This window comes from Ursus arctos, unplaced genomic scaffold, assembly GCF_023065955.2.
Source record: "Ursus arctos isolate Adak ecotype North America unplaced genomic scaffold, UrsArc2.0 scaffold_31, whole genome shotgun sequence".
NCBI classification, from domain to species: Eukaryota; Metazoa; Chordata; class Mammalia; order Carnivora; family Ursidae; genus Ursus; species Ursus arctos.
The window spans coordinates 24,650-88,208 of NW_026622997.1; the positions used below are offsets into that span (position 1 = coordinate 24,650).

At 53.2% G+C, this 63,559-nt stretch overlaps 4 protein-coding genes across 5 annotated transcripts in view; 2 read left to right on the forward strand and 2 right to left on the reverse strand.

Annotated features, from left to right (window-relative positions):
* The window catches only part of LOC113248870 (putative olfactory receptor 2I1), a 10,870-nt gene extending 4,909 nt beyond the window's left edge, over positions 1–5,961 (forward strand). The window contains exons 3-4 of the mRNA XM_048225762.1: positions 2,371–2,566; positions 4,995–5,961. Of these exons, the coding sequence (XP_048081719.1) occupies positions 2,371–2,566; positions 4,995–5,961 (1,163 nt within the window). The remainder of the gene's footprint in view (positions 1–2,370; positions 2,567–4,994) is intronic.
* A 1,377-nt stretch (positions 5,962–7,338) lies between these two features.
* Positions 7,339–9,543, reverse strand: LOC113249734 (ubiquitin D-like). Its single transcript, XM_048225784.2, is given in 2 exon segments — positions 7,339–8,134; positions 9,385–9,543. Coding segments are annotated over 2 exon segments (627 nt in total). The 5' UTR covers positions 9,541–9,543; the 3' UTR covers positions 7,339–7,663.
* Positions 9,544–25,316: 15,773 nt separating this feature from the next.
* LOC113249732 (olfactory receptor 2H2) lies at positions 25,317–26,248 on the forward strand. Its single transcript, XM_026491199.3, is given in 2 exon segments — positions 25,317–25,833; positions 25,836–26,248. Coding segments are annotated over 2 exon segments (930 nt in total).
* An 8,322-nt stretch (positions 26,249–34,570) lies between these two features.
* On the reverse strand, positions 34,571–60,697 carry GABBR1 (gamma-aminobutyric acid type B receptor subunit 1). 2 transcript variants are annotated; one of them, XM_048225826.2, is made up of 22 exons: positions 60,611–60,694; positions 59,772–59,976; positions 58,534–58,719; positions 57,155–57,175; positions 55,642–55,802; positions 52,307–52,441; positions 51,886–52,056; positions 50,621–50,722; positions 49,977–50,042; positions 49,364–49,555; positions 44,651–44,893; positions 44,007–44,070; positions 42,896–42,973; positions 39,890–40,040; positions 39,303–39,435; positions 38,190–38,306; positions 37,993–38,100; positions 37,536–37,629; positions 36,825–36,952; positions 36,183–36,311; positions 35,870–36,013; positions 34,571–35,589 (listed from the first exon to the last, which is right to left on the reverse strand). In XM_048225826.2, exons 2-22 carry the CDS (start codon positions 59,791–59,793, stop codon positions 35,416–35,418), a joined length of 2,619 nt encoding a protein of 872 aa, XP_048081783.1. In that variant the 5' UTR covers positions 59,794–59,976; positions 60,611–60,694; the 3' UTR covers positions 34,571–35,415. The 2 variants fall into 2 exon arrangements, with proteins under 2 accessions (XP_048081783.1, XP_057160936.1); XM_057304953.1 differs by lacking the exon at positions 58,534–58,719 and having other exon boundaries at positions 59,870–59,976; positions 60,611–60,697.
* Between the last annotated feature and the right edge of the window lie 2,862 nt (positions 60,698–63,559).

Sequence of the window (63,559 nt, forward strand, 5' to 3'; positions counted from 1 at the left end):
ATAAAAAAATAAAATAAATAAAAACTCATTTAATGAAAAAATGGAGAAATAAAACACGTTGAGTATGGATTTTTTTTTAAGCATTACATTTTGCTTTGGGGGTGTGTGTGGAGTTTTTATTTATTCAGTAGTAACTAAGTGTGCATTTTAGGAAGTAAATTGAACCACTGCATCCAAGATTATTTAATGAACATTAAAATTTGAATTAAAGATGAAAAATAAACAAATAATAAATAAAATAATAAAAAGTTTCAGCACGGGGGCGCCTGGGTGGCACAGCGGTTAAGCGTCTGCCTTCGGCTCAGGGCGTGATCCCGGCGTTCTGGGATCGAGCCCCACATCAGGCTCCTCCGCTAGGAGCCTGCTTCTTCCTCTCCCACTCCCCCTGCTTGTGTTCCCTCTCTCACTGGCTGTCTCTCTCTGTCAAATAAATAAATAAAATCTTTTAAAAAAAAAGTTTCAGCACAGAAAAAGAAATAAACAAAATGAAACAGCAACCTATGGAATGGGACAAAATATTTGCAATCAGGTATCTGATAAATATGTATATAAGTATATAAGGAACACTTACAACTAAATAGGGAAAAAAATAAATGATCCAATTAATGCACAAAGGATTTGAATTGACATTTTTCCAAAGAAAATATACAAATGGCCAAAGGTACGTGGAAAGGTGCTCAACATCACTGATCATTTAGAAATGCTAATCTTAAGCACAATGAGACATCACCTCACACTAGAATGGTTATTATCAGAAAGACAAGTGGTAGCAAGTGTTGGTAGATATGTGGAGAAAAGGGAACCCTTCGGCACTGTTGGTGGGGATGTGAACCAGTTCAGGCAGTAGGGAAAACAGTATGCAGGTCCTTCAACAAATGAAAAAGCGACCACGTGATCCAGCAACTCCACTCTGGGGGATACATCCGAAGGAGATGAGATCACTCTCTCAAAGAGATATCTGCACGGCCCTGTTCACGGCAGCGTTACTCAGGAGACATGGAAAAAACTTCAGTGTTGCTGGATGGATACATGGATAAAGAAAATGCAATGGGACATTACTCAGCCATGAAAAAGGAAATCCTGCCGTTTGTGACACCGTGGGTGAACCTGACAGCATTATGCTGAGTGGGACAAGTCAGACAGAGAAAGACAAGCACGGCTTCGTGCCCTTCATATGTGGAATCTCAAAGCACTGACCACGTAGGACACTAAAGTGGTAGTTGCCAGCGGCCGAGGGGTGGGGCAGAAGGGGAGATGCTGATCAAACGTGATCAACTTCCCGTTGTGATAAGTTCTGGGGATCTGATGTACAGGGTGCGAGTATAGTTCACACCACTGTTGTGTGCTCACAGGTGCGTCCCGGGGTAGAGTGTGACAGTTCTTCCCGTAACAACAGTGCAATGATAATTATGTGAGGGGAAGGATGTGTTTGCGAACCTTAGTGTGGCAAACACCTCACAATATATACGTGTGTCGAATCATCACGCTGTACAGCTTAAGCTTACACAGAGTACTATGTCTCAATCAAGCTGGAAAAAATTAAAAATAAAGTTAATGGTCATGAAGGCAAAACGAAGCTTCTCAGATGTGCCTTTTCTCCAGGCACAATCGGCTGAACAAATACAGGGAATGGGTAGGATGAGGATTTCATTCAAATAGGTTATGATTTAGCCAAGGGAGTGTAACAAAGGGAGAAGAGGCAGGAGTGCCGGGAGGATGTGTACAAAGCAGTAACTGTAAGACCGAACAGGAACCCAAGCGCAAGCGAGCAGTGGAGACAGGCCACCTTGGGGACCATGACAAATCTGCAGACGCCAGCCAAGGGAGGGCCTGCAAGGAGGGATTACAGAAGCATCATCTGTGTGGACAGTGATCTATCGAGAATTAGGACAGACAGTGCTGGGAGAGGGACCGAGCCGGGACAAAGCAAAGGCAGTGACAGCCTCAAGAAGGGCTGGTGGCGAAGGCCGATGACAAGAGGGTCATTCAGAACTGAGGATGATGTTGCCAGAGCTCAAACCTCTCCCACAGACAAGGACTGTCTCCCCGTTTTCAAACTGACCCTAGAGCCACTGAGGTTATCCAGCTGCTCGAGGTCCCTTATTCCCAGAATGAAACCCTAAACCACTTAAGTGCTGGGAGTACAAGTGATGGGGAGGAAGCCCGGTGCTGCCTCCGGCCTCCACGCTGCCAGGGACACACCACCCTCAAGGGCCTTTCCCTCCAGAATGTTCCCCTCCTTGCCCCGGGGGACTCTGCTCTGGACAACCCAACACGGGTGCTAATTATGGGGGTGGCACGTGGGTTCCCCAGGGCCCCATCGTTTCCTCTCAATAACAGGGAAAGTTGATTCCCCTGCTCCCTCTGCAGCGAGCGGCTCATCAGCGTCTCTGCTCTACAGCTGCTGTGCCCTTTGCAGTCAGGAAGGCTACTTCCGCGGCCGGCAGCAGCGACTGCGGACCTGCTGCCCCCGAGACGCGAGCGCTGGCCTTGCCTACACCCTGGTGCCGGGCTCTTGGGGAACAGACCCAGCCACCTCTGCCCGAACCTCGATGCTTCTCGAGACGTGGCTGGCTTCCTTCCCAAAGGCGTTGTATTCCTTCCTCTGCCGACAAGCAAGGGGGCTCCCACCCTATGTCCTGCTCCTGAAGGACCTGGCTCTGACCTCGGGCACCCATGCTTGAGATCAACAGTCACGCCATTAGCTCTGTCTTTCATCCGTCCCACTGCCATTCCAAACTCCGAGAACCCAGAGTAGAAACAAAAGACCAACTGATCATCTGGAACCTGAAGGGCTGAGTATCAGGGCCAGAGACTCGGACATGAAGGTAGGACAACGGTCTTGCGGAGGACGGGCACATTCTAGAGTAGCCCACGAGGTTTGGGGACACATCCTGGATTATTTTTTACAACAGATTTGCCTTCTGGATGCTGCAGGGGAATTACGGGCACATGGGTGTCTCCGTAAGTGTGTGGGGTGCGTGTGTCCATGGAGTACAGGTGTGGTGTGTGTGATTTCATTACCGTGTGCCTGTTTTCAGGGTTCGGCGTGTTTGGAGGGCAACTGTTCGGGGCTTGGCTGGCTGCACGGTGTGTGTCTACGTGACCACAGAATTAGAAAATTGGGCTTTCTAGAACAACATCTCTAGCACCATCGGGCCACCGGCCTGAACGTCGGCTCGTGCCTGTATTCATTCCAGGACGAGCCCACACTCCACAATTACCTAGAGAGCAAGGTCAGGATTCGTACGTACGTGTGTCCTCCACAGCCTCTCGCAGGTAGACCCGGCTTCAATGCACGTCCATACAGATGAAGCGAGGTTCTTGGAATCAGTGAGATTGGGGTTGAAATCCTGATAAGCATTCATAAACAGTGTGGCCTTGGACAGGTTATTTAACCTCAACTACCCGTCTGTCTTACTCCTGAAATAGTGTTGCCTCACTTTCCGGTGAATAAAGACCAGAGTTAATACATGAAAAGAGACATAAACTCAGACGCTGGCTCTGCCGCTGTAAGAGCTCTCTGCAAACCCGTCCTGACATGTGAAATACGGACGAAAAGAGTGAGCATTTCCTAACCAGCTGCTCTGTGCCAGGCGCCGTTCTAAGAGCTTTACGTGCTTAACCCACTTACCCACTTCTACTTCCAAGCGAGGAAACTGAGCCCCAGAGAGGGTAAGCCACGTGTCCGGGGTTGTCAGCTGGGAAACGGCAGCGCCAAGACGGGCACTCAGGCACCCTGACGCCCCAACCCTTGCTCGCAGTCACACCGTGAACACCTGTTCTGCCTAATGAGCAGAAGCTGAACCATATAAGCACGGTGTTCTCGGGGGGGAAACGAGTTTTTTTCCTGAAAAATTATGATTTTCGAACTCGGAAGAGTGAATACAAAGTCTATCTATTTCCTGATACCGGCCAGGAAACGTGCAGTAGCAAGATTGTGCTGTAACGTTCGGTGATCCCATCAACCATATGGTTTCTGTACATTAGGAAACAGGACTCAACATCACTCTTCAGGGTTAAAAGGCTTCTGTGTCGGGCTCTCCTTTCATTCAATTGACAAATATTTTTTTGCAGTTAGAGCTGGGGGATAAGCCAGGAGCCCTGGAGATCGTCTCGTTCAGACTCCTCCTCTTAGGCACGGAAACACGGAGGCAAAGGGAAATGCCGTGACTTCTCCGTACCAAGTAATCCCACTGGCCACAGGCAGTTATGCTGGGTGGGACCCAGGGCTCCTGGCTTCTAGCGCAGTGTTCTGCCAGATGACTCTGGGTTCCAAGGCCCGTAGATCACGACCGTCACCTGAGGGAGAAGCAGGAGGGGCACGGACATTGGTGGCAGCCTAGAAGAGAGATTCCCCACAGGGTAGCACTCAGCAGTCAGCAGCTAACGGTTGTATTCACGGCAGTAGAGCCCCTGAAACAAACAAGGTGATGGATCTGGTCTACCAAGTGCTGCTTCCGCCAAGCCTAGGGGGTCACACTTACTCTTCCGCATGACGCCCTGTGGGAGAAGGGGAGGGAGGCTCAGGGGGAAATCCCTCTTCAAATATCTGAAGGACTGTTCTGTGGGAGGAAGATCAGATTTCTACTCTGGCCCCTAGGAGTACAATCAGAACCCAGGAAGCAGCTGAAAAAGCACTGATCTGGAAAGGAGACAAGTCTGACCTGGACTCCCACAGGGCCACGCACTAGCTGTGACCTGGGGCAATCTCCCCTTTCCGGGTCTAAGTTCGTTCTTCTTCAAAGTGGAGATTCTTTCTCCCCCAAAGAGTCGGCTGCATACATTAGCTAAGCTGCACTAAGGGAGGGCTAGCTTCCCAAAGCCAGGGCACAGGTCTCTAAATGAGATAGGAAGGGGTGCTGGCATCCCCTCCCCCACGCTCCCGTGCGCCCCTCCCTCCCATCCAGTTCCCCACCAGCCGCGCCCCGAGCTCCCGGGCTCCCCTGCACTTGCAGGGCATAAAGTCACCCTTTCACTCTGCGCCCTTCCAGACACTCTGGGACTTTCCTCCCGCAGGCCAACCACAGCACCGAGGAGCGCTTCCTCCTGCTGGGTTTCTCCGACTGGCCCGCGCTGCAGCCCGCCCTCTTCACCCTGGTCCTGCTCTGCTATCTCCTGACCCTGGCGGGCAACTCGACCCTCGTGCTGCTGGCCCTGCGCGACCCGCGCCTGCACACATCCATGTACTACTTCCTGTGCCACCTGGCACTGGTGGACGCGGGCTTCACCACGAGCGTGGCTCCCGCGCTGCTGGCCAGCCTGTGCGGTGCGGAGCTGTGGCTGCAGCGCGCGGGCTGCCTGGCCCAGCTGTGCACCTCGCTGGCGATGGGCTCGGTCGAGTGCCTGTTGCTGGCGGTGATGGCACTGGACCGGGCGGCTGCGGTGGTCCACCCGCTGCGCCACGCGGAGCTCGCCTCCCCGCGCCGGTGCCGCGCGCTGGCCTGCACCTCGTGGCTGGGTGGCCTGGCCAACTCGGCCGCGCAGACGGCGCTGCTGGCCGCACGGCCACTGTGTACACCCCGCCTGCTGGACCACTTCATCTGCGAGCTGCCCGCGCTCCTGCAGCTGTCCTGTAGTGGCGGCCGCGATGCCACCGAGCACCAGATGTTTGCTGCGCGCGTGGTCATCCTGCTGCTGCCGTCCTCCGTCATCCTGGCCTCGTACGGCGCAGTGGCCCGTGCCATCTGGGGCATGCGGTCCCGGGGCGGCCGCAGGAAAGCGGTGGGCACGTGCGGGTCCCACCTGACCGTCGTCTGCCTCTTCTATGGCTCAGCCATCTACACCTACCTACAGCCCACCACCCATTACGACCAGGGGCGGGGCAAGTTCGTTTCGCTCTTCTACAGGGTGGTCACCCCGGCCCTCAACCCGCTCATCTACACCCTCAGGAACAAGGAAGTGAAGGGGGCAGCCAGGAAGCTCCTGGGGAGTCTGGGGAGAGGGCAGGCTGGCTGGTGAGTGGGGGGCGTGGGAGAGGGAAGAAAGTGTAGCCCAGGGCCCAAGGATGGGAATGTCCATTGGGAAGGCAGTTAGCCTTCTGCCTGCCCATTTCCCTGTGAGAATCTGCAAGATGTGTGCTCAGGCAGTCCAAGGTCGCTGGGGAGGTCCCATCCTCCCCTGAGGAAATGTTCCTGTGCTGGAGGGCAAATCCTTCTATCCTCTACAGACACAGGTTCAGGGAGGGGGAAGTGGCCTTCCGGCTTTCTCTTAAGCTGGAGAAGAGAGAAGGCATGATTTGGAGAGGAACTGCCCCATGCTCAGGGGGTCCTGTGACCACCCCTGAAGAGTCCAGACGCTGGTAAGATCTTGTATGAAAGGAGAGTCAACGTTCAGTCTCTCCCAGTCTGATGGCACACACCATGAAGACCCCGTGGTGTCTGGCTTCAGGAGTCCCCCAAATTAACAGCGAAATCATGGACTCTACCCTGTAGGAGACCCCATCCAAAAAAAGGAGCCACAGTTGCTCATCTCGGGAAATCAGTGCAACCTAATGCCCACCTAACCAAGTCACTAGCGCCCACCAAGAGCACTTGACCCCAAAGTGTAACAAGGAACCCCCCCCCAAGTGGGGATTGTGCTGGGTGGGGTTAAGCTAGGGATCTCTTCTGCACAAGGTGGTTCTTGAGCAAGTTTAAGGAACAGAAGGGACTAGACATGTCTTAGACGGTGAGGAAAATGTGTTCGTGACCAGTCATGAGACAGAGGAGTGAGTGAGGGGAGGAAGATGGAGGAAGGGACCCAAGTTCCCCAGAGAAGAGCAGACACGGGGCGGGAGGGGGGGAGCGGGGAGCAGGGGGCAGACAGGAAAAAGCTCTGTCAGCCAGAAACTGGGCAGAGCCTTGGGAGTCAACCCTGAGACCAACCCAAAGCCCTCACCCAAACAATGCCCCCAACCCAGAGAAGACCTACTAGACCCTAACCCAGGCAGGAGAGAGACTTCTCCAAACCACACCTCCCCCAAGGAGCCCCAACTGAAGAACAAAATCTCTGAGTCCCCAGGGAGGTATCTTTCCATGCTCACCATCATCCCCAGAAATAACCGTTGAATTCAGTGTGGGGCATGGAGAATAACATGGTATACTGTGGCGGGATTCATTTCATACCAAACAACTTTAAATAAGGACAGAGAAGGTAGTTTAACTGATTTTCTAAATTCTTTAATGAGATTGTAATCATATCAGAAGAATTACTTCACTTCAATATAAATCATTTCTCTGTTCTCTATAAGCAGAAATTCCATTTGATTCAACATTTTGAGTGATATTACAGATGAAATATAACGGTGGAAACACAGAAATGAGGGGAACATGGATCACGGTGTAAAACTAACTTGTTGAACAGAAGAGGAAATAGGAATTTTTGTAAAAATCAGAAGGAACCAGGAAAGGAATTCATTGCAAGCTGGCCTTGAGGCTATCTCTACTGTGCCTTAAAATGTTATTTTCTGTTTTCAGTAATATGCACAATCCAGCCACTAATCAATTACGTTAGACCCAAAAATCATGGAGTTAGAAAGTTTTCTGCAGTCTTCCTCCCTACTTCACCCTTAACCTTTTCTGTTTATCTTTCTCGTTAATTTGGGAAATCATCAAGGCATGTGGGTGGAGTAAGAGCCAACAGTAAGCACTTTTGCTCCTGATCTCACCCATCCCTGGAGGGCTCAGCCCCCAACGCAGTGGGCTGTCAGGAAGAGTAAATTGCCCCCTCTGATGCCATAGTCTGCCATGGTCTTCCCATCTTCCAGCCTCTTGCCATTGCAAGTCACAGTCTGTTTCTCAGGCATGATAGTGGTCTTGGTCTCTATCATCTGTTTCACCTGGGCCACTGAGCTGGACCTTCACACCTGAAGGAGGTGCCTCTGCCCCTCATTGCATAACTCCACCAGAACCAAGGGCAGCTCCTCGTCACTGGGCTCCACCACCTTCAGAGTGAGGTGGATGGTCGTCTGCTTGTCAATGCCGTAAGATGACAGCTTCCTCTGGGGCTTTAGGGTCTTGGAGCCCAGCAAAAGGACCTGGTCCTGCACGGGAATCTTGGTCTTAGCCCGGACATGTTCACTGATCTTCTTCACTCTGTCCTCCAAGTTAGCAGTGAAGGTCATTGCTGTCCCCTCCTCAGAATAGACTTTCACCTGGACAATGAAGACCAAGAGAGCTTGAATCAAGGTGCCTGCCTGCCATCTTTTACACCATGTCCCCTCCTTCCCGGCCCCGCCCTCCTGCCTGCCTGGTCCTCCAGCTCCTTTACAACAAGCTGTGTCCCTCCCTTTCTTGGAACTTCTCTTTGGGAATTTCAAGCTTTTAACACAGGAAAATCAGTCTTATTCCCTTAAAACCATACCTCTCATTCATCCCAATGTCCTTAGTGATTTCCCACATTATTTGCCGGCAGGCAAATATCCAGATGAAGTTTGCCAAATGTCAGAAACGAAATACAGTTACAAAGCATCCAACGTTATATACTGGTCGCTAAAATCCACTCCCAAAGAGAATTATCAAGACTTGTCAGCCTCATGGGACACTCATGCACTGCCCTCCATGACTATTGTAGATGGAAACCCTGGCCAGGACACATGTTCTCTGTACTCCTGGTTTCCTTCTCAATGTCCCATCGCCTTGTAAGAACTCACACATTTCAGTGACACTGTGGTCGGTGTGACTTGTTCCCCTGGACTTCCTGTGTTTGTATATCTACCTATTGCAGAACACGATCTCCTCCTGTGGCTAGATCAGGGCCTCACTCACAGAAGGTAGGCACAGATCTAAGTCTTCCTTCCATAGTCTGAAGCTGGGCAGGCTCACCTCTGTGCTGTCACTGGAAAGCCTGGCAGGACCTCCCTCCTGCTCCATTCAAACCCATCTTCCCAGTCTGGACGTCACAGACATTTCCTCACTGGACCGAAGCCCCTCTGTGCTGAGCACCAGCCTGATGCCAGCCCACGTAGAGCACCTACTCTCTATAGGCTCATGTACCAGGTCATTAACAGCTTAGAGTAAATGAGTTTTGGGAGGAGAAGGAAGTTGAAGAGCCCCGGGACCCCTAATCAGAAGAAGGAAAATGGGCTCCAGACAATATTTCCATAGTTTCAAATCCAGCCCTGTGAGCACAAAGCCCACTCCCACTTCCCACCATCCTTCCCTAACAGTGGCCGGTCAGGTCTGACACACAACAGCATTCAGGAGCCAAACAAGCTGCATCTATTCCCAGAAACTTCCTTCAGCTTCTGTGGGTCCAGAGCCTGTGTCATCCCCTGCAGGATGTCTTTCCAGTCATTCTGCCCCCACGTCCCCGAGCTCTGTCCCTCTCGGACTCCTGAGATCTCTCCCCATGCCTTGGAAGTGCTTTCCCTCTCCCCATCCCCACGTTCAAGCCCCAACTTACATGGAGGCAGGAAGCACTGGATGCCATGTCTGCAATCACCGGAGCCGACACAGGAGGCAGAGGGAAAGGACTGGCGTCCAGCTTATGTACAAGCTGAGCTGGAAATCCCCTGCCTGAACCACTCTGCCTGCGCCCTTTGTTCGCCCATGATGTCATGATTTTCTCTCACTTTCGCTACGGCAGAGTCAATAAACAAAAAGTACTCTCTGATCACATTTCTCTCATGCATTCCATCCACCCTCCTCTTCCAAACATAGGACGGTGCTTCTCTGTGGAGAGCTTCCCCAGAACCACTCCCAGTCCTCCCCTGCTGCTTTCGGGAACCCATCACGTGCCATCACTCAGGGGCCTTCCTGAGAGCAAGGAGGTCCAGGAGAGCATGTAGGAGTCCATGAGGAGTGATGCGACCGTGAGCAGCCTGTTCACACGAGCCGGGCAGAGTGGGAGGCATGCGTCGAGATCACACAGGATACACAGCCTGCTCTGAGAGGAGATGGGAGTTCCAGTCCTGGGATGTCACTTGCTACCTAACTTGTGCAAGTCTGTTCACCTCCTTAGATGTTTGTTTTCTGGGGTTTTTTGGGGGTTTTTTTGTTTGTTTGTTTGTTTGTTTGTTTGACTTATTTACACTGTAACTGCATGGTTCTAGCTTTCTAATGAGGTAAATATTAGTATCCCCCCTGATAAGCAAGCAGTGAACTCACCCACAGTCACATTCATAGTAGCTGGTGAGCAAGTCTTCAAATGCAAATCTCTACTGCTGTCCTAATGGCCTCCCAGGGAAAGGAAAGCGGGAGGGCATGGCATGCACGCCTTTCATTACAGGAAGGGTACGCACCAGGGAAGGGGTAGAGACAGACAAAGGAAAGCAGAGCCTGCAAGGAGCCTTGTGAGGAAAGAGCAAGGAGAGTTCTGGGTCCATATGTAGGTCAGAGCATCCCTGGGTGGGGGCCCTGCTTAGACCACAGGGCAGCTGCCGGCAAAGAGCCTGTGAGCGCAGCAGGCAGAGCCTGGGGGAGTATGGCACCCTCCCAGGACTGGGAGGGTTAAAGGTGCCACTGTCACACTCACCTCCCCCACAGGGGATTTCTAGCACAGAATTACTTCAAGGGCCAGCTTGGGATTGTCCCAGGAATAACTATTTCAGGGGATTCCCTACCCAGACAGGATCTGGATTCTGAGAAACACTGTCCTTTCAAGGAATCCAAATAACAAACCTACACATTGACCTCTCTCTTTTCCCTCCTCCCTTCCTCTGTGCAGTTCCCTTCCATGCCAAGGGAGGGGCAAGGGCTGTCCCCTGTGCCCCTTTGCAGAGTCACAGCTAGGATTTCTCCCCGGGACCTGACCTCCTCCCTGCTTCCTAGCATACTATCGATCTGACATTGTTTCCCTCTGTGTCACAATAAATGTTTTCAGAGGCTGGAAGATCTCTTTCCATCTGCCCTTCGACAAATTCAGGAAACCAGCCAAGGTAAAAGGTTGTGCAGATCTCACCAGGTCATAAAACCAATGTCTCAGATATGCACAAAGCTCCCAGGGTGTCTTCGTCACTGATGGGCAGTCCTGGGCTGGTTGCTGCCCTGCTGAACCCTTCCTGGAGAAGAGGCCTTGCTCCCGTCTCTTTAATGGTGCCCAGGAAAGCGTTTGTGAAAACTGCCTTGACATCCAGAATATTGCTTCAGAAACGTAAGCCAAACTCAGTCAAAAACCTACTGCGACTTTTCCTTTATTGATGATTGGGAAAAAATTCATCCACTCTCAAAGGACAATTTGGAAATACTTACAAATATAAGTCTTTATTTCTGGATTTTTCATTATGTTCCATTGATCTCTATGTCTATTCTTATGTCATTAGTACACAGTCTTTAATCCTCAAGCTTTATAATAAGTTTTGAAATCAGAGTGTATAATTTCTCCACCTTTTTTTTTTACACAAAATCTCTTTTGGCTGTTTTCATTCTTTTGTATTCCCATATAAGATTTAAGATTAGCTTCTCAATTTCTTTTAAAAAATCCTGATTTTTAATAGGTCTGTATCTATAGAGCAATTTGAGGAAAATACCCATTTTTAAAGTTTCTTCTAGAATTTTTATAGTTTAGCAGCTAGGTCTGTGACCCCTTTTGAGTTAGTATTTGTGTATGTTGTGAGTTAAGGAGGTCCAGAAGGTACATGGGAGCAAAGCATGGCTGAGAACTTCTGTAATCTGGGGAAGGAAACAAGCATTCATGTCCAAGAGGCAGAGAGGACCCCTCCCAAAAGCATTAAAAATAATCAACACCCCAAAATATAATAGTAAAGCTTGCAAATATTAGAGAAAAAGAAGCTATCTTGAGATCTGCTAAGGAGAGGAGGCTTCTTACATATGGAGCGAGGAACATCAGAATAACATCAGACCTATCCACAGAAACCTAGCAGGCCAGAAATGGCTGGCATGATGTGTTCAGGGTACTAAATGAAAAGAAGATGCAGCCAAGAATACTTTTTCCAGCAAGGCTGTCATTCAGAATGGAGGAGAAATAAAGAGCTTCCAGAACAGACAGAAACTGAAAGAATATGTGGCCACCAAGCCAGCCCTACAAGAAATATTAAAGGAGATACTGTAAGTGAAGAGAGACCCCAAGAGTCACATAGACCAGAAAGAAACAGATAATCTACAGAAACAGAGACTTTCCAGCAATACAATGGCAGTAAATCCATATCTTTCAATAGTTACACTGAATGTAAATGGGCTAAATGTACCAACCAAAGACACAGGATATCAGATTGGATAAAAAAGCAAGAACCATCCATGTGCTGTCTACAAAGGACTTATTTTAGACCTAAAGAAACCTCCAGATTGAAAGTGAGGGGATGAAGATCAATTTACCACACCAATGGACCTCATAAGAAAGCTGGGGTATCAATCCTCATATCAGACTAATTAGATTTTAAACCAAAGACTGTAGTAAGAGATGTAGAAGGACATTATATTATACTTAAAGGGTCTATCCAACAAGAAGATCTAACAATTGTAAATATCTATGGCTCCAGCATGGGAGCAGCCAATTACATAAAACAATTATTATCCAAAATAAAGAAATATACTGATGATAATAATACCTTAATAGTAGGGGACCTCAACACCCCACTCACAGCAATGGACAGATCATCGAAGCAGATCAACAAAGACATGTCAGCACTGAATGACACACTGGAACAGATGGACTTCATAGATATATACAGATATCTACAGAACATTCCATCCTAAAACAAGAGAATATCCATTCTTCTCGAATGCACATGGAACTTTATCCAGAATAGATCATATACTGGGTCACAACTGAGGTCACAACCAGTACCAAAATATTGAGATTATCCCCTGCATATTGTCAGACCACAATGCTTTGAAACTGGAACTCAATCACAAGAGGAAATTTGGAAGTAACACAAACATTTGGAGGTTAAAGAGCATCCTGCAAAAGAATGAAGGGGTCAACCAGGAAATTAAAGAAGAACTTAAGTAATTCATTGAAGCTAATGAGAATGAAAACACATCAGTTCAAAACCTATGGGATACAGCAAAGGTGGTCCTAAGAGGGAAGTACATAGAATTATAAGCTTCTCTCAAAAAAAATTAGAAAAATCCCAAATACACAAGCTAAACTTACACCTAAAAGACCTGGAGAAAGAACAGCAAATAAAGCCTAAACCAAGCAGAAGAGAAATAATAAAGATTAAAGCAGAAATCAAAGAACTAGATAGATACCAGAAGAACAGTAGAACAGATCAACGAAACTAGAAACTGGTTCCTTGAAAGAATTAATAAGATCGAGGGGTGCCTGGGTGGCTCAGTCATTAAACATCTGCCTTCAGCTCAGGGCATGATCCCAGAGTCCTAGGATCGAGCTCCACATCGGTCTCCCTGCTCTGCTGGGAGCCTGCTTCTGCCTCTCCCACTCCCCCTGCTTGTGTTCCCTCTCTCACTGGCTGTCTCTCTGTCTGTCAAATAAATAAATAAAATCTTTAAAAAAAAGAATTAATAAGATTGATAAACCTCTGGCCAGATTAATTACAAAAAAAAAAAAAGGAAAAGACCCAAATTAATAGAATCATGAATGAAAGGGGAGAGATCATGACCAACACCAAGGGAATACAGACAAGTATAAGAACATATTATGAGCATCTATATCCCAACAAATTAGACAATCTGGAAGAAATGGATGCATTCCTACAGATGTATAAACTACAAAGTCTGGAACTGGAAGAAATAGAAAACAACAGACCCATAACTAGCAAGGAAATTGAAACAGTAATCAAAAGTCTCACAACAAACAAGAGCCCAAGGCCGGATGGCTTCCCAGGGGAATTCTATAAACATTTAAAGAAGAAATAATACCTATTCTACTGAAACTGTTTCAAAAAACAGAAATGGAAGGAAAACTTTCAAACCCTTCTATGGCTAGCATTACCTTGATCCCAAAACCAGACAAAGACCCCACCAAAAAGGAGAATTACAGACCAATATCCCTGGTGAACATGTATACAAAAAAATCTCACCAAAATACTAGCCAATAGGATCCAACAGTACATAAAAAGAATCATTCACCACGAGCAAGTGGGATTCATTCCTGGGCTGCAAGGTTGGTTCAACATCTGCAAATCAATCAATGTGATACACTACATAAATAAAAGAAGGGAGAAGAATTATATGAGCCTCTCGACCCATGTAGAAAAAGCATTTGATGAAATACAGCATTCTGTCTTGATTAAAACTCTTCCCTCTACTTCCCTCTTCCCTCTAGGGATAGAGGGAACATACCTCAGTATCATAAAAGCCATCTATGAAAAATCCACAGTGAATATCATTCTCAATGGGGAAAAATTGAGAGCTTCTCCCTTAAGGTCAGGAACATGGCAGGGATGTCTACTATCATCACTGCTATTCAACATAGTGCTAGAAGTCCTAGCCCCAGCAGTCAGACAAACAAAAAGAAATAAAAGGCATCTGATTTGACAAAGAAGAAGTCAAACTCTCTCTCTTCACAGACGACAGGATACTCTATGTGGAAAACCCAAAAACTCCACCCCCAAATTACTAGAACTCATACAGCAATTAAGCAAAGTGGCAGGTTATAAAATCGATACACAGAAATCAGTTGAATTTCTATACACTAACAATGAGACAGAAGAAAAAGAAATTAAGGAGTTGATCCTATTTACAGCTGTACCCAAAACCATAAGATACGTTGGAATAAACCTAACCAAAGAGGCAAAGGATTTCTACTCAGAAAACTATAGAACACTTATGAAAGAAATTGAGGAAGACACAAGGAAATGGAAAAATGTTCCATGCTCATGGATTGGAAGAACAACTATCGATAAAATATCTATGCTATCCAGAGCAATGTACACATTCAATGCAATCCCTATTGAAATATCACTGACATTTTTCACAGAGCTGGAACAAACATCCTAAAACTTGTATGGAACCAGAAAATACCCCGAATAGCCAAAGGAATGTTGAAAAAGAAAACCAAAGCTGGTGGCATCAAAATTCTGCACTTCAAGCTCTGTTACAAAGCTGTGATCATCAAGACAGCATGGTACCAGCACAACAACAGACACACAGATCAAAGGAACAGAATAGAAACCACAAAAATCGATGCTCAACTCTATGGTTGTCAGGAAAGCTCACATGCAGAAGAATGAAACTGGACCATTCTCTTACACCATATACAAAAATAGACTCAAAATGGATGAAGACCTAAATGTGAGGCAGGAATCCATCAAAATACTAGAGGAGAATTCAGGCAGCAACCTCTCAGACCTCAGCCGCAGCAACACATCTCTAAGGCAAGGGAAACAAAAGCAAAAATGATCTATTGGGACTTCATCAAGATAAAAAACTTCTGCACAGCAAAGGAAACAATTGACAAAACCAAAAGGCGACCTATGGAATGGGAGAAAATATTTGCAAATGACATATCAGATAAAAGGCTGGTATCCAAGATCTATAAAGAACTCAAACTCAATACCCAAAGAACAAATGATCCAGTCAAGAAATGGGCAAAAGTCATGAACAGACATTTCTCCAAAGAAGACATACAAATGGCCAACAGACACATGAAAAAATCCCCAACTTCATTCAGCATCAGGGAAATACAAATCAAAACAACGATGCGATACCACCTCACACCAGTCAGAATGGCTAAAATTAACAAGTCAGGTAACAACAGATGTTGGCGAGGACGCAGAGACAGGGGAACCCCTTACACTGTTGGTGGGAATGCAAGCTGGTGCAGCCACTCTGGAAAACAGTGTGGAGGTTCCTCAAAAAGTTGAAAATGGAGCTACCCTATGACCCAGCAATTGCACTACTGGGTATTTACCCCAAAGATACAAATGTAGTGATCCCAAGGGGCACTTGCACCCCAATGTTCATAGCAGCAATGTCCACAGTAGCCAAACTATGGAAAGAGCCCAGATGTTCATAGACAGACAAATGGATAAAGAAGATGTGGTCCATATAGGCAATGGAATATTACACAGACATAAAAAAATGAAATCTTGTCATTTGCAATGACATGGTTGGAGCTAGAGGGTATGATGCCCAGCGAAATAAGTCAATCGGAGAAAGACATTATCAAACGATCTCACTGATATGTGTAATTTAAGAAACAAAACAGAGGATCATAGGGGAAGAGAGGAAAAAATAAAATGAGACGAAATCAGAGAGGGAAACAAACCATAAGAGACTCCTAATCGTAGGAAACAAACTGAGAGTTGCTGGAGGGGAGAGGGTAGGGGATGGGGTCACTGGGGGATGGGCATTAAGAAGGGCACGTGATGTGATGAGTACTGAGTGTTATGTAAGACTGATGAATCACAGGCCTGTACCTTTGAAACCTATAATACATTATTTGTTAATTAATTGAATTTAAATTTAAAAATGTTTAAAAAAAAAAGAAGTTTGACTGCCATGTCTGAGGGACCATGTGGAGCGGTCCTAAGAGAACAGGTGGGTAGAAAGGAATCCAGAAGAACCGGGGCTTATGGTTGAACAACCCAAGGTGCGGAGCATGACTGACATCCTTCAGATACTGGGCGGCTTTCCTGATATGCATATTCCTGATGGCCTGGGCAGCTTCAGGTGTGTTCTTCAAGTGAACACAAAGATTTGAACCTCTTGATTTGCGTGATTTTGTATGGTTTTTTTGGGTCACGTGAATAGTGAACCATTTTCAGAGATCACCCCAGTCTGCTTATGGGAAGAGCTATATTTTATGCTGATCTATGCTTTTTGACATTGTGTCTGTATGATTGAAAAAAAACAACAACTATAATATAGTGCATGGGGCTGTGTTACCGAGTTAAGCTCTCCAAATCTGCATTTTCAGTAAAGTCACACTGGCAGCTTAAAATTAGGTGTGGTAGAAATATTCACACTACCGAAATCAGCAAACTGGACAAACCACACTTCTCTGCCTGCAGTACCAGCACATGCTGTCCACGTCCCTCTAGACCGTACTATGATGCTGGCGTCATGATATAGTAACATAAACATAGCTATGCACACACCATGCGGATGCAAACTGCTTCTCATCCTCTATCCTCATAGTATTTGAAAACACATTCACCAGTAGCCAAGAGCCATGTAACAGAGCCCCAAACTGTGTTAATCAGGCATGACAGCTGCAGTTAGGACAACTACCTGGTTGAGTTTCTGGTGGCCTACTGTCCTCTTCCAGGATCTGGTCTGGTGTTTTTAGTGACCAGAGTGGTCAATGAAATGACTGATAGGAACCACCACCTCCTGCGTCCATTAAAGTGGCTTCAAACTCCACCTTCCTTTGGATTGTGATACTGCTCTGGACTTAGTGTCTTTGTGAGGAAGGGGGTACAGATTTGGGGCTCCCACTCAGCCTCCTCCCACCATATCACTTACTCACTGGCCCAAGAACCAACATGGGGATTCTGCCAAACACCAGGTGTATGCATTCCAGTTACACATTCAGGGACTATAAAAATGACTACTGAGTAGGTCCACGGACCTTGCAGAGCCAGTGTGACTGGTACCAGGGCCAGGGTGCCATTGACGAGCTGATCCCGTGAGCTCCTACTGCAATGGAGGACAGGCGAGTTATGACTCAGCTATGTTGTATGAGCCTTAGACTGTTGCAGCCCTAGTGATGAGGGTACAGAGGGCAAGCTGAGGACAAAGCAGAAACTGACACCCTGCAACACCCCCCGATGTATGCAACATTCCTCGGCATTCCTGGCTCCCCTAAAACTAGGGAAAGGAAAAACCAAATGGTTAACTGACAGAGATCACAGTCCTTCAAGACCTGGGTCTCCCTCAGTTTACACATGTCCTAGTGACGCACAAGGGAGAAGCTTCCTTATCAAAGCCGAACTTCCAGAGACCCACAATTCAGTTTCCTGGAGCCCTAACGTTACCATCCCCTCCGTAAAATTGAGGGAGGCTGAAGCAGAAGGAAATGTAAATAAAATGGAATTTCTTCTAAACCTGAAGCCCATTGACAAGGACACGTGATAAGAGGAAAGTAACATTTTCCAGGAAGCTCCCAACTATCTTACTGTTAACACCTTCTGAAGGGGTCAACAATAGCAAGGCCTCCGGTGTCCTGCGAGTCTTCTTTTACATATGAAAGTACTTTCTCAACCTCAACCCTTTTCCTTACCTTCCCCCAACCCCATAGTATATAATCAGCCACCCCTCACTACCTGGGGCAGTAGCTCTTTCTGCCCAGGGATCCTGTCCCTGTGGTTTAATAAACCACCGTTTTGCACCAAAGATGTCTCAAGAATTCTTTCTTGGTCATTGGCTCCGGACTCCACCCCACTGAACCTCACCGATATCCCACAACCTCATCACTAGGGTTTTGTAATTTTGTGCTGCAGTCAGGTCCAACTCAGAGGGAAGTCGATGGAACAGAAGGAAGTTGAGCACTTTAAAAAGTGGAATCCTACATGGCTGGATCAGAGACTTAGAGGAATATCTAGAAGCCTGGGGGAGTCTCTGGAGTGGTAAAGAGGACACCACCTTGTTCTTCCTGACAGAAAGCAGCAGTGGGGGACCTCTTTACCTACCACAGGGATAGCGACTGCTGGCACAGTTCCCCTAGGTAGTCCCCTGCCTCTCTACAATATCAGGGACTGATTGTCTGTGGACTGTGGGACCCTAGGGTCTTAATAAAATTAATGAGCTCTTTCTCTCCATGGGATGGCAGTCATGCAATCGCTCCCTCGAGCACCAGATCAACCCCTCTACCTCCCGTGCTCCTCAAACAGCCTACCTCTCCCCAGCCCAAGGGCAAAGGTTGTTCACAAGCAGGGGCTTCTGACCTCTGGGGCCTCACCTTCCCTGCAGGGAAGTGGAGGGCTAAGATTGGCACGCAGCCCCTGCAGCCAGCCCGCTTAGGTTCAAATACCGGCTCTTGTGCTCACTGACTGGCCTGTCTGAGGCAAGGGATTTAATCTTTCTCTGCTTCAGATTCTCTGCATCAAAGGGGGAGGGTGCACAGTCGCTGTGTGGGTGATCAGAGGCGTGCTGGTGTTTGACAACCACCTTGGTTGGGAGAGATACGCCCCCCCCCCCCATTGAAGGGCTGGCCAACTTCCATTGCGTAAATATTCCCACAGTGGCTGGTCCAAGCCACCAATGGTTTAATTCTCTCTCACAAAAGTCCCCAAAATTTAACAGTCAGGAGCCAGTATGAGCCAACACCAGCACAACCCGTGTCCGTGTGCCTGGAGAAGTGCCTGGCAGGAAGGGCTATCAACCCTCTGTGAGACCACGGACGGAACAGCCCATTCCAGGATGCCCACTCTTTTCTGGTACCTCTTCTCTTGATGTCCACAGGGAGGCCCCAGTGGAGAGTTCTGTCATCACTGGTGGCAGAGGAGGGGTTGTTTTTTCTTTTCCCCCTCTTAACATTTTTAATAAATCATTCAAAAGAAAAGATAATAGGGTTTACATTTTTATGTTACAAAGGTATTTCATTTCTTCATCAATATTGATATTTACATGATACATGGAATTGTAAAATGAAAAATCAAGCCAAAGCAAAACAAAAAGAAAAACCAAATTAAAGTGAAAGGCAGAACTGTAATACTATTACATATGAAGTAGAAATGAAATTGATGGGCAGACAAATGCTGATTCTGCAACAGACAAATGCGAAGACTCGTAAAGGGTCCACCTCTCCCGAGCATGTTAATGAACGATAATAACAGCATGATGTGGAAGCCAAAGTTCTAGGACTCGGTAGTTGGAAGTACGGACCGCAAATCAACCAAACATCGTCATCAGGACCCTACTTCCCTTCTACTATCTTTAATGACAGAAATGGTGAAAGAGGTGGTAATCTGTCTTCAAGATGGGTAAAAAGTTCAGGACCTTCGGCATGAAATGTTGGAAATTCCAAAACACACTTCATACCCTTGCTTATTTCTTATTTTGTTACCCTCAGCCCATCCATACTCACAGACAACCAGACCACGCTTAATGATCTATCAATTAACTTATAAATTACTATATACTAGTGCTATGGATTAAAAGTATTATTTGGGGTATACAGATATTAATAAGCAGGACTAAACCACAGAATTTACAACAAATCTCTCAGTCTTCCAAAGGCAGTAAGTTTTTTTAAACATACTCAAATTTTGCTTAAATATTAAACAAAAAAGTTTAATAAAATCATATTCACTTTTATTACTCCCAGTTAAATTTCATTTTTTTTAATTACGTTCAGTTAGCCAACATATAGTACATCATTAGTTTTTGATGTAGTGTTCAACGACTCCTTAAGCTGCGTGTAACACCGAGTGCTCATCACAACACATGCCCTCCTTAATACCCATCGCCCAGTTACCCCATTGCCCCACCCACCTCCCCTCCAGCAACCCTCACTTTGTTTCCTATAGTTAAGAGTCTCTCATGGTTTTTGTCCCTCTCTGATGGCTTCCCACTCAGTTTTCCCTCCCTCACCCTATGATCCTCTGTGCTATTTCCTATATTCCACATATGAGTGAAAGCATGTAATTATCTTTCTCTGATTGACTTATTTCACTCAGCATAATAACCCTCCAGTTCCACCCATGTTGATGCAAATGGTATTCATCCTTTCTGATGGCTGAGTAATATTTCACTGAGTGTGGTGTGTGTGTGTGTGTGTGTGTGTACCGTATCTTTATCCATCCATCTGTTGAAGGGCATCTCAGCTCCTTCCACAGTTTGGCTACTGTGGACATTGCTGCCATGAACATTGGGGTGCAGGTGCCCCTTCTTTTCATTACATCATATCTTTGGGGTAAATATCTAGTAGTGCAATTGCTGGGTCATAAGGTAGCTCTATTTTTAACTTTTTGAGGAACCTCCATACTGTTTTCCAGAATGGCTGCATCAACTTGCATTCACACCAACGATGTAGGAGGGATCCCCTTTCTCCACATCCTCACCAACACTTGTTTCCTGCCTTGTTAAATTTTGCCATTCTAACTGGTGTAATGTGGTATCTCATTATGGTTTTGATTTGTATTTCCCTGATGGCTAGTGATGTGGAGCATGTTTTCATGTGTCTGTTGGCCATTTGTATGTCTTCTTTGGAGAAATGTCTGTTCGTGTCTTCTGCCCCTTTCTTGAGTGGATTATTTGTTTTTGGGGTGTTGAGTTTTTTTTTTTTTTGTTTTTGTTTTTTAAAGATTTTATTTATTTATTTGACAGAGATAGAGACAGCCAGTGAGAGAGGGAACACAAGCAGGGGCAGTGGGAGAGGAAGAAGCAGGCTCATAGCGGAAGAGCCTGATGTGGGGCTCGATCCCAGATCGCCGGGATCACGCCCTGAGCCGAAGGCAGACGCTTAACCGCTGTGCCACCCAGGCGCCCCTGGGGTGTTGAGTTTTATAAGTTCTTTATAGATCTTGGATACTAGCCCTTTATCTGTAATGTCAATTGCAAATATCTTCTCCCATTCCGTGGGCTGCCTCTTAGTTTTGTTGACTGTTTCCTTTGTTGTGCAAAAGCCTTTTATCTTGATGAAGTCCCAAAAGTTCATTTTTGCTTTTGTTTCTCTTGTTTTTAGAGACCTGTCTTGAAAGAAGTTGCTGTGGCCAAGGTGGAAGAGGTTGCTGCCTATTTTCTCTAGGATTTGGATGGGTTCCTGTCTCACATTGAGGTCTGTCATCCATTTTGAGTTTATCTCTGTGTATGGTGTACGAGAATGGTCCAGTTTCATTCCTCTGTATATAGCTGTCCAATTTTCCCAGCACGATTTACTGAAGAGACTGTCTTTTTTCCATTGGATATTCTTTCCTGTTTTGTCGAAGATTAGTGGACCATAAAGTTGAGGGTCCATTCCTGGGGTTTCTATTCTGTTCCGTTGATCTATGTGTCAGTTTTTGTGCCAAAACCATGCTGTCTTGATGATCACAGCTTTGTAGTACAGCTTAAAGTCAGGCATTATAATTCCCCTAGCTTTAATTTTCTTTTTTAACATTCCCCTGGTAATTCAGGGTCTTTTCTGGTTCTATACAAATTTTAGGTGTTTGTTCCCACTCTGTGAAAAATGTCAGTGGTATTTTGATAGGAAATGCATTCAAAGTATAGATTGCTCTGGCAGCACAGACATTTTCACAATGTTTATTCTTCCAATCCATTAGCATGGAATATTTTTCCATCTTTTCATGTCTTCCTCAATTTCTTTCATAAGTATTCTGTACTTTTTAGAGTAGAGATCCTTTACCTCTTTGGTTAGGTTTATTCCTAGGTATCTTATGGATTCTGTTTCAACTGTAAATGGGATGGATTCTTTTATTTCTCTTTCTTCAGCCTACATGTTAGTGTATGAAAACGTAACTGATTTCTGAGCATTGATTGTGTATCCTGCCACGTGGCTGAATTGCTATATGAGTTCTAGTAATTTGGAGGTGGAGTTTTTTGGGGTTTTCCATATAAAGTATCATGTCATCTGGGAAGAGTGAGAGTTTGATTTCTTCTTTGCCAATTTTGGATGCCTTTTATTTCTTTTTGTTGTCCGATTGCTGAGGCTAGGACTTCTAGTACTATGTTGAACCATAGTGGTGACAGTGGGCATCCCTGCTGTGTTCTTGACCTTAGGAGAAAGGCTCTCAGTTTTTCCCCACTGAGAATGATATTCGCTGTGGGCTTTTCATAATGGCTTTTGTGATATTGAGGAATGTTCCCTCTATCCCTACAGTCTGAAGAGTCTTAATCAGGAAAGGGTGCTGTATTTTCTCAAATGCTTTTTCTGCATCAATTGAGAGGATCATATGGTTCTTGTCTCTTCTTTTGTTAACGTGCTCTATCCATTGGTAGAGGGCATTTTAATCTGACTGAGGGTAAGTAGAAAGTTTGTTCTTCTCCTAAGAGACATCAGCTTCTACCTGGCCCCCAACAGTGGAACACCAGAGTGGAAGTTAACCAGGGTCTACACTCCTGGCCCTGGCACCTACTCACTTGCTGACCTCAGCCATGTTTCTTAACCTCCGAAACTTGTTTACTTCTTGATGCAGCTGGAATAAGAGCATCTTGTCTGCAGGGTTGCTGTGAGATCCAGGTGACTGCGTAGCTGTGAGGCATGTAGGAAGCACTCCACACATGCTAGCTACTAATAGCAGTAGCAAGCAGCTCTGAATCATCACAAACTCCTTTGAGTGGGTCCCCCACCCATACCCTGGCTCCCAGCACATTGCGGGCTCCTGCAGTCCAAGAAATGAATAAATGCAGAAACCACGGAATGACCGTGTCGGGGGGGAAGAGCCAGGAACAAAATGGTAAATGAGAGAGTGTGGAGAAGATGGAGACGAGGGAGAAAAGGTGAAGGGTCGCTAAGGGGAGGCCATCTACAGAGACTCGGGAAAGAGGGAGGGGAGCACCAGGAGAATGAAAAATTCAGAAATGCAAACAAAGTGATTAGGATGAGAGTTGAGGAATAACAAAAACAGCTGGCTACTGTTTAGGTTACAGTGATTGAATATCACAAAGAAAGCAAAAGAAGGGAGACTGTTCCTTGGCATGAGGTTTTGCTTGGGGGTAATAAGATGTTCTGGAGGCTGATAGTATTAGTTGCTCAATAGTGAATATACTAAAAACCACTCAATTAGGGGCGCCTGGGTGGCTCAGTCGTTAAGCGTCTGCCTTCAGCTCAGGGCGTGATCCCAGGGTCCTGGGATCGAGCCCCACATCAGGCTCCTCCGCTATGAGCCTGCTTCTTCCTCTCCCACTCCCCCTGCCTGTGTTCCCTCTCTCCCTGGCTGTCTCTCTCTGTCAAATAAATAAATAAAATCTTTAAAAAAAAAAAACCACTCAATTATACACTTTAAAAAGGGTCTATGTAAACTCTATCTCCAGAAAGAAAACAAAGGAATAATTAGAAATGCAGAATGGGGGGCGCCTGGGTGGCACAGCGGTTAAGCGTCTGCCTTCGGCTCAGGGCGTGATCCCGGCGTTATGGGATCGAGCCCCACATCAGGCTCCTCCGCTATGAGCCTGCTTCTTCCTCTCCCACTCCCCCTGCTTGTGTTCCCTCTCTCACTGGCTGTCTCTATCTCTGTCAAATAAATGAATAAAATCTTTTAAAAAAAAAAAAAGAAATGCAAAATGGTGCTTCCATCTGGGGTGTGGGCACGCCGGACCATCTAAGATACTTGAAACACGTGCTCAGTTCTTTGTGGTCATGCCAGGGGTGACTTTTTTACTCATTAAACTGTAGAGATGTGCTTTACTCACACTTTTTGAAGTGTATAAAGACATGACAAAAATTTAAAATACGTCCTGTAAGGGTGAAAAGCACGGGGGAAAAAGAACCAACCAGGGAAGACACAGAAGCAGAAGTCTCTAGGAAAAGCAGATGCAACAGGATGGGCACCTGTGTCAGGAGATGCTAAGGCCACCCTGCCCAGGCACTGCCAGCCGGCCCCACCCCAAGCCCTCCCTGAGGCTGCCGTTGGCTAAGGCCAGGGAGGTGCCAGTGGCCTCAGTCTCCTGCCGCATCTCTGACTTGGCCTTCTATGCCCAATGCTCCTCTTTTTTATAGAAAGCGTACAGTCACCTCCTCTAGGATGCCTTCCCTGATATATTTACCCAAATTGGTTCTTCACCTTATTACAGACCCTATTCCCTCCCTCAGTGTGCTGGTATTCCTGATCCTGAAGGCTTGGGGACTTTGATGATGCTTCTGTGAACTCCTCAACGATTTTAACGTACTTGGGGCCATGCTTGCGTCCTACTTGTAAGCTTCCCAGGATAGCGACTGATCATGGGGACCAACCCCCCTGCCAGACAGCTGGCTCAGCAACCTGGGCAACCAAACTGCTCTGTGCATGGGGTCACTAGACACAAAGGGAAAACCTCTCTCATAGATACAACATTCTGTCTCTGAAGCTCTCTTACAAAAGAAGACGCACCGAATGTATGTAGTATAAATAGCTCTACGACAGTCATCTGACAAACAATGATCAACTATACGTAGATAGCTCATAATCTGAAAATCCAGAAAATACATGACCTTGCAGGTTCTTCCAACAAACGCATAGGGACAATGCAACACTCAGAACAGCACTCAGGACAGAGGCGTTCCATACACGGGTGCTGAAGTATCACTCAGCTCACGCCTGCATGCTTTCCACCAGCCTCCTTTATGCTCGGCCATCAGCCCCAGGCCCCAGCACACAGCTCCGTCCATCTGCCAGCATGTCCTGCTGCCCCCACACCTGCTAGACCACTGACCAGGAGGGACAGGAAGGGAAGGAGCCGCTGGGGGTGGTGTGCCTGGCAAAAGACACTGGTGGGAACAGGGGAAGAGAAAGGTGCACCTACTGTGACCTGACCAGTACCAGGTGAGGTTCTGGATGACGGCTCAGAACACACTGTCCTCATCCCTCCAGACCGACGCAGGAACACACCATGGCCAGCCAAAGCTCCCCTGGGGGCTTCCTCCTTCTGGGCTTCTCTGAACACCCAGGACTTGAAAGAATGCTCTTTGTGGTTGTCCTTACTTCCTACCTTCTGACTCTGGTGGGCAACACACTCATCATTCTGCTGTCCATGTGGGACCCCAGGCTCCACTCCCCGGTGTATTTTTTCTTCTCTAACCTGTCCTTCTTGGAACTCTGCTTCACCACAAGTTCCATCCCGCAGATGCTGGTCAACCTCTGGGGCCCAAAGACCACCAGCTTCCTTGGCTGCTCTGTTCATTTCTTCATCTTTCTGTTCCTGGGGACCACTGAGTGCATCCTCCTGACAGTGATGGCCTTCGACCGCTACGTGGCCATCTGCCAACCCCTCTGCTATACCACCATCATCTGCCCCCGCCTGTGCCGGCCGCCGGCATCCATGGCCTGGGTCATCAGTCTGCTGGAGTCAGTAGTTCACACACCACCTACTCTCCGCTTGCCTTTCTGTCCCCACCGGCAGGTGGATGACTGTATGAGGTCCCAGCTCTCATCAGACTGTCCCGTGGGAACACCACCTCCAATGAGATCCAGACGGCTGCTGCCAGCATCCTCATCTTGGTCGTGCCCCTCGGCCTCATCTTTGTCTCTTAGTGTGCCATTGCCTGGGCAGTGCTGACAATTAACTCCACAAAAGGGTGGAGAAAGGCATTTGGGACCTGCTCCTCCCATCTCACAGGGGTCACACTCTTCTACAGCTCAGTCATTGCTGTCTACCTCCAGCTCGAAAATTCCTATGCTCACAAAAGGGGCAAGTTCTTTGGTCTCTTCTATGCTGTGGGCACTCCAGCCCTTAACCCTGTCATTTACACCCTGAGGAATAAGGAAGTTAAGAGGGCCTTCAGGAGGTTGCTGGGGAAGGACGGGGACACAAGGGGGAGCTGAGAACTGGTCCATGTGCTTTCCAGTCCAGAGGAGGTCCTTGTGCTGTTGGCAGGAAGCCTGTGCTCCTCATGCCCCGTCCCTCCCCCACTGTGCCATGCCGGTGGATGACAGCCGTGTGTGTGCATGTGTGTGCGTTTGTGCGTGCCCTGCCAGTAAGGCAGAGCCTGGAAGTGGGCTGAGGAGGGGAGCTTACCAACATGTGCACAGGAGAGATTTCAGATTGAGTATTTCCTTCTGTTCTAGTTTGTCTTCAATAGTCTTTGCCTCCAGCGTGATGTGCCTAAACCACCTGTCCTAACAGTTTCACCCCCATTTCTGATCCCTGCCACATCATTTTGCTTCTCCCTCCAGTTTTTCCCACTTCCTTCTGTGGGTTTCGCATTGTCCATCCAGTTCATTCTCCCAAATGACAGCAGGAGAGGGAGCAGAGGCCAGACAAGCTCCGAAACCAGACCAAGAACATGCACTTTAGACCTAAGACCCAAGCCATGCGACCTCTCTTATGGCACTCAAGTGTCCCCACACCGTAGGCTTGGGAACAGAGGAGCCTCAGGAGAGAGAGGGGAGGGTCACTTGAGTGCCTGCATTTCTCTACCCACACACACACACCACGGGTCACATCAGCACCTGCATCTTACTCTCAGTCCCCACTCCACAGGTCACCTGGGTGCCGGCATTCCTTCCCCCAGCGTCCACGGGTCACCTCGGTGCAGACATTCCTTCCCCCGGCGTCCACGGGTCACCTCGGTGCGGACATTCCTTCCCCCGGCGTCCACGGGTCACCTCGGTGCGGACATTCCTTCCCCCGGCGTCCACGGGTCACCTCGGTGCGGACATTCCTTCCCCCGGCGTCCACGGGTCACCTCGGTGCGGACATTCCTTCCCCCGGCGTCCACGGGTCACCTCGGTGCGGACATTCCTTCCCCCGGCGTCCACGGGTCACCTCGGTGCGGACATTCCTTTCCCCGGCGTCCACGGGTCACCTCGGTGCGGACATTCCTTCCCCCGGCGTCCACGGGTCACCTCGGTGCGGACATTCCTTCCCCCGGTGTTCACGGGTCACCTCGGTGCGGACATTCCTTCCCCCGGCGTCCACGGGTCACCTCGGTGCAGACATTCCTTCCCCCGGCCTGCACGGGTCACCTCGGTGCGGACATTCCTTCCCCCGGCCTGCACGGGTCACCTCGGTGCGGACATTCCTTCCCCCGGAGTCCACGGGTCACCTGGGTGTGGGCGTCTTCCTCTGGGCACCCAGGAGCTGCAGGCCAATCTTGGAGCCAGGAGCACCCCCACCGTGGCAACCAGGCGGGCACGTGTCCCCCGCGGGGCTCTGGCAGCGTCGAGCAGCGGAGTGTGGCACTGCGGCTGGCTCCTCTTGAGGGTTATCATCAGTCCCGCACTCCGCTCAGACAGATGTAAATGGTGACATTGTCATCATCGGATATTTATGTATTGATTAGGGCACTCCAGGTACCACTTAAAGTGATTTACACATCCTGATTTACTTAATCGCTGTCACACCATGAAGCGGATCCTAGCTTTTTGGCTTGCACAAGACACGGAGTTTAAGCGCAGCTTAGCCAGTGATCTGTCCCCAGGAGGCCGAGTCAAGTCTCTGTGTACTTAATCCTGTCTTTTGGTAGAAACAGTACTTCCACCGCCCAGGTAAGATGTCTCAGCTTCTCAGTAACCTTTGAGGAAATCATCACAATCCAGAAATATATCTAATCTGATTTTGCATCCAAAGGAGGTTTCCTTCCTGGGAATAAAAGTTTATCGAGGGGCGCCTGGGTGGCTCAGTCTGCCTTCGGCTCAGGGCGTGATCCCGGAGTCCTGGGATCAGGCCCCACATCGAGCTCCCTCCTCCACTGGGAGCCTGCTTCTTCCTCTCCCACTCCCCCTGCTTGTGTTCCCTCTCTCGCTGTCTCTCTCTCTGTCAAATAAATAAATAAAATCTTTAAAAAAAAAAAAGTTTATCGAACGCCTCAAAGCATCCCACGTGATCAAGAAACAGTGACTGCCTGGAAGAAGCATTGTTACGGCTCATGGCATGTGTTCCTGGCTTACATCCGCCACTATGTTTCAGACTCCCAGAAAGCAAGGGCCAAAATGTTGCAGAAAATCGGCGCCCAATTAATTCTATGAATGAATGAATGAATGAATGAATCTCTCCAAGGAATGCGTATAGCTTTCTGGGGGTCCTAATCGCACACATGCTGTCTCCCAGCTTTTCCACGGCAATGACAACACCACATTCTCTTTGGTGCATGCTGATGAAATAAGAAAACGGGAAAATCCTACTTCTATTCTAGTCCCACCACAAATGGCTTTGGCGGAACATTCTCCCTGCATCAGCTCACAACAGCAGCCTTCGCTGTGTTCGCCCTCATCCTCCCAGCCATCCTCGTGCAGTCGTCTCCGTGTTTCCTCAGCCTATTAGACTATGTCCTGGTCTTAATGTAGATCCCTTTCTGGTATTAACATCCTAATCTCATCCCCACAAGTATCGCTAACCCTAATCCCAATTCCCAATCACTTACGTAATTTCTTTTTCTCACGACCCCCTCTCCCTTTTCTCTCACGGCACCTGTTCTTCAGCTCTGTGCGCAGAGAAGTCTGGTGCGGGACTACAACAGACAACCCTATGAAGCAGTCTCAAAGAAACCGTTCTAATGAAACCTGACGAGTTGAATGAACGGTTTAACATAGGCTTTAGAACTAGCATCTCAGTCGGAATTAATTCTACGTGTGAAGTTATCAACTCAAAACTTCAGGGGAAAACCTATGCTAAACTTAATCGTAATCCTCAAAGTGTGCGGGGAGGATGGAGAGGGCCAGAGACGTAGTTCCAGCTTAAGTAACTGAGTTTGCAGCTGTTAGCCTTACAAGTAAAAACTGCCATTTATCTCACCAGCACAAGATGGGTTTACCCAGGGGGAAAAAAAAAAAAAGAATCGTAATCTGGGACAAACAAGGTGCAGCAAAATGGTAGGCACATGCAGGAAACACAGGAGAGGCACACTTTTTTCTTTTTTTTTTTTTAAGGACAAAAGGGGTGAGTGGTGAAGGCTGTTAGGAACTAGCAGTCCATTGCAGCAAAGCTGGGGATTCGAATGTATTGATTACATTACAATACATTCTCACTGCCTGAGCGGCTGCAGGGGACAGGGGATGAGAACGCTCCCTCGTCCTGCTGGGATAGTAGAGCGGTACCCACCTGCAAGGTCCGCTGTCTTCCTGTCAGGTCTGCTTGTCACCAGGAGTGGTAGTGATGAGGGAGCAGAAGGCTGGCTGAAGACAAAGCATAAGCCTACACCCTGCAACCTCCCCCACCCCCACTCCTGGGTGGGATCTGTGAAGTTTCTCCAGGAAGTTCCCAACTATCTTCACGTTAATGCCTTACTAGAGGGGTAAACAACCTTAACTTGACAATGGCCAGGCCTCTGGTATCCTGTGAGTCTTTAACATATGAAAGTACTTTCTCAACCTCCCTTTTCCTCACCTCCCCCAACCCCATAGTATATAATCAGCCACCCCTCACAACCCAGGGCCCCAGCTCTTTCTGCCCAGGGGCCCTGTCCCCGTGCTTTAATAAGCCAACGTTTTGCACCAAAGACGTCTCAAGAATTCATGGGGCGCCTGGGTGGCTCAGTCGTTAAGCGTCTGCCTTTGGCTCAGGGCATGATCCTGGCATTCTGGGATCGAGCCCCACATCAGGCTCCTATGCTGGGAGCCTGCTTCTTCCTCTCCCACTCCCCCTGCTTGTGTTCCCTCTCTCACTGCCTGTCTGTCTCTGTCAAATAAATAAATAAATAAAATCTTAAAAAAAAAAAAAAGAATTCCTTCTTGGTCATCGGCTCCAGACCTCACCCCACTGAACCTCACCTATAATCCAAAACCCCATCATGAGGGTGGGACGCTGTGGGAGAAGGAGTTACACCAGGGAGCCGAATGATTGAGAAGGAAGGTAGGGATTATGTTAGGAGTGCATGGAAGCTACTGAACTGGGTGAAACTGGAAAAAAATCCCTTACAAATGCCTGAAGCCTGTACGATTTAGGTGCCACGAGGACAGGCACTTACCTACCCACCTAGTGCAGCCTTCAGTTAGAAGCGTGTAAGGATGGCATTCGAGAGCTCAGGGTTTGGGCTGCGTACTCAAGTATGGACACCAGTCCCTTCTGACGGTTCACTGCATCCTGAGCAGACACGGACGCCCAGGGCCCAGCTCCCACTGCCTCCTTCCAGCCCCTGGTGGAGCCAGGCTCCTGTTCCTCCCATGCGGAATTAGGCACGCACCCCTGGAGGGTACCAGGGAAGGCTCCCAAACAGGGCTCTTTGGCATTTGGATTATTTTGAGCTAAGGCCGTTGAGGACCAGCCAGGCAGGAAGAGCTCTAACAGCCAGGCTAAGTCTTCCTTTTGCAAAGGAAATTCACATTTGGAAAGGTGATTCCTCCCTGAGCTCCAGGAGGAACCTTCACAGCCTCTGTCAGCAGTGAAGTCATCGACTGAAGTCGCGTACAAACCTCGCTATGCAACCCTTCACCACTCCTTCCCGGACGTTCTTCCCTAACTCCGCCCAAGCACCTCTTCCCTTTGTTTGCCCTCAAAGGCTTAGGCCCCGCCTCTAACCGCCCCTCAAGTCACTCAGCACTGGGTGTTCCCCAGGTCTGTGCGATCAGTGTTCAAAAACGTATTTGTCAGGACGCCTGGGGCCTCAACCAGGTAAGCGTCTGCCTTCGGCTCAGGTCATGATCCAGGGTCCTGGGATCGAGTCCCACGTCGGGCTCCCTGCTCAGCGGGAGTCCGCTTCTCCCTCTGCCTGCTGTTCCCCCTGCTGGTGTGCTCTTCACTTCTGACAAATAAATAAGATCTTAAAAAACAAAACAAAAAAACATGTTTGTCTTTCTCTTGTGAACCTCTCTAGCCTTTCCTTCCCCGCTCCAGGCGGCCATATAAGGGGACGTCGTATTGGAGAAGTATTTTGAAAATCACTGCTATTTGGAGGAGGGGAGAGCCTGTCCTCTGATTTCCCTCATTAATGGACCACGAAGTGCAAAGAAACAAAATTCCCGGCTCCAAAAGCCTGAGTGAATAAACCAAAAGACACCAGCCCCTAATGGCCTGAAATTACGAAGGACGGTGGGAGGGTCCACCGTTGGCAGACACAGCTAGCGTAGAACGGCTGCTGGCCCTGAATCATCCTGAAGCAAAGGCCCCTAGTAAGAGTCTGGACGCCAGCAAGGAGGCAGGACTGGGTGACCGGCTCTGGGTGCAGGCTCCCCATGTGAGGAGGTGGGTGACCCCGGCAGGCCAGCACAGGTGACACTGTGCTCTTTCCCAAGGCAGCTGCGACAGCCTCTCGGCCCATCCCTCGTGCTTTTTTACAACGTGGTGCTCGTCCCAAGACGCGGGTCTGTGCTTCTTCCCCGGGAACCTGCAAGACCTTGCGACTGCCTGGACCAATGGGATTCGGTAGAAGTGATGCCACGGGACTTCCATGGCTATGCCAGGAAAAGGACACCCGTCAGCCAAGCTGGCTCCCCTCCCGTCCCTCTCCCAGGACACACCCCGTGGGATCCCAGCCACCCTGTCATGAGGAATCCCAGGCCACACGGAAAGGCCACTCGTAGGGCTCCACCGACAGCCCACGGAGGTCTCAGCTGACAGCCATCACCCGTCTTCAGACCCTTCTGATGACTCCGGCCCCCATCCTTCACGCCTCCCGGGCATCTCCCCACCATCCCGTGTGAGTTCCTGACCCACAGAAACCGGGAGATAAAAATTCACTAGTGTTTTGGGTGACAGGTCCTGCAGCAGTAAATCCCAACACACACGACTTGACGGCAGATTCCACTCCTCGTTAGCGCTGTGACCTGGACAAGGGGCTCCCCTCCCTGAGCTGCGGTCTCCGTACCAGGGCACACAGCACCTTCCTTACAGGGCTGCCCAGAGCCTCGGAGCTGATGACTGCCCAGCCCAACACTCCAGGTTGCTCTCCCACTTACCTTGTTTCTGTACTTGACAGGCTTCTGTCATTACTCTGCCTTCCCACGGGGAGAACGCATGTCCTGTGAAGCCCAGGGCCCAGAGGAACGCCTGCCCCAGCAGCGTTCCCAATCAAAACTCGTTTATTGAAAAGGTAATAAAACCAACGAAGCACAGAGTGCTCCAAAATGCCCTGTTGGTGAGTGCATGGGCAGAGGCCAACTGCAGCCTCCCAGGCCGTCCAGACCCCAGTGCCCTCCGAAGTCACCAGAGAGAGCCAGAGCTCGCCTGTGGGGAGAGGCAGGGCTGGAGCGTGGCTGAGCGCTTGTCTCACCACCTCCCTCCCGCAGGGGCCTCAGCCAGCCCTCCTTCAGCTCTTTCCTGACTCCTGCTCCCATGGAAACACTGGCTCACAGCAGGACTTCTGATCCTTTGTGCTTTACACCCCACCTAAGTGCAAAGAAAGTGGGAGGCGGTGATTCTGGGCTTTTAGGTTGTACCAGGGGCAGTTCTGAAGCCAAGTGTTCGTTTTCCACGCTGCACGTGGAAATCTACACCACGGGCATCTTCCACTTTCTTGAGAATATGCCTCGGGGGGAAGAGGGGAACTCCTATCGTGTCCTGTTGGCCTGAGCCCAACAATCACAGTGGACTGGTTTTCAAGCACTGGTCTGGAAACTAACCTGCAGGAGCCCTCGGGGACCTTCAGAAACCAGCTGCTATCATTGTCCACAATAGCTAAATCGTGGAAGGAGCCGAGATGCCCTTCAGGAGATGACTGGATTAAGAAGTTGTGGTCCAGGGGCGCCTGGGTGGCACAGCGGTTAAGTGTCTGCCTTCGGCTCAGGGCGTGATCCCGGCGTTGTGGGATCAAGCCCCACATCAGGCTCTTCCGCTGTGAGCCTGCTTCTTCCTCTCCCACTCCCCCTGCTTGTGTTCCCTCTCTCGCTGGCTGTCTCTATCTCTGTCGAATAAATAAATAAAATCTTTAAAAAAAAAAAAAGAAGTTGTGGTCCGTACATACAATGGAATATTACTCAGTTATCAGAAAGAACGAATTCTCAACATTTGCTGCAACATGGACGGCACTGGAGAAGATAATGCTAAGTGAAATAAGTCAAGCAGAGAAAGACAATTATCATATGATTTCTCTCATCTATGGAACATAAGAACTAGGAAGATCGGTAGGGGAAGAAGGGGATAAAGAAAGGGGGGGTAATCAGAAGGGGGAATGAAACATGAGAGACTATGGACTCTGAGAAACAAACTGAGGGCTTCAGAGGGGAGGGGGGTGGGGGAATAGAAGAGACTGGTGATGGGTAGTAAGGAGGGCACGTATTGCATGGTGCACTGGGTGTTATACGTAACTAATGAATCATCGAACTTTACATCGGAAACGGGATGTACTGTATGGTGACTAACATAATATAACAAAAAAAAACATTAAATAAATAAATAAACAAATAAATAAATAAATATTAAAAAAAAAAAAGAAAAGAAACCAGCTGCTAAACAAGGTGATGAAATGACAGGACCCACCCAGCCCTTCAGCTCCTTTGCAAAAGTGTGAGAATGTAAGAAAAAAACAAACAGAGCCAAAGGGAAAGAGAAAGTCCAGCTCCAAAGAAACGCTTCTGTACGAGGACACGAAGATCTCTAAGAGTCTGGGCAAGTCTCCTTTCCCTCACTGACCACTCACTACTTCTTTTCTTGCACAGTAACTTCCTTCCCAGCTGCTCCGAGCTCTCACAGACTTTGCAGGCTGGAAGCACTCGGGGGCTGTCTCACGGGCTGTCTCATCCACTGTCCCCAGCAGCAGCCAGCCATTTTCCTGTTCTTGTTGGTTCTTAGGAGGGAGGGTCCTCACAGCTGAGTGGCCACGTGCTCCGGTCTCCCACGAAGTGCCCACCACTGTCAGAGGGTCCATTCCACAGGAATGACCATGGCTAGCACAGATGACATCTCCATGGGCCAGGGACAGTCCGAGCACTGGCCCTGCACCCAGCGCGCAGACTGCACGACGGCTATGAGCAGGATGTCCGGTGTCATCTTCACAAATGAGGCCACGGAGAAGGGATAGGGAACTTGTTCTCAGGCGGTGGTGACGGACGTTTGGGTCGGCGGGCACCAGAGCCACACTTGGAAGCGCCAATGCCATCCCTCACTTGTCTCAGCCTAACCCTGTCCTGCTTTGCCTGGCGGGGCCCTCCGTGCACCAGCCCAACACCTCTTTCCACCCCTGCACCCCACGCCTTTTCACTAACATGGAGACCCCGAGCCTCCCTCCTTGGACTGAAGCCCAATCTGTTCACAGCAAGGGACAAGCGGCCGAGTCACACTGTTCACTGCTTTATTGAGACTGGGGGAGATCCCTCCCCAAGAGACACCACGGCGTGAAGGGGGCGCCACCTCCTGCCCGTAGTTCCGTCTGTCCCTGTCGGCCGTCCGGGGGCCTTCCCGTGGTTGGGATTCTCACCAACTGTCTACTGGAAGCAGGTCCCCAAGCCTGCCCCCATTTCTTCTCCCTTAATTCCCCCCAGAAAAACACAAACCCAAAGGGAGCAGTCCTGGGAAGGGGGCCTGGGAGCGTGGACCTAGTGCAGTGCAGGAGCACAAAGGGGGTTCAAGCAGAGGCACGTGAGGGTGTGAACCGGGGCGGGCGCATAACGATGTGCAGGCTCTGTTGGAAGACAGTGAGCTTCAGGGGCAAAGGCGCGGGCACAGGGAGAACGCACGGGTGAGCACGGCGCTGCGCCGGCGGGCTCGGCAGGCAAACGGCGCGACGGCCACGAGCGCCGGAGGGGGCGAGGACGAGGCGCACACGCGAGCACAGGAAGGAAAGCACACGTGAGCACGCATGCACACAAGCGGGGCGGGGCGGGGCGGGGGGGGGAAGCATGAGCACGCACAGGGCGGAGGCGGGAAACTCCAGGGGGGAGAGGGGAGAGCGGCGGGCCGGCGGAAGGAGACCAGGTGGCCGCAGAAGGGCGCTAGCGGGTGGGCAAGGGGCGCGGCGCGCGGCCGGGAAGCTGCAGCCAGGCACAAACCGGACAGCGCAAGCTGTAAAGCGGCGAGCACGCGAGAGAAAACGCGCCGGTCCCACAGTCCTGGGGACCCGGACGACCCCAGACTCACAGAGGAGGCCTTCCTCCCAGCCCCTCCCCCACCCCTCAGGCCCTCACTTGTACAGCAAATGCACCCGGCTCCCGTCACAGCTGAGCCGATCAGGGGGCTCATGGGGCCCCCTGGGCAGGCCCCCCGAGGGGTCTGGGGGAGTAGGGGGGTGGCGCCGGGGGCGGAGCTGCTGCCGAGACCGAAGCTGATGGCGCAGCTCGGAGACACGCTCCTCTTTCTGCAGGAAGAGAGATTGGGAGAGGTTGGAAGAAGGGGCAGTGAGGCGGGGACGCTCAGAGAAGAACGCGGGGGAGGTGGGGGGGGGGGCTGGAGGCCAGGATGGACAGCAGACATGAAAATGAGGCATCAGGAAAGACGGAGGAGAGCCCAAGAGCAAAGAGGGGGCAGCAGGTGAAGAAGAGGCACCAGAAGAGAGGGGGGCCGGGGCGGGAGAGTGGTCCCTGCGCACAGATTGTGCCGATGCCCCTCACCCCCCACCGCCGCAAGCGCCCCCGCACCTCGGCAATGATCTTCTCCAGCTCCCGGTTCTCCTTCTCCAGGAGCCGGGACTTCTCTTCCTCGTTGTTGTTGGTGGACGAGCCCGTCTTCATAGTGTCCTGCGCCTCTGACTGCCACTCGCCACGGGTGATCAGCCGGCGCATCTGGGGGCGAAGGGTTGCGCGTGAGACTGTCAGCGACTAGCAGGCGGTGGGGTGCCGTGGAAAACAGTGAGCGAAGAGGGGCAAGCTGGGCCCGACCAAGGGCGGCAGTGGGAGGAGGGTCCCGGAAGTAGGGTGGACTGTGGGGACAGAGGAGCGGGGAGCACCTCACCTTCGGCACAAACAGCACGACCAGAGTGATATAGGAGGAGAACACTACGGCAAGAGACGCAAAGGCGAAGGCTGCGTCCTGCTGGCTGGACAGGATCATGGTGACCGGGGCAGTGATGAGGCACAGGACCTGTGGGTAGACCCTGTTTGGGACCTCCAGGCTCTCCTCCCCCGGGAGAGAGCCCATGAGGAAGGTCCTAGGGGAACTTCCCATCAGAAAAGGGTCCAGACTCAAGGCCACCCTCAGCTCCAGATCTGGAAGGGTCCCAAGCCACTTCCCACTCCAGGTGAACCCCTCCCTCCAGGCAGAGGTCCTGCGATCTTCACACAGGCACATTCAGAGTCCCTGAGCATCGAGTCAGGAAAATCTAGCAGGAAGCTGACTCCGATTCCAGCCAGGGAACCACAGACAAGCCATCTACCTCCCTGTTTCTGCTTCCTCACCTGTTAGGGGGACACTACCGTCTGCCTCATGGGTGGTCTCGGGAAGAGCAGTAAGATAGTGTCTGCACCATGCTTTGCCCACTATAAAGTGCTTCACAAACCCAAGGCATTAAAAGACTTGGTAAGACTTCTGCCCACTGATCCCAGCCCTGATTCTTCCCAGGCAGGCTGGGGTCAGCGCCAGGTGTCCAGGGCTCACCGCCACATTGTAGATGGCCATGCCCACAGCCCGGTGGTCGTTGATCTTCTCTGTAGACACGCTCTTGGTCTCGTAAGCAAGAAAGATACCCAGCAGCAGCAGCAGCCCCTTGTAACCATAGAAAATGCCTAGAACGGAGGACATGGTCACCTGGGCATGCGTCCACTCACTCCCCACACCCTCCACACCCTTCGCCTATTGCTGTGTCTGCTTAGAGCTCCACAGAGAAGGGGCTCCTCTCCAGCCGGCCCCTCTGACCCAGCACACCCATCTCTGTCCATTCCCCCAACTTGTGCAAACCTCACCACTCCCTCCTGGGACAGAAGACGACCACTGCTGAGAGCAGCCGTCAGCCACACAATGTCTCACCTCCCTGCCCTCCAGGCTGGGGAGAGGCTTTGCCCTTTCTGGCCACAGACCAGACCCATGTTCAGGAGACCGAAAGGGGCCGACCGCAGGCCCTCACTGCCCTGGTCTCACTCTAGGGAGCTGACCCGACGGATCCTGCCCCCACTGGCCACTCTGCCACTGGATCTGCCTCAGCCCCGCTTCTGACCCCCAGCTCCTCATGGAGGAAGACCAAGTATGCCCAGTCCCCAGAAAGGATCAGTGCAACGACACAGAGGAGGACGCTCACACTGCCCCTTCTCCAAAGACCCTTCTGCCCCTGCCTGCTGTCTTCGTCCCGCCCTTCCCCCACATCCCACGCACCAAGCCACGTATTCATTTTCTTGGAGCTGCAGTGCTCCAGCTGGGGCAGGATGGACACGTCAATGTCTTCCTTCGGCTCCTCCTTGGCAAAAGTCTAAAGAGAGATACAGGGTCCCAGGGAAGACGGCGGTCACCCTCTGCACCCCACCTCTGCTCAGTCCCTGACCCCCAACCCTCCCCTTCTTTCCTAGGCCACGCTTGGCATGGCTGCCAGGTCCCACTCTCGGCCAAGGAGTGCTTTCGTGAACACCTCCGGAGTGCATGTCCCCGACTTTCCACGATGCCTGGGACGTCCACACGTCCTTCCAGAATCCCCACCTGCGCTAGGGCTCCTCAGAGCTCAGGGAGGGGGAGCGGCTGCTGTGCAAATGCTGGAGACCACTCGCCACCAGTGCTTTCCTCCTCAGACCCCAGGCAGGGCAGAGGCCCTAACCTCCAGGGCCTCCTCTCACAGTACCTCAATGGTCCGGTGCAAGGGGTCCACGATCTGCCAGATGGCAAGGGTGAGGACATCCATGCCCACCAACAAGCCCACCGTGGCATACAGCTTCCAGGGTTCCAGGGTCTGGACGGACACAGAGCACAGGCAGGTCGGGGAACCCTCTAAACCCCAAGGGCCAAGGACCCAAGGGTGAAGGTTAAGAAGCAGCTCACCTTCCTCCACTCCTTCTTCTCCTCCTTCTTCGTAAAGACCGTGTGGACCCACCAGATCTTAGTGAACATGGAGCCGTAGCCCAGACTGAAGCCCAGACCCAGGAGCCAGAGGCGTGCCTAGGACCGGACAGGGGGCAGAGCAGAACCGTGTGCAACAGAGGCACAGCCAGGAGCGATGGGCGTGTGCAGAGGGCCCGCACGGGAGTCTGTCTACCTCCAGCAGCCTCCTCCCACCACCTTCTGCGCCAGCAGGGCAACCTTGCTGGTCACTTGGGGTTAATCCCCTCTGACCCCTGCTGTGTGGTGTGGCAGCAGACCCTTCCCCACACAGCCCCACCCATCCTCCCAGGCTCCTGGCCCTTTTCTCCCCCCACGCTTGGCCACACCAACGGGCTCACCGAATCTACTGGTCTTTCTATCCCTACAAGCCACAGGAGTGACCATCCTTATTCCCCCAGCTGAGGAAAGCCCATGCATCCTTTGATAAGCTCCTTCTTTGCTCCCACAGCACTTTGTGCAGAGATCTCTCATGCTGCCCTGCAGCTCAGTGCCCCCCCCCCCGGCACTGTCCTCTGGTTTCACGGCAGACCTACAGCCTCTGGGGAAGTGTGCTTGTGCGTGCAAATGCCATGTGCACAGCAGCATGGTCAAGAGGAGTACGTACGGGCAGGGACAGGGGCCTGTTTCCCACCAGCAGAACAGAACCGCACAAATGTGGCTGCTGAAGCAGCCTTTCCCACAGCCCCAGGACCTCCCATGTCTCCTCCCTGCCCCCACCCCCTGCTGTCAGGTCAGGTCTGTCCCCCTCGAGCACAGTTTCTGTGCTCAGCCCCCACAGCACAGACAAGCTGCCAGTGTTGGAGGGTTCTTTGTGCAGACCCCGTCCTGCACCCTCGGAGCCCCCCCCTTCTCTGCGAGGCATGCCATGGCAACCTTGGAACTGGCTAGAGCCACACAGCGAAAAGGTCTGGAGGTCAGGAAGAAGGGGTGCAGCCGGGCAGAGACCAGAGGGAGCAGGGACAGTGGAGGGAAGGCAGGGCACTGTGCCTCCAGGAGCGGCCCCAGAGCGGGGACAGCCCCGTTCCACAGGGTGTCTGCCCAGCTCCTCCTCACCTGGCAGACGAAGGGGAACTGGCTTCTCCCAATGTGGTAACCGTCCAGCCCGAGGGGGAAGACGGCAGCCAGCGCCAGGGAGCAGCCCACAGCAGTCAAATTGTTCAAGTTGGGCTGGGAGTTCTGGATGTAACTAGGGCAGAGGTGGGAGAGGAGGAGGGAGAGGAAAAGGATTAACCTCTTCTTCAGGGAGGCTGGGCTCTTCAGAACCACCAGGGCCTGGCCCAGCCCAGCCCACGGCCACACGCACCGCAGGGTGCCTGGTGCAGCCTGGGGCAGGGGCCGGCGGTGGGTGCAGAAGGCTCCCCAGCACAGGACCCCCACCTGCACACACAGTGTAGAGCCCCCACTGCGTTACCCCCAAGAACTTTTAGTTTTCGGTTAGCTGCTCTGGAGCTGGAATGGCACTTGCATCTGGTTGCCCCCTTTGCTGGGCATGGGCACCGGGAAAGCATAGGTCAGAGTGGACACCTTGACCCCCCACGACCGCAGCAGTTACACAGGTCTCTTCTCAGTCCCTGCCACAGGCATGCTCACTGTCTTCGAGGGGCAGGCAGAAGGAGGACAGTGTCGGAAAGGAAACTTACCGGACATGAGAGTTGTAGATATTAAACGACAGACAGACCACAGCCAGGACGATGCCCAGGCTGGAGAGTACAGAGACCGAGATGAAGAGCTTCTGGGACATGAAGCGAAATGTCTTGATGACCAGGGTCTGGTCAGCCGGGGGGGCCCCTCCTGCACGGCATTGGGGGTAAGGGGGGGTCTGGTCAGCCAGGGGGTCCCTCCTGCTTGGCCCTTGGGGGGGGTCTGGTCAGCCGGGGGGCCCTTCATGCACGGCATTGGGGGTAAGGGGGGGTCTGGTCAGCCAGGGCCCCCTCCCGCCTGGCCCTGGGGGGGGGGGGGTCTGGTCAGCCGGGGGGGCCCCTCCTGCACGGCATTGGGGGTAAGGGGGCGTCTGGTCAGCCAGGGCCCCCTCCCGCCTGGCCCTGGGGGGGGGGTCTGGTCAGCCGGGGGGGCCCCTCCTGCACGGCATTGGGGGTAAGGGGGGGTCTGGTCAGCCGGGGGTCCCTCCCGCCTGGCCCTGGGGGGGGTCTGGTCAGCCAGGGGGGCCCCTCCTGCACGGCATTGGGGGTAAGGGGGGTCTGGTCAGCCGGGGGTCCCTCCCGCCTGGCCCTGGGGGGGGGGGTCTGGTCAGCTGGGGGGCTCTTCCTGCCTGGCCCTGAGGGAGGGTCTGGTCAGCCAGGGGGTCCCTCCTGCCTGGCCCTGGGGGGGGGCTGGTCAGCTGAGGGCCCCCTCTTGCCTGGCACTGGGGGGGGCGCTGGTCAGCTGGGGGGCTCTTCCTGGATAGCACTGGGGGAGGTCTGGTCAGCCAGGGGGCCCTTCCTGCATGACACTGAGGGGGGTCTGGTCAGCTGGGGGGCTCTTCCTGCATGGCACTGGAGAGGGATCTGGTCAGCTGGGGGCCCCCTCCTGCCTGGCCCTGGGGGGGGCGCTGGTCAGCTGGGGGGCTCTTCCTGGATAGCACTGGGGGAGGTCTGGTCAGCCGGGGGGCCCTTCCTGCATGACACTGAGGGGGGTCTGGTCAGCTGGGGGGCTCTTCCTGCATGGCACTGGAGAGGGATCTGGTCAGCTGGGGGCCCCCTCCTGCCTGGCCCTGGGGGGGGGCGCTGGTCAGCTGGGGGCCCCCTCCTGCCTAGCCCTGGGGGGGGGGGGCTGGTCAGCTGAGGGCCCCCTCTTGCCTGGCACTGGGGGGCCTGGTCAGCTGGGGGGCTCTTCCTGGATAGCACTGGGGGAGGTCTGGTCAGCCAGGGGGCCCTTCCTGCATGACACTGAGGGGGGTCTGGTCAGCTGGGGGGCTCTTCCTGCATGGCACTGGAGAGGGATCTGGTCAGCTGGGGGCCCCCTCCTGCCTGGCCCGGGGGGGGGGGGCGCTGGTCAGCTGGGGGCCCCCTCCTGCCTAGCCCTGGGGGGGGGGGCTGGTCAGCTGAGGGCCCCCTCTTGCCTGGCACTGGGGGGGCCTGGTCAGCTGGGGGGCTCTTCCTGGATAGCACTGGGGGAGGTCTGGTCAGCCAGGGGGCCCTTCCTGCATGACACTGAGGGGGGTCTGGTCAGCTGGGGGGCTCTTCCTGCATGGCACTGGAGAGGGGTCTGGTCAGCTGGGGGCCCCCTCCTGCCTGGCCCTGGCGGGGGGGCTGGTCAGCTGGGGGCCCCCTCTTGCCTGGCACTGGGGGGGCCTGGTCAGCTGGGGGGCCCTTCCTTCATGGCACTGGGGGGATCTGGTCAGCTGGGGGCCCCCTCCTGCCTGGCCCTGGGGGGCCTGGTCATCTGGGGGGCCCCTCCTGCATGGCACTGGGGGGGGGTCTGGTCAGCTGGGGGCCCCTCCTACTTGGTACTGGGAGGCAGGGGTAGGGGACAAGGAAATGAAGATGAGGCAGAGAAAGGGGCAAGGGACACCTGTCTGTATCCCTGAGGACATGGGCCCTTGCTGCCCTGACCCGGGGCTCTACAGTGGAATCTCCCTGCAGCTCGGGGTCTCAGGAAGCAGTCAGAAGTGAGAGGAGGGCGAGGAGCTAGCGGCCAAGATATGTCACCAGAGCTGTAGTCTGTTCCTGTTAGTGTTTGTTCTGTGTTTTCTGTCTTTTTTGCAGCAAAGGAAGGGAGGGAAAGAAGGGAATGACCGAGAGGTAAAGTTCATGAGGTCTCTCAGAACTCAAATCAAAAGCTGCAAAAGACAGCTATAGAATCAAAGCTGAAGAGTTCAAAGTATCCAGTCTGGTCTCCTAACCTCAGAAAAAGAAAAAAAAAAGCCCGATCTGTGAGTTCTAACCCTGGCAGGATGATATTCCCAAAGGTGTTCTCTAGTTATTATTAAGAGGAAGCTCAAATTTGTCAACGAGTTCACAGTGGAAAAAAAAACCTAATTTCAATTTGCTTAGCTTTAAAAAGAAAAGCGTAATTTAGGCCATGCAGCATTTATAGCAGTAGAGAATACTGTCCTAAATTCAAATTATAAAAAACATGTCAGAACCCCAGCAGAGCTGGGAACTACTAGCTTCCAGTTGGGTAGGGCAGCTGACAGCTGTTCCACCGAGCACGCTGAGCCTGCACTTATCAGGGGCCCTTCCTTTTGTCCACCTCGAGCGTCCTTCCCATTTCCGGTTATTCAGCCCACCAAGCACACAAGGAACAACTGCTTACTTTCTCTCTTTAAAAAGCACACTTGAGAGGAAGACAATCATATGAGGTTTTGCAACCTCTCCTATAATTTAAGCAACCAGTTTCCTGAGAGATGAAAAGGCCCGTCCAGCCTCAAAGTAGCTGCTTCACACGTATCCAGGTACCAGCGCATCTGGGAAACTCAAATGGGGTTTCCAAGGCCACCCCCCGTGTGCCGCACCTCTGATCCTCCTACCTGAGCAATGCGTTATTTTTGCTAGTGCATTGCTCCCTCTGCAAATACACAGCTCCCCTACCTGTGTCTTACCCCGGACCCTGGCCCATGGCACCTGCCACCCCACCCTGGTTCACACGCACGCTTCCCCTTCATTGTGCAGACGCACTGGAGGAAAACACACACAGGACCTGCTTACCAATCCACTTGTCCGTTTTGGACCAAGAAAGATCATCCTTGGTGCTGTCATAGTAGCCGATCTTCTTGTAGCTGCCCCCTGGGCGGGAGACAACGGAAGGTGAAGAGTCCAGCCTAGGCACTACTCCCCACTCCCCTAAAGTCACTTCCCTGCTGTGTCTGAGGCCCTGAGGGATCCCCAGGACAACCCGAAAGGCAATGGAAGGTGGATCCCAGGGCAGCAGAAGCACAGAAGTGCATCTTGTATGTTTAAGGCCGCCGGTGGAGCGGGCGCCCAGGACGCCACTCGGCCTCACGCCTCTCGCGTCGGTCATCTCCCACTTTGATTCTGGCTCCTGAAGCCTTCAGCGTTTCCACTGATTCTCCCTCTCATGGCAGACAGGATCACAGGATCTATTTTCCCAGTGGCTTTCATTTTAATTTTAGAAATTTCTCTTCTGTTGGCTTGGGTTCTAATTCCTTGGAAAGTGGCATCTCCCTCTTAGAGCCACGAGGGGGGAATTAGCCATTCCTAAGATTCCCGTTCCAGAAGGTTTCCCTCAGAAGCCAGCCCACAGCCCTGTGGTCTGGGCCCCCAGGAAGGTCTGTGGACAGGTGGGAGCAGGGAGAAGGAGACTGCACGCCCCAGGAGGCTGAGAGCGGCATGTGCCCAGCTCCACTCGCAGCGGCTCGGCAAATACGTGTGTGTGCTGACATGTACGGAAATACGATCCCAAAGAGCCAGACTACGCGTAAGACACGGACATCAGGAATGCCTGCGTATATAGCGAGGAGATTCAATAGCTCCCCTCTAAAAATAGCAGGTTTGCTGGATGCGGCTTGTCTGGAGTCCGCGAGTGTGCCCCTGACAAGGCGTTAGCCCCTCAAAGCCCGGCCACCAGAGGGAAACTTCTGGAATCGCAAGGGAAGCCACGGGAGCAAGACAGTGTGCTGCCCCTTCCCAACGCCAGGGATCCCACCCCTCTCTGAGCTCCTTACTATTCTGATTACGTAAACGCCTGATGAACCAGTTCAAAGAGAAGGGCAGGAGTGGGGAGGCACCCCCCGAGTTCCTCCCCCAGGCGGTGACCCAGCCCAGCCCAGCCCTCTCGGCCCCATGCCCCCGCGCTCACCCTGCAGCTGCTCGATGAGTGTCCAGGCCATCCGGGAGCCGCTGGCATCAAACACCACGTGACCCTGGGTGCGGGAACATGCGGAGGCGGGCAAAGGTGATGAGAGCGGGAGCCAGAAGAGAGCGTCAGGGCCTCTCTGGGTCCTTGTGTGTTTGATGCACTGGAGCCTCTGAGTGGATTCTATTTACGGCATTTGTCTGCATCTAGGACATACCCCAGATGCCCGTACCCTAGATTTTAGACACATTCTTCTTTTGAAAAGAAGCTTCACCCGTGGGATTTGGGTGGGAAACATCCCCAGATAGAGCCCCCCGAGACCTGACCTCTGGCATGTGACCTGGGCACGTCACCAAATCCCTGTGGACACTGATCTCCCCACTTTGAGGGGAACATCTAGATGATCTTTCAGACCATTTCCTCTTTTAAGACCCTCTGATTCTCATCTGACTCATAAGTGCCTGCACTGGAGATAAATGAGGCAGGTTGAGAGAAATGGAACACAGCGTTTTTCCTTCTGGTCTCTTACAGGCTTTCTTGGTTTGGGGCCTGAGACCGATGACTGCAGGCTCCTGCGTGCGTGCAGGACAGGAGGGTGCGCTCTCTCGAGGGGACAGGGGAGTGCGAGGGAGACCGCTGTCACTCACAGAGACACCCTCGAAGGACGAGGAGTTCATCGCCCGGTAGATCTGGTCGGTGATGGTCTGGTTGTTGTAGTTGAAGTCTTCCAGGCGCACCCCCGAACGGCCACCCCCTCCAGACGTCTTGTTCAGGGCCAGCGCCAAGGCCCAGATGGCATCGTAGGCCAGCGGTGCCTCCTGGAAGCCACCCGTCTCCTCGGGGTGCCTCTTGAGTCTCTTGGTCAGTTTCTCCACAAACTCCTGGGATGTCTGCGGAGGGAAGGATGGGCAGGGCTGGCGTGGGTGCCGCGTGTGGCTTCTGACTCTGGCTGCGGCTCTTGTCATCGAACAGCTGGTTTGTGTGTCGTCAGAGCGAGCACATGCACGTTCCAAGTCTGAAGCGACGCCATGTGTGCGTCTTGGAGCAGAAGCTGCTGGGCCGAGCTGGGCGGAGCTGGGCCCACGGCCTCGGGGTGCACAGCCACCCTCTCAGAACCGCAACCGGAGGTCTAAGGGATGGACACGCCGCATAACCAGTGGCCAGAGAAAGCACACAGGGAGCTGCGAGGCCATGTTCTCCTGGGCTCAGACTTTCTCAGTGGGCTGGACCCGGGACCCCACAGCCCCTCCGATTCTAAAACAGCCTAGAGGGGCCCCCACAGAGCCTTCCTCGCTGGGCTCGTCAGCCAGTGTGTGCTCCCTGAGCAACTTCACGTGCTTTCTGCTCACAGCCGCCGGAGGGTCTGCAGGAGGCTGAGGCCCCAGAGATACCCTTCATGTATTTGAAAGCCAGTATGCAGCCCCTACCCACACCCTTCCCCATCCTCAACATTTGTTCTCCAAGAAAGCTGAAGAGAAGCAAATGGGCCAGGAGACCTGAATTTCTATACCTGGCAAGGACCTCGTCTGGCCAAAAACCACAGGTAAATTGCTCAAGGTTTTGGAAATGTCCACCATGGAATGGAGAAAATCACACCTGCCCTTTCTGACCTCCCAGAAGCCACACAAGGAAATGCTCAGTGGCCACCCCTTGGCAAGGCACCAGCAACAGAGAGGGGCACCTCACAACTGTTTAGATCTGGAATGTAGCAACATAAGCCATGACACGTACCATCGCCCTGCACATCTCCGCACCCAGCACTGTGCCCGGCGCCTGATGGACGATGCCCACTGCGTCTGGCAGGGAAACACTCTGTATGGTGCTGTGAGGTAGACACAGGTGACTGCACACCTGTCAGATCCCACAGAACGCACAGCACCCAGACGGAGCCCTCCTTCAGACCGCGGGCTCTCGGTGGTCCCGCACCGGTGCCATTCATCGGCTGCTAGCACGGTGCTGGGGAACGTCGGCAATGGTGGGAGGCATGCATGCGGGGTCGGGGAGTACCCTCCGGTCGGCTCTGCTGTGAACCCACATCACTCTAAAAAAGTGTTTTTAAAAATGTCCACTGGGCAGATAAATGGACGGACGGACGGATTCCAATTCCAACCAATTCACCTGCCCGCTGAGGAACCTCAACGAGTTATTACAGGAAATAACAACATATATGAAATGCTGGGTATCAAGTTACAGCTCCTCTTTGCAGACTTCCCTGTGTCTCAACCATGTGGGTGTCCCTGATACTCGGGTCCGCGACCCAGCTCCGCATTTCATGTCCTGCATCTCCAGCTGTCTCTGAGGCATTTACAGCTATCAAACCAATAATCCCAAACTAAAAATATCTGAGACTAAGCTCCACTTTTCCTCACTCCCCAGCCCTTCCCAGGACATGAGACTGAAGCCTTGGAATCCCCAAGTCCTCTTAATTCTTCTGTTGAAATGTTTCGTTAAGACCATCGGTCCCTACATAGAACAGTGTTAATAATAATAATAATAATAATAATAATAATAATAATAGTAGCTAACATTTATATTTCCTTACAGTGTTCCAGGCACTTTTCCATTTTTCTGAGGCATATGTATATATATATATATCTACACACATATATATAGAAACAGGCACAGAGAAGTGTAACTTGCAGGAAGTGATACGGCACGGAGGGCTGGGATTCAAGCCCAGGCAGCCTGGCATCGAAGCCCATACTCTCCCTAACCCTTGCATTGCCTCTGTGTGCTGACACGTCTCTCCCAGAGCATCCGCTCGGCAGCCCGCCGCGAGGCTGAGACTTCCTGCGTCACCCTTCCCAGGTGTCTCCAGTCTTCAGTGCAAAGCACACACTGGATCAGAAAAACACCCAGATGGGAAGGGCTTCGGCTGGCCTGCACGGTGCCCAGATCTGCGACTCTCCACGGGCTCCAGGTCACTCGACCAACACGCTTGCCCAAAAAATAGTTCCCCCTGGGGCAGCAAAGACACCGCTGCAGATTTTCAGGGGCAAACATGACAAAGCAGCTCGAGGAAAAGTGAACGACAACCCACAGAAATGAGCAAAGTAATGGAGGGCAACTCCATGAGCCTAATTTCCAACAGCTCTGCGGGCTGTCTCTGCGGGAGGGACATGACAGGGACGCCCGACCGTGACCCAAACCATGTATCCTGAGGCAGCTTCCGACTTGGTATTGTACCGGGATCTGACGGGACCTCCACCCCAATCTGTGAACTGGAACAGAATCTTATCCCCAGGTAAGGCCACCTCCCAGCTGCCCCTGTGCCCAAACCACCCGACCCACTCTGCCAGTCCTGGCTCCTTTCTAAAGCAGGGTCTCCCAATCTCCGCACTGTTGACATAGGGATCCAGGTACTGCTTTGCTGGGGGACGGACCTGTGCTTTATAGGGTGTCTAGAAGCCTGCCCAGCTCGTCCATTAGATGCCAGATGTGACAGCCAGATGCTCTCTAGATCCTGCCCAGCCAATCCCTCAACACGTGGTCTCTAACCAGTACCAGCAACATCCCTAGAACTTGCCGGAAAGGCCCACCCCAGACCGACCGCATCAGAACTTCCGGAGGAAGAGCCCAGCAATCTGCCCTAACTAACCCTCTGGGACAGCAGCGTTTGAGAACCAGGGGTCTAACGAAGTGAAGGCAGCTGATTCTCTCCTAGATCTCCATGGCTCTGTGTCCCCAGGTCCAACCCTTGCTTCTGGTCTACCTCTCCTGGTCCTGCTTGATTCATCTACGATCTATTCCTGGTCAGCTGTTAAGGCTGCTTCTACCCTGTGGAAAATCCTGGCTTTTCCACCTGGCATTTTCAGCTACCAAGCAGGGCTGCGGCTGCTAGAAGCCCTCTGGCCTCAAAGGGCAGCACCACCTTTCGCTAGAGACCAAGAGCCCCAACGACGACCCCCAGGGCATTCCGCTCCAAAGCCCACATGTCCCTTTATACTCCTAACCGAGTCCCTGCTCCCTGCGGGGCTCCTCTAGTTCCCTGCTGTGGGGTCGAAGCCGCAGGGGGCAGGCCCCCCGGACTCGGGCTGCCGGTAAGCCGCTTGGCGGGGGATCCAGCTCCTCTACTCCGCAGGTCTCGAGGATGCCTCACGTCTCAGGCACCCTACAGGGAAGTGCTCCTCCAGAGTCTTCCCACTGCATGTTTCAACCAAGATGCCTGAAACATAAAGTGCCTTGGCATTTCCCAGGACAGTGTCCACAACCAGAGTCCACGTGACACAATCCACAGCTAGGACACACTGCCTGAATGCTCTTCCTCCCTTGCTCAAAAACTCCCATCAGCTAGCCAGTGTCAGCCAGTAAAGGCAGACTCTTCAGTCAGATTTCACCGTCTTCCACGGAGGGTGACAGGGCAGAGTGGTTTGGAGTTAGACTCAAACAGGGCTCAATGCGGGCTTCACCACTCGGCAGTTACGGGGCCCAGACCAAGTCCCTCAACCTCTCGGAGTCAGTTTCCTGGTCTATAGAATGAAACGAAAACCCTCCATCAGAGCTTGGCTGGGAGGACCCCGGAAGCCATGTACCTAAATTCCTGCTTTACTGCGCAAAAGCCATGATGACTACACCTTTGTTTCAATGGGATATGTGGGGCTTTACAACCATTAACTCGCCCCTAGCGTGCCTCCCAAAACAGGTCTTCCAGACCTGGGGCCACCCCTCGTGATGATATGCAGACACAGAAGTTGCCTCGTAAGCTCGCCCAAGATTCCTGTGACCCCAGAGAGAATCCCGAGCAAGAACAGAGCCTCGGCCCCACGCGCCTCACTCGTGCCCCTCGCCTGCAGGGCTGACCCCGCCTTCCCAGACCACAGCACGTGCTTCCAGCCCCAGGCATGTCAACAGTCAGCTCTCTGGAACTAATGGATTTCAAAAGTCCCTTTTACATCCAAAATTCTAAAAGAGGATCAATAAAAAACATCAGGAGCCAAGCTAATTGAGTATCAGTCAGGAGTGAATATTAAGCAACTCCAAAGGGCTCTGAAGTCACCGAGAAAAGAGAACGCATTTCTGCTCAGGAACAGCGTTTGTGCGAGGTGTGCTTGCGTACGCACCACCTATATTATCATTAACGCCTCTCCCTCATTTGACTTCTTGCCAACCCGCTCCTTGTTGCCATGGTAACAGCCCTTCCTCTCATCAGGGGCCTCGTGAACATACCACTCCCATCTCTCTCTCTCTCTCTCTCCTGCTCAAGGAAGTCGGAGCAGAGGTGGAAACCGCAGGAAACACATGCAAGCAAGCTCCCTGTGCCCTACTGTGCCTGAAGAGCCCACCGCTGCTCCCCTCCCCCGCAAGGCACCCTCAGCTCGCCCCACCCGCCCAGGGGCTGGTTTCTCGGTCTCCACGCTCACCATGTTGGAGATGCTGCGGGTGTTGGCAGGGTTCAGCATGACAATCTCGGTGGTGATGTGGCCTTCTACGGCCTCGGTCATCTCATCCACCGTGCAGTTGATGGACGGGTCATAGGTCTTGAACCAATTGTCAGCGTACCACCCAATGAGGAACCAGACGTACTTCTTCCCGAAGAGCCGCTCCTTGTACACCTGGGAGCAGAGAGGGGGCAGGGTGGGGGCTTTGTTTCTTTTTCTGTCTTAATTCCCTTGACACCATCCAGCCTCTTGGGAATCAGAGAAGAGCAGAGAACTGAAAAGAGGAATCTACAAGTCTTGGAGGGAGCAGCAGAGGGTCAACTACTCCTCCGTCTAAGTTCCTCCCCAGCTAGCCAGGAAAGATAGGATTCAAGGGTTCCTGCAGGAACACAGAGGGGTAGGAAAACGAGATCTGGAGAAAGCACTGAATGTGAGAAGCCAAGAGATCCAGTCAGAGCCAAGAGACAGGGGCGTTGTATTAATCATCTCCTCAGATCATCTGCTATCAACCCAAGCAGACTTGCAGAGAGACCCCATCAGACTCCCAAGGTAGAGAGCCCACCCAGGCCCCTCCTGCTTTGGATTCCAACTCTACCTCACAAAACACTTTCCGGGCTTCGGTCTCATAGAAAAGTCCCACGATGATTCGGGCATCCTGGCGCTATAGACGGAGGGAAACAGAGCTCCTGAGACAGGCCTGGAAACACGCAGGCACTTCCACACCCTGGCTCCCTACTCCGGACAGCTGGGTGCAGGGCTCTGCTCACGGGGTGCTGGACAAATGCCAAGTGGACGATGAAAATAAAGGTCCCCAGGAGATGCTACTGTCTCCCAGAATCAAAATTCTGTGACAGGATAGACCCGTCAGCAAATGTTAGGGCGGAGATCATATTGCAACATATCAATGAATCAAATCAACACTGAGCCTACACACTGTTCATCAATTGTATGCAATCAATAACTGCATAGAATACACAATGCGTACAACACGTCATATAGCATACAAGTGCATATTGTAGGTACGTACGTATAAAAGTTTATCAAATCAACTCATCGCACACCTTAAGCTTATACGATGTCATAAGCTAATTATACCTGGATACAAAAACACCAGGCAAAAAACAGAAAGAAAACAACAAAAACCCCATCTGGCCCTGCCTGGTTCTCCCCTCCAGCCTCCCACGGTTCCCCCTACCTGGTCCCTCTGCAGGGGGAGCCCACCCCTCCCAAGCAGCACACCTTAAGGTTTTTGACGGGCACAGCTGGATCTGAGAAGAAACTCTGGCGGAAAGTAATCTCGATTCCAGCCTCCTTCACGCGCTCCTCCAGGTCGTCCAGAGTCTTGGGTGGGAACGAGAAACAAACGGAGAAAACGTGGGGTGCACAACGGGGTCAAGACCGGAGAGGTTACCTGAGGACTGCACAGTTAGAGCAGGACGAACGGCAGTTCTGAGGGTGGAGTGTGCCTGTGAGTGTCTGTCGCCGGGGCGGGGAGCTCGAAGGAAAGCGTCTGCGGTCTCAGAATGTGGACGCTACCCAGGAAGGTGCTCGCGAGCCCCGGGAAGTCACCCCATTCACCCCACTCCCACCAGACAGCAAGAGTGGGCGAAAGGAGACAGGGTCTGGTGTGCACAGGATGGTCTCGAGCCTCAGAGGCAAGTGCGCAGACAGACAGAGGGCTCAGAGAGAGAGCGGAGGACTGAAGGGCCACTGAGCATAAGGGTGGATGGGGGATCCAAAGATGGGAACAAAAGACAGGGGCTGACTGTCTTTTCCAGTTCGGAGCCCTAACCCTCTCCCCACTTCCACGTCTCCTGTCTCTCTGCTTCCGTCTCTCTCTCCCTCTCCCTCCTTCTCTGTTCCCTCTCTATGCCTGCTGTTCCCATTCACAGGCACACTCCACCCTCTGAGTGTCTCCGGAATTGGCTGCCTTTCTGGGTTCCTATCTCATATTCCCTCTCTTATCACAGCTTTGGAGTGAACCTGCTTTAATAGAAGTGGGTCGTTTTGGGTCTATCTGTCTGGGAAAGAGAGCATCAAAGGGAAAAAGTGTCCTAAAACCAAAAACTTGGAAAAGGTCCTGAAAACCCAACTCTGTGTGTTCCTCTGACCACAGAACATACACTTAAGCCCACCCAGAATGTGTTTGCTTTTGATAAAGAAACAGGCTGTTCGGGGCACGTGAGGGGCTCAGTCGGTGAAGCATCTGCCTTTGGCTTAGGTCATAATCTGGGCATCCTGGGATCCAGCCCGCATCCGGCTCCCTGCTCAGCTGGGAGCCTGCCTCTCCCTCTCCCTCTGCCCCTGCCCCTACTTGTGCGCTCGCTCTCCGTCAAATAAATAAATAAAAATCTGTGAAGGAAGGAAGGAAGGAAAGGAAAGGAAAGGAAAGGAAAGGAAAGGAAAGGAAAGAGAAAAAAAGAAAAAGAAAGAAACAGGCTCTTCTCCCCAGAAGGAATCCGGGCCACGTCTCTGCCCTGGAGTCTGAACGCATGCATGCTCACCGAGGTGAAGACCTCAGTGGTCTGCTGGATGGTGGCAATCTTCCTCCAGCCCCACTTTTCAAAGAGCTTCACGCGGGTAGGATTGTGGAGCGTGGCCGACGGATGAGTTCGAAAGAATGTGGGAAAGCGCTGCCTGTTGGACAGGGCCGGGGAGCTGGAGCCATAGGAAAGCTAAGGGACAGGGACACAGCGCAGGACACACTCGCCCAGAGCTCCGCTGCAACCTCCCGGCTGCCCCCAGGCCTCCCGCCCACGTCTGCCCTGCAAGCAGGGGTTCTCTCAGGCCCACACCCCTGCACAGGGGCTCACTTCCTCTGAGGAGGAGCAGTGAGCGGCAGCTGTCAGGCGTAAGGGCCATGAGCCTGGAACGTGGGTCCTCCGCAGCCCCCTGAATGCACAGCTGCAGGACAGCCCGGCTTACCACGATAAGGTTCCACATCCGGGCGGCCTCGGCCACGAGTGTGGACACGGAGCTGCAGCCAGGCATGAGGATGATCTTGATGGGGTCGTTGTACAGCAGCTCATACAGGTACTTGGTGGCTTGGCCTGGGTCACACTGAACGGGGAGGGTAAGTGTAGGGTCCCCCACGCTGCTCCCCACTGCATCCCCAGCAATCCAGTTACTCCCCAAGTGCCCATCCCTCCGCTGGATCCTTCTGTCCTTAGCACCATTTTCTTCTCCTTCCTGACATCTCTTCCTGTCCGGTGTCTTGGCTCCCCTCACGCATCACACACACCCTCCTGGCTTCCCCCTGCCTCCTTCCCCATGTCCTGTCCCATACACACCTGCATGGGGATTTCGGCAGAGGCCACCTTTCCTCCCTTCAGCCCCTCTTCAGCCCTCCCTCAGCCTACCTTCCTCTATCACCCCGTCCCCCTCCCCATATTTCCAAGCTCCAAATATCTGTGAGTAGAAAAGTCTGCAGGAATGTGAATGAACTCTCCCCGGGGACCGCTCCCCCCCACAGCTTCCTCAGAACCGTGCCACGAAAACTCCTTCACCTCTGCAAACTCCCCCTCCCCACCTTTCCAGTTGTTCCCCCCCCCCTCCTCCAATCAGGGCTGCTGATAAATAAACACCAGGAGAACTGGGAACAAGACCACTGGGGAGTCCTGCTTGGTGATCCCTCCCTCCTGCTGGGCGCTGACATTTGACGGGTCCATTAGAAAAGGAGGCGCTGGCGGGGGGGGGGGGGGGGGGGGGGGGGGGTTGGGTGGAAGTGGTGCAGAAACAGGTGAGGAAGAACTGGGGAGAATAAACAGAATGAGGCTCTCAACAAACCAGATGCTTTTAGGGGTGCTGAAGGAGGGGCAGGGAGATGGGGAGAGTAAACAACGCAGAGAGCTGGGGAGGGAAGGGATGGTGGGAGGAAGGGACATGGGGAGGAAGAGCTGCATGGTGTCCCCCTGCCTGTTCCCCCCCTGCTGAAGCCTGACATTTCAGAAGCTGCTGGAGCCCCAAAGGAAGTGGAAAAGAAATGGAAGGCAGTGGGGAGCCGGGTTAGAGAGGAGCAGGCAGGAGGCCCAGGGGCTGGGGGGTGAAATGGGGGCAGGCAGAGAGGGAATAAGGGAGGCCCCCCAGAGCCTGCTCACTTCCCACTGGGGCCTGACATTGGAGACACCCTGGGAAGTTAGAGAAGGGGAGCCAGGTGGAGCAGGGAGAACCCTCTGCTGTCCCCTCACCCCCTGCTAAGAGGTGTTTTTGAAGCCTCTTCACCCTCCCACTCGGGCTGCTCCCAGCCTCTCTGCCATTCTCAGGCCCCAGCTTCCTGCATTCTCCTAGTGGGTTAGCCCAGATCCTAGCCCAGCTCCCTGCTGCAGCCTGAAGGCAGGGCTGGCAGGAGCAAGGAGGACATAGGAGAGCAGAGAAAACACGCAGGCAGGCTGACCTGGGCTCTGCTCTCCGTGCTCATTCCTCCCCTACCTTCTCTCCTTCCACACCCAACTCCTCCCAGCAGATTCCCTGATTCTCACCCCCGCCCCAGTAGACTTCCTCTCAGCCTCTCCTCCGCGCTCTCTCTTCTGCAAAGGATCCGGATTTGCAGGCAGGAGTCACACATTCCAGTGTGCCTGCTTCCCTCTCTCCCTCGCTGCCTCTTCTAGTTTCTCTCAGGCCCCCCATCTGCTCCCCAGCACCTCTGGGGAGTCACCTGTCACGGTGGATCAGTCTGAGCTCACACACAGGGTTACGGGGGCTCCCAGGCTCCCTGTGACCCCCTACCCTGACCCCTGCACCCATCCCTCCCAGTCTCTCTCCCCAGACTCCCAGCTCCAGCAGACCTGACCCTCTGCTCCTCTCCCTGCCTCTCCCCCCAGCACCTAATTCTCCCCTGTACGCTGCTGCTCTTCCATGGGCATCCTGGGGTGGCTACCTAGGCGTCCACCAGGACAGGACGTGGAATGGTAAACACGCAGATCCTCGGGACTCATTCCTGACTAGGGGTTAGCATCTGTTTTAAACCCACTCCTCTAGTGATTCTCATGGACACCGAAGTTTGGGAATCCCTGCCAAAGTGTCAGGAGGGGTCTGAAGTCCTCTCTCCAAGCTCCTAACTGTCCTTGGGCCCTCTTCTCTCCCCACCCCACCTTCAACCCCACTCTGCCCGCTCCTCCCTCACAAACCTATTTCTTGGTGTGGATGGCTGCTCAAGGACGACTATACACCCTGAGTCCATCCAGGCGAAGGCGACCAGGTCCTCACCTCTACTCCACTCTGCTCTCCCCCAGCCCCTTATTCTGGGGGTTTCTGGGGCCATGTGTCAGAGAAGATAAATTTGAGGTCCCAAGTCTCTTTCCTTCCCTGTGCCACATCCTTCCCCATGTTCCCAATTACCGTAGGCAATAGAGTGGGCAAGGAATCTTACGGGACCACCCTCTACTACCAGACCCAAATGTTCTTTCCTTCCCCCTTTCTCTCTTCCCCGCCTCCCTCAGCCTACATCCTCTTTCCCTTCTCACATCGCAGAGGCCACAAGGCTCTAAGGAAGATAAACTCAAGACCCAAGTTCCACAGGCTGCCCAAGAATTGATCTGTACCCCATTCCTCCGCACCGCCCCCTCCCCTACGCCACTCTTTCCTCTTCTCTCTTCTCTCTGCTGCCTATATGCAGACTCCCTCTATCCCCATGCTGGGGTGAGGGCTCCTGTGTGGACCTCTAATCCAGTTCATTTTCCCAGTGTCTCTGCCCATCTCCTGACCATTAGCGTTCCCAAATCACAATATGCCAATATACCCCACAGTCCAGGAACCCTCCACAGGGTAGGGCTCACAGCTACCTTGCTGTTTGTTGTGATAAATAAACCAGAGCACTTAAGTCCCTCAAAATGTTTCTTATTCCGTCTCTACGCCTTCTGCCAAGGTTTACCTTGTTACCATGGTAAATCCAAAGCCCTGCTCCAGCGCCTCACCTCTGACACCTCCACCGTACCCTGAACCCATCCCGGAGGACCAGGATCAGCTAGTACCCTAAACCCACCACCAGTTTCCCCAACCCTCCCCGCCACGTCCCTGCGTCCTGGGGAGCAGAGGGTCTGCCTCACAGCCCCATTAAGCCTCTTAAAGCCCTAGACCCTCATCTTGAACCTCCAGCCCCCGTGACTCTCCCCGAGCTCCTGCACCCCCAGCCCGTCTCCCGCTAGTCACACGTGGGAGGGGTCTGCTCCGCAATCCCAGAAGTCACCCAGCCCGAGGCGCGTGAAGCTGGCCCCCTGCCCCCCAGGCCCCCGCCGCCCGCCCACTCCCCCGTCCGGGGCTACCTTGCTGTCGTGGTGGATGAGCTTGAGCTCGTAGTCCGGCAGGATGTCCCTGCGGCTATTCACGTCCTCCAGCGCCATCTCCACCGCGGGCTGGCAGGCCTGGCCCCCGGGCCAGCCCCCGCTCATGGGAAACAGCGCCCCGATGTACACTGCGCGCCGTTCTGAGGAGGGGTGCGGGGGGACCCGCGAGTGAGGCCGCGGGAGATGAGGGGAGTGGGAGGCCCACACCGGAGTCACCCCCGCCGCCATCACCAGCAGGAGCGGCAGCGGCCACCCCACCCGGGGAGCGGGGGCCCCCGGACCCATGGCCGGGAGGGAGAGGGGCTGTTTGGGGAGAGGGAGGAGCTCAGGGGGGACACTTTTCCTGGGGAGGGCTGCTGAGGGAGTGTCGAAGAGGGTCCTCCATCCTGGCTTGTGTAGGGAGGAGGGGGCGAGGGCCCCAGGGAAGCGGGCAAGGTTGGCTTCCTAGGGCCCCCACGGCTCCAGCTCCCGCCCCTGCCACCGCCAGCTCCACCGCGGACTCTCCTCGCGGACTGACTGACCGACCGAGGGGAGGAGGAGCAGATGTCGGGCTGGGAGGGGGCCCTGACGTCACGGGCGGCGCGCGGCAGCTGCGGGGGGGAGGGGCGGGGAGGGAGGCGCGCGCCGCCGTGGGAACGACAGGCGGAGGGGCGGGGCGGGGAGGGGAGAAGGACGCGACCCCCGCGGGAAAGGCCTGGACCGGGAATGGGGGGGGGGGGGTCCCACCTACGGGGCGGTCAGGGAGGAGCCGAGAGGGGAAGGGGCGTGCCGGGAGGGCGGGGTGGGCCGAAGCGCCAGGGAGCCGGGCATGGAGACGCGAAGGACGGCGGTGGGACGCGCGTGTCTGAATCCGGGGTGTGGATGGATGGGGCCAAGGGCTGAGGGTGTGGGGGACAGGGCGATGGCAGCGGCTTAGGAGAGAGGTGGTTGGGTGGGAAGGGGGTGGCGTGAAGGGGAGTGATGGGGCGGAGGCTGGGAACCCGGGGCTGGGGAGACAGAGCTCGGGAAGGAATGGGAGCTGCGAGAAGGGAGAGGGTGGAGGTGGAGGGAAGGGACGGCCGTGCGGAGGAGCCGAAGAGGCGAGAGCCAGGCCCGGCCAGGGGGAGACGGCCGCGCGGGGCTGCCGGGGGTGTCCGGCGGAACCCCGCAGGGAGCAGGCCGCGGACGCGCGGGGTCTGCCGGCGCCCCCCGCCCCCGGCCGGGCTCTGCCCTTCGGCGGTAGCGGAGTCTGGGAGGAGGCGGAGCCCAGGGCAGGGCAGCCAAGCGGGGAGATGGGAGGGACCGCAGCCTCGCAGAAAACCGGGACTGGAGGCAGAAAACAGGTAGGGAAAGAAGGGGCCGGCCGCGAACTGGGACGGGGTGGGGGGGGTGGGGGAGGTTGGGGGAAGAAGGACAGGACCCCACAGCCTGGGGGCAGAACCCCCGGGGTTGGAGGGTGAAGAGTGAGGGATAAGGGGATTGCAGTGCGCGAGATGAGGGTTTCTGATCTCACCTGAGTGCGGCGTTCGATTCACTGGCAGCAGGAAAGACGGGGATCAGAGAAGAGTTACCACTGGCGCCCAGCTTCCCCGGCCTGATCCCCAGCCCCCTCCCACACCTGTCCAGGCCGGAGAGGACCGGGAAGAGCAGAAGCCTGCGTTTCTGAGGGAAGGGTGCCTGGGGATAAGAGCAAGGTGGGGCTGTGGGTCAGAACCCGTCGGTTTTCTTCTTTTATTTTTCATAGGACAACAGAATTTGAGACCCGAGTGCCAACAGCTAAGACAGGGGCAGATCCTGGTTTTGTGGAGCCTAAATACTATAAAATGCAGGGGTCTCTAAGAGAAAAAAAATACAAATTACAAATACAATTGTTTTTAAACTATTGCTTTTAAAATCTTACTTTTGCATTTTTTACAAAAAGCTATGACCATGTGAACACATAATTAGAGCACAAGAAGAGACCTGTGTGAATGAGGAGCCCTGAGATTAAATTGCATTAGCTCCGTGGTAAGTCCACCCCTGGATGGGACTCTCAGTTTCCAGAATGGAATGGTAAACGACAAGCAGAATCATTACGTTAAGGGAGGAAAGCCAGGTCCAGGACCTTGAAAGAGTCTACAAGAGTAGGGGAAGCATGAGGTATGCCTGCATCCCGCAGAGAAGACTGCAAAGGGAGAACCTGGGTGCCCTTTAGGAAAGGGGGAATTCTGCAGAACTAAATGAAAAAAAAAAAAAAAAAAGGTGTTGGACACAAGACTGAGTCCCTTGGGAATGATGGCGGTTGTCTGGGATTTCCGGAAAAGGACTGTCCTCTTCCCCTGCCCCACCCCTGGGTGGTCCTTAGTCCTCTGATGGTTCTGCCCCCAGTTTTAACTCTTTTTTAATTTTTACCCTGATAATTTTCCACCCCAGATATTCTTCCCAGTTTTAACATTTTTTTCTAAGTATGACATATGATTTATTTCTGAGTCTTTACAATAATCCAGTTATATAACAAATGGAGAGGAATCAGTAGCAGAAGAGGATTATGCATAGAAAGTTCTAAGTTTAGAGAAAGGGACTGAGGCTAGGGGAAACTGGAGTACTTAACCCTTAAGAAAGGTGATGGAGGGTGAGACTCGAAAAGAGAACATGTGAAGAATTGGGAGCAGGGAGGAGACATAAAAAGAGGGAGGTAGAGGAGGGAAGCCCCCAGTGTAGGTGAAGTGGGCACTGGGGACTACAGAAGGGGCCGGAGACAGGTGGGAGGGGAAAAAGAGTTGGGTTTTCAGCTCCACTCCCCCAAAGCCCCCCATGTTGCATAGCGCCCCGTCCTTTCCCGCCATCCCTTCCCACCCCACTCCCATCCTCTGCAAGCACCCTCAGCTGCAAGCAGGCAGCCATGCCCCTCACCCTGGCAGTGGGGCTTGGCACTGCTCCACTGGCCCTGACTACAGATGCTCCGGGAGCCGCCCACAAGATGGAAGTCAGGGTCACACCGGAAATCCACCCGGGCTCCGTCCAGAGCGGGGAGGTCCCCACCCGTCAGGAAAACCTTCCCATTTTCCAGGGCCAAATATGACTTGGAGCAGATGCGGACTGTGGAGAGATATGAAAAATGAAAAAGAGAGGCACACTGGGGAAGGTTCCTTCCCCTTAAAGAGCAGGGGCTGCAGATTGGGCTTGGGGGCCTCAAGCATCCTACTCTGCAGAAAATCAGGGGTGCAAAGGATTTGCCTCTCTAGTTTCCATTCCTCCCCTAACCCTGGAAGCATCCACACATTACCAACAGAAAAAAGGAAAAAGCATTTCCATGGTAGGAACCCAAGATGGAGCTATAAGAACATAGAAGGGGATCTCTTCAAAGTCAGTGGCAGTGGGCGGTTCCCTGGCTCATACGGATGGATGTAACTTTAGATGCACAGTCAGATTTACCTTTCTTATTACAGTTGACTTACACGAATGTTAAACTGGGGTTTGCTTTGTGGGTATATGATCTCTATGTTGGAGACAGAGGTATTCAAAAATGCCATGATCATTTTGAGTGTTTTTGCACAATCTGCCACTAAAAACCCTCAAAAAGAAGAGCTCACAAGATGAATAATCAAGTTATTTTATCAAACGGTCGGTGGCCTAATGCAGGGAGGATGGGATGAAATGAAAGGTGGGCCGCTAACTTGACTCTGCCTCCAAGTGCACACGGTAAACCCTTCTTACAGCGTTCGCACGATAAACGTATCCAAGTGCACACGGTAAACCCTTCTTACAGCGTTCGCGCAATAAACGTATCCAAGTGCACACGGTAAACCCTTCTTACAGCGTTCGCGCAATAAACGTATCCAAGTGCACACGGTAAACCCTTCTTACAGCGTTCGCGCAATAAACGTATCCAAGTGCACACGGTAAACCCTTCTTACAGCGTTCGCGCAATAAACGTATCCAAGTGCACACGGTAAACCCTTCTTACAGCGTTCGCGCAATAAACGTATCCAAGTGCACACGGTAAACCCTTCTTACAGCGTTCGCGCAATAAACGTATCCGAATTTTGTTACAGCGGATTTACAGAGCCGACTTGTAAGCAGTAATGCTAAGTTTGAGGCAGGAAGAGGAATGGTCTTGAAGAGAAGAGGGGCTTTTCGAGGCTACTCACCACATCGGCTGGGTGTGTCCATATCTGTCCAGGAGCCGTTGGCCAGGCACTTTCGGACCTTGGGCCCCACCACCTCGCGCTCTCCCCGGCACACATACTCAATCTCATAGTCCACCGGCAGGAAGTTGATAGCCTTCACCTGGTCCCGAGTCAGGCCCCTGTACCTGATGCCCCCCTTCCCAAGGCGGGTGTATGATCTGGCAACCTGAGGGGTGAGTCCCAGGAGTCAGAGAGGGTTGGGGGGTGGCAGAGTCAGCTGCAGGAAGCCCAGGCGCACAGGGCGTGGTCAGTGGGCAGGTGGCGGACCAGGGGCCCAGATGGGATGCCGGGAGTGGGAGTAGAGATGGGTCCAGAACCCTGGGCTGAAGGACAGAGCGCCCTGAGCCGGGGTTAAGGCCACTGAGAGCTCATAAGTGAGGAGGGAAGGTGCTGGTTGGGGGTAATGGAGAAAAGAAAATTAAGAATTCGTGCAAGGGTACAATATGCCAGTGAGCTTGGTAAAACAGGCTAAAGCAGGATTTCTGAGTAAATTAGGATGAGTCCAGGGGGGCTTCTTAGGCTACCCAGGCAGCGTATGGGCAGGAGGGAGGGGTGGGGTCGAGGAAACAGTGCAGGGTCACCGAAAGGCAGGTGATGCAGTGACGTGGGGCGGAGAAGAAGGGGTCATAGGTGGGGCGAGGGAAAGGAGCTCAGGGTGTTAACGGGGGGCCGGGCAGCCAGGGTCGCCAGGCCGGGACGCTGTCTAGGTAGGGCTGCCGGGGACAGTAATGAGGCCCAGAAAAGGGGGTGCAAGGAGGGGGCAGTGGGTGGGGTGCCCGAGGTCGCCGGCGAAGGTGCACCTTCTGAGGTGGCGTTGGGGGTCTGCGCCCCGCCCGCGCCCGGGGGGCGGAGGAAGAGCGGCGCCAGCGGCAGCAGCAGCAGCAGCATCTGAGGGACAGACGGCCGTGAGGGCCGGACCGAGCCCCGCCGGCGCGGCCCAACCCGGGGGTGCCGCCCGGCCTCGCTCGCCGGGCCTCGCGGGCTCCGACCCGGCTCCGACCCGGCTCCGCCTGCGGACGAGACGCGCGCCCCGCGGAGGAGGCGGGGGCGGAGCCCGGCGCGGGGTGGGGGGGGGAGGAGAGAGCGCCTGTCCCCACCCTCCTCCTGCCTCCCTCGGCCCCCCACCCTCCCGGGACTCCACCTCTAACCACCTCCTCTCCCCCGGCCCCCGCGGCTCTCCGAGCCCGGCGCCCCGCGCTCCCCGGCCGCTGCCCCCGCGCGCCCCGGCGCGGCCCTCCCCCGCGCGCCCCAGCTCCGAGCCCGGCTGCCGGCCCGGCTCTTACCTCGGCGCGCCGGCCCGGCTTCCCGGCTCTCCGGGCCTCAAGGCCCCAGGCCCGGCCGCTCCTCCCGCTCCCCCTCCTTTCTCCACAACCTTGCCCTCCTCCCAGCCCTCCTCCCCGTGAATCCGGGCTCCTGCCCGGCCAGGGTCTCGCTCCCCTCGCGCTCCCCCAAACCCCACCCCGGTCTCTCCTTCCCGGGGCGGCGGCGGCGGCCGCGGGAGCGGGAGCCGGGAGCGAAGGAGGCGGCGCCGGGGACCGGGGGAGGCTCCGGGCGGAGGGAAGAAGGAGGGTGCGGAGAAGACAGGGCGGGGGGAGGGAGGGGGAGACCGAAGCGAGGGAGCCTCCCACAAGCCGAACCCCGGGAGCCGCCCCGGATCCCGGCCCCGCCCTGGACCTCCCACGGCGCGGGGGGCGGGCGGCGGCGGGTGGGAGGCTGGGGGCGCGCACCGGAGCCGGGTGGGGGCGAGGGGCCCCGAGCCGAAGGCGGAGGAGCGGGCGCAGAGGCTGGGAATCTGGGATGCAGGTGGAGAGGGACGGCCGCACGAGCAGGAGGCAGGTCCGGATCGGGGTGAGAGGAGAGAGGCGGAGGCCGGGGCCACGAGGGGAGCGAGGCAGGTGGGAGGGAAAGGAGAAGCTGAGGTCAGACCGGGAAGGGCGGAGGAGGGGGGTGAAGGCCGTGCGCCCCGAGCCGCTCCCGCGGCCCAGCCGCTCTGTCTCGCTGCCCTGGGCAGGCAACTCGGGGAAAAGACTGGAGGCGAAAGCCGGGGAGGGGAGCATCAGGAGAGAAATGGAGTAGTAGAGGGAAAAAAGGAGACAAAGGAGCTTCCAGCGGGCTGGAGCCAACCGTCTCTTTCTTTACTCCTGCTGGGCCCGTCCGTATTTCTGGGGGATGGGGAGCTGGGAGCCTGGAGACTGCGGGGAAAGTGCAGGCCTCTGACAGTTCCCGCGGCTCCGGGCTTTTATACGGTGGAGAGGGGTGTGCGTGAGTGTGTGTGTGTGCATGGGAGCGAAGGGCCTGTGTGTGTGTGTGTGTGTGTGTTGTGTTCGTGGGAGCAAAGGGCCTGTGTGTGTGTGTGTGTGTGTGTATTCATGGGAATGAAGGGTGTGTGTGTGTGTGTGTGTGTATTCGTGGGAATGAAGGGTGTGTGTGTGTGTGTGTGTGTGTGTTCATGGGAGTGAGTTTGGGCTGCTAGAGGAGACAGGGGACTCCTTATGGGGGAAAAAAGCTCCTTTCTGGCTGGTCCTGGGAAAGAGGTGGGAGAAGGCAAATAGTGTGAGACTGATGGGAACGGAGGTTCTCAGCCTTGAGCCCTTTGTGTAACCGATATCTTGCGGTGAATCCTTTACTACACTGAATTGAAATTCATAGATGATACCACCTACCTACACACATAACTTTTAAAAATCAACGTGCTTCCCTATCTGTACATAAAGGGCCAATGAAAAACAATAATTTGTAATAAAAGAACATGAGCCATGTTTTAGCATGTGGGTGTTGAGACCTGATGACTCAGGAGGTGGTGATGAGGAGGCAGGTGTGTGCACCTGTGCACAGACTCGCAGGTGTGGACCTCTGCAGGTGCACAGACACGGGTGCTCAGTCAGTGACTCAGCACCTCCAGCATGTTGTCATCAATGAACTGATTTAACAAAATGTTGAACAACTCTTGGTAGCAAAATCATTTTTCCCTAAATATACACAGAACTGTAATTGCATTCCTAGAAAGTTCATTGTATAGTAATACCGTTTTTTAAACAGTATTAATTTCTAGGCTCAGATAATTAAACACAGGTTTTCACCTACACGAAGGTCCTAGGGGACATCTGAGACTCTGGATGCGGGTCAGTTCATTGTGCAGGCTATGCTTGGAGGGATATATTGTTCGTCTGCCCTACTCATCGATGCCCCTCATGGCCCCCCTCTTCGCTGTAATTACAAAAGAAAAGCCCACAGCTTTTTTTAAACATTCCCTAGGGAGTGGTTGAGACCCACCAAGCTAGAAAATGGGCAGAAGAGACTGGGGCAGAATTTCTAACCACTCAAAGCAGCAGCCACCCCTCCTCTGAGGGGCCTGCTGTCCTCTCAGCAGGGCAGGACCAAAAAATGTGAGTGTGAAGCAAAATAAAGTTCTTGACACCAGGGTGAGAAATTTCCCAGAGTGCTTTGAAAGGAAGAGTTTCCTGCGTGTGCCCGGTCTGGCCAGAACACCGTCTCTGTGTGCTACTGTGTGGTCCTGGCCAACGGCCCAGAGGACGCCCTTCCCCAGATCCCGCATGGCCTTTCCGTAGGGGAGTATGTGAGAGACACACCCTCTCGGGAGCCTACAAATGAGTTCTCAAGGTCCTCATCTCATCTTCATTCCGGCGACTTGTCTCTGGCTTCCCTGAAGTCCTGACTGCTCTTCTGTGCTGCATTGAGGGGCATGGGAGGCTAGAATGCCCCTGGAAAAGGATTCTATGAGTCTATGA

Bases quoted from the DNA above. Each gene is read 5' to 3' on its own strand.
- GABBR1 (XM_048225826.2), bottom strand. From the start codon at position 59,793: ATGGACACACCCAGCCGATGTG. The intron at 57,176-58,533 runs GTGAGGGGCATG...TCCTGCTGCCAG, and splicing joins TGCCAAGCCCCACTGCCAGG to TGAATCGAACGCCGCACTCA. The intron at 55,803-57,154 runs GTGAGATCAGAA...ACCCCTCCTCAG, and splicing joins GAATCGAACGCCGCACTCAG to AACGGCGCGCAGTGTACATC.